Genomic DNA, 72089 nt, shown 5'->3' on the forward strand with positions numbered 1-72089 from the left:
CTTAATCACTCATTGCCTCAGCTTCACAGATTCCATTATTTGACTTAATGTTAGTTCAACAATAAGAATAATTAGAAACACAAGTTGACAAGTATCCATTCTGTGTGTTACTAAAGTTTCTCTTCTCTACTTCCCAACCCATGCAATCATGTATCTTCCTCTCCACTCTCTCAGACCCTGGTCACAGCTGTGACTTTGATGTGTCCAAGGGAGAAAGGCCATCCCTAGAGTATGTTAATAGAATGAATGTCCCAGGTCTGGAGGAGCTGGTAGACCTCATGGTGAGGTGCTGGAACCAAAATCCCGACCGAAGACCAAATTCTGGAGGTGAGAAGACTGTCCTGCAACGAGCATCACTTGGAAAGTTGAATGGTTTTATACCTCCCACCTAGATAGGCTTACTGGTGAAATGCTCAATGACGGGAGAAATATGAAATGGGACTGAACAGAATAGAATGTAAGAGGAAATAATAGAGTATTAAAGTTTGGAGAACAGGATAAAAGTAGAAATAAACATTTATTGGAGAAACTGTGTGGGCTCGTTGAAGGCAAATATAAAGAAAATATGCTCAGTATGAATAGCATTTGTGTTCAAATGTACAAAGACTAGATATAGAATCAGCAATTTGTAAAATATTGATTTAAAATAGTAAATTAGCAGAGACGATTGCTAGGATGTTGATAGGGTAAAACAGGTATGTGCCATTTTGTAGTACGTGATTGCTAGGGTAACCTCATTGAGGGACAATGACTGTACAGTGAGTCCATGAGGTAATCCACAAACTGGTTCAAAACATATAATCTACCAGAAATTATTTAATACCTTTGTACGACCAGCAGTTCAATAAAGGTATGTCAAAAGAGAGGAACAATCATACAATATAAAGTTACACCAATGAAGGACAACTCAAAGTGGTGTTTAAAAATATATTTCTAAAAGCATAAACAATGTCAAAAAGTTCAATGGATGAAATCTAATTCTCAGATAGCTGAACAAGTTTAAATGGAGTCTGTCAGTTTAAGCATGAAGTAGTAGGAGTTTTAAAAGGTGTAGGTAGGAAGAAATATGTTTTCAATATTCTTTATTTCCATAGACTTTGTAGTGGCTATTTGTCAACAACAATAACACTCCAAAAGGCCACTGAGGCACCAGGTATAGCGAATCTTATGCAGATCAGGAATGAGTCCATTGTCCAGTCATACAGTGAATTTTACTGCCATTTATTCAGCTCTCCAGATGGACAATACAAGCAAAAAGATGGTAAAACATGTCTGCTCGAATCTGACCCTGAAGCTGGTAAAAACTTGGGTTAGGGTCAATCTGAAATCTGACTCTGTGTCTGACTGATGACAGTTAAGTAAATTCACCTGTGCACCCCAATTGCCCAATACCTTCAAAATAAAAGCATTTTAGCTGGAACACAACATTTACTGAAATAATACTGTTGTAATCAAACTAATTCTACAAAACAAATCAAATAATTAAATACAATAAATAAATGTGAAAATACTGAATAGCTTCCACAGACCTTATATTGCAAAGTTAAGGTTTAAAACAAATAATGAAACAATTTCAATAAGTTGTATAGAAGCCCACGATTCCCAATGAAGTGGAACATTTTTAAGTTTGAATGATGTTTCTAGATAAAAGTAAGAATGAGTTGAAAGGTTCCATGGTTTTGAGGAGTAATGCTAATAAAGATTGAAACTGCAGAGCAGAACAGAGAGGAGAATAGAAGATAATGGTGGAATTAGGGATGCATTTATTTATTTTCAAAAATTAAGAATCAACTTTATTGTCACATCACAGGTTAACAAGTGTAAAGAAGTGGGTGAATTCTGTTTTTGCACAAGCTCAATCATTTAGTTGTTGGGCGACAATGAGAGGCAGAGCAAAGATTTTATTTATATTTTTACATAATCAAAGATATGTACATATAGCCACGCAAAACACGTAGCAAAAAAACAGCAGATACAGTGTATACAGTGTGTACACACGGTGCAAAACAAAAAAGTATCAAGTGTAGCCATGGGTTTAGGAAAGGACTGCAAGGAATTACATACACACCTTCCGTATTTGACCAAGAAGGTTTTGTTCACAGAGCAGGCCTACTGCGTCGTTTGTTTCCAAGCTGGATGCACACTAGGGTTTCAGGCTAAGAATGCACAGTAGTACTAATCTTGCAATGGCAGATTTGGACACTAGTTCAGCTTAAAATAATCCACCGCAGCCCCAGGGGCTTGGTCTGAGCAGCTGAATCAACTTTGTGTCTGTGTTGTTCCCAGAATGCATCGCTGTGACAGAAGGCCTGTATGAGAAGAACAGACATGGGATTAATGACGCCGTCTGCCAAGTGCTAAACGAGCTGGTAAAGAACACATGATTCATTCTAAACTCATTCACTCACTTTAAAAAACAGTTATGTTACCATTTTCTATGTGCTGAAACTCTTTCATGAGAAAGATGTTTCACGACACAGTATTGCAATCGTGTCTGTATGTCTGTCTGTCTGTCTGTCTGTCTGTCTGTTTTCTTCATTGCTTTCTTTCTCTTATCTCCATCCCTGAATGATTCCTGGATGATGTTGGCTTCTTGAAGGATCAACAAAGAGGTGAGCATTTATTGTCCTTGTGCAGTTCAATGCTTGAGGAGGTATTATTATTATTACTATTAGGGGGCCAAGCACGTAGTGCGTAGGACCTCTATTGTTTCTGTTAGTTTTATTATTAGGGGGTCAGGTGCACGTCGTGACAAACAACTTTGCCACTTTGACCTATGACCTCTGACCCTTACATCTTCCGCCATTTAGAATTATATGAAAACAGTTAAATTCTATCTCACCAATATAATATATAGAAAAAAATCTAATTGTGTATATACCACAGTCCTCAGATGTGTTAATCTTAACTTCCGTATCAATGTAATTTGTATACCCCCCCCCCCCCCCCATGGAACTGAATATGTTCAAACCCCCCAGCCTGACAGCATTGCTTTCCCCTCTCCTTCCCGGTACGGCATTGAATCTTTTAACGGAACGCCCTACCGGCCCGTTCTGACCCACTTTCACCCCTGAAGTACAGGTGATGGCCCATGTAGACAAAGCCAAACATTTGCATTTCTATGTGCGAGGGTCGCTTCACTGAATGGACCACGGATCTATTGTTGTCGAAGGGGGGGGGGGGGGTTAGCAATTAGCAAATAACGTTCTACACAAAATAAATTCCAGCACCCGGCACCCCCGACATACACTGTCGGAATATGAAGCCGACTAACCACATATTGTCGCTATGGAGACATAGTTTATGAGTCTGATTTGAATACTTAATGTGTTGTCTAGAAAGATGAAATAAAATAAATTGCAAACTTTTGTCATGATAACAGAATTCGTGACACGAGTTTGAAATCTGCATTATAAGCAACACAATACAGAGATAAATTACAATATCCACAATCCTTCAGCCGTCAGACTTCATCATTCTAATCAATGGGGGACAAACCACCTAACTCCACAAGTTGGAGTTTGAGGATCCAATTGAGTTAGGAGGTTTAATCAGAAGCTCTTCTTTTTAAATACTTTTCTTTGGTTCAATATTTGTTGACATAAAGGGTGTTCATTAGCAGTATTAGCAGTACACTAAAATATGTATCTGAAAACATTGTAGTTTAGGAATAAGCACCCCAGTAACATAAACATGCTTCACACTGCTCCTCTCTTTCTCCCTCAGCCAATGCTGTTGAGCTGGCCCAGGTCCTCTATGTACAGAGGATGAAGTCAGTACGCTTCCCCACCAACACCCTGGAGGAGCTGTCTGCCATCCATGCATCCAGTGAGAGAGAGGCCCTGGAACTGTTCCTGAAACAGAAACATTCACATTCGAATTCAGAGATTACAACCAAGAATATCAGAAGAAACTTGTGGTATGTGTTGGAAATCATCATCCATTGTTTTCAAATTGTGTGTTTCGTCACCTTATGCAACACCTTTAAAACACCTCTGCTTAGTCAAATTATTGTCCTGTTGAGTCCCTTGCTTAATACTTTTTCTCTTGAGTTGTTGTTTAACTGCTGCTTTCTGTCTCTTGTCTTTCACTGTGAGAGGCCCTCCCACATGTATTTGTTACACTGCTGGCCAAATCATAATAATTAATGGGCTAACTGCATTAAATATAGAATCTGTAATACCATCAAACCGCAACCTCCAGGCAAAAACACTTCTTATTTCACATTATTTACCTTTCTTTTCCTTTTTATTTTTTACAATTAATTATTTACAATTCAGTAATAGCCCCTCAATAATCAATCATCTACTGGATGAGTAAAGGACAATAACTTAGAAAGACTGAGCAATAAACTGTTGTAGCACACTACAGATTAACCCATTTGGGAATACTGTATACATTTTCATTTTGACCACTATGTTTTTAGAGTGTACTTCAGGGGGAATACAATCAGATCTGTGAGAAAAACTTCAACAAGTCCAGGAAGGCATGTGAACATATCATCAAACAAGTCTTTAAACCTCTGGAGGACAACCTGGAAGCTGGTCTCTACAGAGTCCCTGGAGGATACGAGACGTTCTGCCAGGACCTCCAGATGATGACTGATAAATACAACCATGCAGAAGGCAGAGGAGTCAAGGTCAGTTAGATTCCTGCCAACTTCAGATCGAGTCAGAGAATGTGGGATGCAAGCAGAATAAAATTAAACAATCAGTATTGATGAGGAGTGTCAAGTTTCCAATAAGGCGTGTGTGTGTGTGTGTGTGTGTGTGTGTGTGTGTGTGTGTGTGTGTGTGTGTGTGTGTGTGTGTGTGTGTGTGTGTGTGTGTGTGTGTGTGTGTGTGTGTGTGTGTGTGTGTGTGTGTGTGCATTTGATACCAGGCTGTGGAGGTGCTGAAGACATACCTGGATGAGATGGCGGGAACTGACAACGCCTTAAAACTCCTCTCCGAGGCACAGCGGAGAGCAGAAGAAGGTAAATATATATTAAAGACTCAGTCAGTCAGTAAATCAATCAAGCTTCATGATTGTGTATTGTGGGTGAATGTGAAATGTACCAATTCGTTTTTTTCTTTGCCAGTTTTAACTGAATGTACATTATATTTTATGATGTTTTGTTGACTTTTTATTACACCTTATATAATCTCACCCCTGGAAAATAACCCATAATATTTGATATTATTATATTAAAATATGTATATCCGCTTAAAAACAAATTAAAATTAAACTGAATGTATGGCAAACACAAATCTCGTCTCGTCTGATCTCATCTTCCTCCATAACAGATGGCTATCCAGACATCAAAATGATTCAAAAGTTTGTCCAGGCCACTTCCAAGTACTGGTACAAGCCTGACATCACCAAGGAGCAAGGTGAGACCTGCAGCCAGGGCCGGCCCTAGGAATTTCGTGGCCCTAGGCAAGATTTTCTTGGGTTGCCCCCCCCAAACACCCCCATTATAAAATCATTATGTCATTTTTTTATTGCATACTAAAATAATAACGCTAGTTGTTGGATAGGAGATACATGACATCATTACAATATGAAAGTTAAAAAAAAAATATATATATATATTTTTTTTTGTGGCCCCCTAGTGGTTGTGTCCCTAAGCGACCGCTTATATTGCTTATGGCAGCGGCCGGCCCTGCCTGCAGCCTTTCACCAAGTAAAGTTAAAGCTGTGCATTTTATGTCCTACCCGAGATTCGAACCCGGGCCTCCCGCGTGGGTGGCCAAACAGCTACCGCTCATATAAGATGGAATCCCCACTTGGCCAAGGGAGATATTACATTATGAGCGACCACCTCCAACCACTGCAGATGTGCTAGTTATATTGGCCCGGATTCACTAAGGAATTTACGACCATATTTTCATCGTAACGGCACTACACTGGTAGTCAGATTCATTAATGTTTTTTTGTAGGTGATTTGAGCGTGAGCGTTTCAAGTCAGATCCGAGGCTGTCTTACCAGGGAGCAAAGCTTGCGTATGTCATTAGAATGCTTTATTTTACATGCAAAATCAATTACAACAGTTTCAAACCTCAAATAATATAATATGTGCCCAACATTTGTCAACACATATATATAAAAAACAAAAAATATGTCAAACGATGTATTGCTTGTAGCCTATGCATAATATAGACATGATGCAGGTTCCACCGCTTTTTTTTTCTTTTCTAGGCTATCAGTTGCATTTAGAGCTGAATTATTAGGTCCCTCAGTGTGTTTGCCAGTGTCGGCCAAGCGGGCCATCTCAGCGAAAGTGTCACGTAATAATGAAAATAGGCTATGATGATGCCTTAATGTCACTGCGGAGGCTCAGACGCACCTCCAGTATTAATTTGTAATACTGTAGGCTACTGTATATTGATCACATGAACGCCTAATAAGTCTTACCATCTGATGAGGAAACTAGTGGATGAAAGCTGTGTCCAGATAGAATAGATCCATTCCCCATTCCGACGTAGGACAGTGATTTATTAATCCAAAATTAACACATTTTATCAATAAGAAATCAATAAGCTCTGGTCCATAATCGGATTGCAGCGTTCCACTTGTATGCTCTGTATGTTCAGTAGAAAGGGCTTATATAATATCCTTTCCATGTTTATAGTATATTATTTATATATTATTATTTAAAATCTCATTACACATGAGAGCATTACATGGAGCTGATCCCCGCTTCCAGACAGAGCAGATGTACAAGTTATCTGTCAAGGCGATGTGACGCCGACATCTGTTTAGTTTTTTTTGACGAGAGACGATGTTGAACTTCTCCGCACCAGTGTTGCCAGATTTTGTGAGAGAAATAAGCAATCAGATATAGGAGAACAAGCCCAAAAGAAGCAACTATGGCACTAAGCCATTATGAGCACTTTAATTAAACCTATATACTGTATACATTGAAATTAGATACCGTTTACATTGAAAATAGCCGATCTATCAACACAAATCTGGTACGGGGGCTCCAGCTGGCACAAAACATTTTCAAATGGGGGTTATAGGGACAAATTAGCCTACATATTAATTTGGGGGTCCATGACATGAAAGTATTTGAGAACCACCGGTTATAATAATTTAAAAAATGCCCAAATAAGCAACTACATTTTAGAAACAAGCCCAAAAAACTGCACCCTGCAACTACCAATATTTACAAGCAACTTCACAGAAAATTTGCTTATAATAAGCGGATATGGCAACACTGTTCAGTACGGTGAAGTTGAAGTTGGATATTTCATTTCCTGTTGCCTTTTATGGTGCGAAAAAGGGAGTGGAACAATGCAAATGAACTTCTCGGGAACGCGCTTGACGTTTTACGACCAGCTGGCAGCCGTCCAGATTCATCATGACATACACCTGTGATCCGCACGTTCGAGGAATATACACACCCCTTTGTGAATTGCACGTCAGTTTTAGCATACAGAAAATACACCTTCCTTTAGGAACTTTATTTACACCTTATTTACGACCAGCTTAGTGAGTCCGGGCCATTGTATCAACATACTCTACCATACAAATTGGTTAAAATACAGTTGCAGTCATTGTAATAAGTAATGGATGCTGCTTTAATGATCTCATAGGTTTCAACACACAATAACCATCGTAGCTGATATATTTTCAGAAACATACCATATAATTTTGCCTGAATCTTCCGTCTGATTTATACTCGTGTCACGCACATAGCAGATCTACAAGCTCACAACGCGTCACAAGTAGATTGAGCTTGTAGATGAGCTATTTTCATTGCGCAACACAATGTGCAACCAAATATATATCAGGCTTTATATGCCACTCTACTCTTATCTACACCTCCATCCAACCTTTCTCCCCTTCAATGTCTGACGGCTCTCCTCTGCTTTCCATTGTTCTCCCGTCCGTCTCCTTCCCTCCCGCTCCTCCTCTCCCTCCCTCTCCCCCTCCTCCCGTTCAGCCAATAATGTGTTGAAAGACAGGGAGCCCGGGGCGTTCATCATCAGGGACAGTCTTTCCTTGCCCGGGGCATACGGTCTGGCTATGAAGGTTGCCTGCCCTCCTCCCACCGCCCAACAGAACAAGAAAGGTAAATACCACCCGTTTGATGTTCCAACCATGGATAATAGATGTTGGAATTTAAGTGCAACTTGATTCATCTTTCTGGATGCTCTTGTAGCTTGGAAAGCATGCATGTCACTTGCTTTCTGAGACTAAAAATGTGTAAGATAAATAAATTCATTCAGTCAATTTTATCCAGTCAATTCAGTTTAGTAAATATACATTCTGTTGAAATATCAGAGGATCCATCAAAAGATGTGATTAGCAAATAAACTATACATATATCAGTTGATAAGCAGCTTTAATGTCCTCGCTTCCTGTTCCAGTTCCTGACATCACTGACTTATTGGTGAGGCATTTCCTGATTGAGAACAGTGCCAAAGGTTTTCGCCTGAAGGGCGACCGCAATGCACCCTACTTTGGTGAGTTCACATAACTTTACACTGGTGTTCCATAAATGTACCCAAATTATACATTTACAACATTTTCCAAAAATATCGAAAATAGCCTATAACTCTTCTTGTGTGTGTGTGTGTGTGTGTGTGTGTGTGTGTGTGTGTGTGTGTGTGTGTGTGTGTGTGTGTGTGTGTGTGTGTGTGTGTGTGTGTGTGTGTGTGTGTGTGCAGATTGTCTATCGGCATTGCTGTATCAACACTCCATGACTCCAGTGGCTCTGCCCTGTAAACTGATGATCCCCATCACTGATGAGCGCACTGGCCAATACAAACTAATACGTGAGTGCCCTCCTGGTGCCCATTTCCGAACGCACCCTATAAGTCAGGCGCACTACTGTATGTCAATAGCATGCACCACACACGCGAACTTTACCCGGAAATTCAAATAAATAGTACAGTAAATGCTGCATTCATATAGCACCTTTATCAAGTGCTTCTGCTGTATGTGTGTTAAAATTTAACACACATACTCTAATAATATGATAATATATATCACCACCTTAACGGAGCAGTTGGTGATATATATTCCGGCTATTTTCAAATGGCCGGAATGTACATCGGGCTGAGGTGGTTAATGTATAATAGTAAAGTAAAAGTATTCCTTTAAAATCTACGAGCATGCTCACAAGTCCAAATTACTTTTTTGGACTAAGACCACCACTGTAAATTCTTAAGCCCCACCCCCTCTGTCTTCCTATTGGCTGGGCTTTAAACAGCCATAACTCCGGTTCCCAGCATCAAATACCTACAAAACTTCCTAGGTACACTTACAAGGCCAACAGGGACAAGCTGTAATCGCTTAAGCTATGTAGCCTAACTTTTCAGCTGATTGCCATACAGGCTTGTATCGTAGACAGAACGTCGAGGGCCCGGTCATCGCTGCTTGCAGCTTTAATTATTATTATTATTATTATTATAATCATTATTATTATAGCACCATGACCTCCAATATTGACCTTTGAATATAAAGTGCCGGCGCTACATAGCTTCTTATTTTATATTTTAGGTTTAAAGTTAACTTCTTACAGTGGCAGAAGGGCACCCCCGATATCCACTGTCGGAATATGAAGCCGACTTACCACATATTGTCGCTATGGTGACAAAATGTATGAGTCTGATTAGAATACTTACAATCCATCTGGGTTGTCTAGAAAGATGAAGTAAAATAAATGTTGTCATGATAACAGAATTTGTGACATGAGTTTGAAATCTGCATTATAAGAAACACAATACAGAGATAGATTACAATATCCACAATCCTCAGCCCTCTGCTCAGCTGTTCAGAATGCTCATGTGTTGATAGAATGGGCTGCTTTGTCTCAAGTTTAATTATTCAGTTTCACTTCTTATTGTGCTATTATTCTATATTGCCTTTTATTCCTTGGCCCCTGTATCGCTGCTTGCAGCTATATTATTGCATTTGTCTTTCCTCACCCAGTTGGTACAGATGACCGGTATAAGTTTACCAGCAAAACCACAGGTCTCTGTGTGATCATAAACAACGAGGACTTTGGTCAAAACAATCCACCTAGAAAAGGAACAGACGCAGATGCAGGTATAAATAATGCACACATACTCTTTACTGCTTTTTGTCATAATATTCTATGTTGTATAGTTTGTTTGGTTCTCACTCATAAGCTCTCGATTACTTAAAGGGGGTGTAAGTGTCACAGAGGAGGGGCTCGACAATACAGAATCCCATAGACACCACAATCAACAGGCAGTTTAGGAAGTGGTAACAAACAGTTCGATTTCAAATAAAAGAAGTTAATCAGAAACATAAGGCAGTGCAGTCACTTAAAATAATCAAGGGTTTGCAGAAAAGCTCATTCAAACCATTATGTCAACAGCAATGTACAGGTTAAGCCACCATTGCTAGTACCCAAACAATATTTAAGCAGCCTTAAAAATCCTAAACAGGTGCTTTCATATGACAATAGATCAAATGCACACAGGGAATGTCACTACAGCGATCGAGCGGGTGAGTGTTGTTACTGGCATTTTCCAGTCCACGGCCTGTTTTTGTGCGACAGAGGAGGACAGGATGGCGGCGGGGGTGTGTGCTGGTGGTGGCTCTGCTTGCCCTCGCTTAAAACCTGATACCTACAAAACGGAGGATGGGAAGGTGAAAGCTTTTAAACTTTATTGTGGTAAAAATGAAGACACTAAGCCAGGATGAAATTGTGATGTTGTCAACAAACAATTTTTCATCTGAATGGATTGAGGAGTCAAAGCGGCTGCTGTTTGAACTATGCCCGAATACCACTGTACGGAATGTAACGCACAAATGGCGCACAGAAAGATGTTAATAACGTCAAGGCCTGCTTAAAAGTTTTTAATGAGCTCGGAGAAAATATTCCCAGATTTGTCTCACACAATCTAATACGCCCGGGCATCAAATTATTGCGACAAAAACCAAAATATATCCATGTATTCAAGGCTTCATGGGGTGTGCAATTGATAACTTCTCAGATTTTTGGTGTTTGCAAAAAGACTGCTTTCCATAAGCTTGTAAAAGTTGAGCTCGGAGAAAATATTCCCAGATTTGTCTCACACTATCTGGATGAACTGCCACCGGTTGGGTTCGGCAACATGGACGCTTCGGCGCTGCTGAGCAGAATGGAGCAGCTGAGCCAAGAAGTGTCTGGTCTGAGGAGGTCACTGGAATCACAGACAGATGTGAGTGTGAACCTGGGTGCTATTGTTGCGGCCGTGGAAGGCTGGGTGACAGCTGTAGAGAAACAGCGTGTTCCGGGCCGCGATCCTGGGACTGCAGACACCGCACGGGAGGCGCTGCGGGGGCCAGAGCCGTGGCAGGGGCTAACAGGCCCTGTTTGTCAACAGGAACTAACAATGTCTTCCGCTGGGAGGCTCCGAGGCCTGGGTTTGGATTCCGGGATCGCCAGTACCTCACGAGAGGGGGTGCAGGGGCTGGCGGGTTCCGCACAACAAGAGGAGTTGGATGTAGGTGTAACTACAAGTAAGACGCGCGAACGCTGGAAGCGAACGCAGCTCGAAAATATTGTGTATTTACGGACTTGTAATCCGTGTTATTTCACCGTGATGGAGAGAGAACATTGACATTGTGTGTGTGTGTGTGTGTGTGTGTGTGTGTGTGTGTGTGTGTGTGAATGTGTGTGTGTGTGTGTGTGTTTTGCAGGCTGTTGTGCATTTTAATCAGAGCATTGTCTAAATTCCTGCACTCTGGCGCACTCTGGCGGCTGCGCACAGGCAGTGCACGCACATGAGTCACATGGGGGCGCGAGCCAATGAGAGCGCGGCTGCACACAGAAGCTGCACACAGAGACACAGACACACACACACACACAACCCGAGCACGGTTGCATAGTAAGCTCCACTTGGTGTGTGTGTTTGCTACTCGTTTTTCCCCTAATCTGGATGCGAATACACTGCAGGATTATTTATCAGTGAAACTGAGTAATACATCTGTGACGTGTCGTAAAATCGAGTCGCCCCACGTCAGATTCGGCTCATTTCACGTTACTACTGAATGTAAAAATGTTGAGGACATGTTCGATCCCACACTGTGGGCCGCTGGGACATATGTACGCCGCTATTATGAGGCTCGTGGGCCCAAGGCTACTGGCAGCGGGGGGGGGAGGGTGAGCTGAAGTGCCTAGCTACACCTGTAGCTCTGCTTGTGAGCCAGTCTGAGACTGCATAGTCTCTGTGAGGAACATGAACTTATCTCTCTATGAACAAGAACATCTGTGTTGTATCTTACAATGCGCGAGGGCTGCGTGTTGGCCACAGTGAATCTGATAAATCACGCCGTATTGTTGTGGACAGTCTGTTAGAGGGATGTGACATTTTGTGTGTCCAGGAGACCTTCCTGGCTAAACAAGACCTGGAAGGTCTTAACTCTATCCATAAGGACTTTCACGGTGCGGGGGGATCCACCACCGACCTGTGTACTAAAGTGGTAAGAGGGAGGATACCAGGGGGAGTTGCCACTCTGTGGAATAAAAAATATGACCAGTTGGTTAATGTCATTAGATTAGGAGTTGACCGGGCCATTGGGATTGAGCTGTGTTGTAGCGACAAAAAGTTAATCATTTTGAATGTTTATACACCATACGAATGCCATCATAATGAGGATGAATATCTCAGCAGAATGGTATTTATAATTCATTCAGGATAATCATTCTACCTGAATATGAGTTGTTGGTGACATGATTGCTGATGTGTCTGATGCTAACTCCTTATTTGGTGAGTTAATGCAATTTTGTGTAGACAGTGGTTTGATTTTGTCTAGCAAAGTACTTCTGCCTGAGAAGAGCTATACTTATATTAGCGAGGCTTGGCACACCACTTCCTGGCTTGATCATTGCCTCTGTAAAGTAGCTGCACATGACTTATTGATAAAATGGAGATTGTCTATGATATGGCTACCTCCGACCACATACCATTTTGTGTGGTGTTAAATACAAGCAATTTACCAATGTTGTTGCCTGTGGATAACAGCTTACTGTAAGTGCAGGGGAAATTGACTGAGCTAAACTGACCAAGAGAGATCTTGATAAATATGTAAATAGTTCGGATGCCTTGCTAGGTAATATTAAGGTGCCAAAAGATGCTCTATTGTGTCGCGACATGAACTGCAGGAATGTTCAACACTGTAATGAGTTATCTACCTTGTATGAGTCTATTGTAGAGTCACTCTGTATTTCCAGCAGGCCTCTCCTCAAACATAGGTCAAAAGCATGTAATGCTAAGCCAGGGTGGAATGATCACGTCCAAGAGCTTCATGCAGAGGCTATAATGGCTTTTAAAAGATGGGCTGAGTCTGACAAAAGTAGACATGGCCCTCTGTTTGAGCATAAAAAACGCACTAATGCTAATTTTAAATATGCCCTTAGACAATCTACCTTTCCTGACTTCTATCTGGCTGGCACTGCCCTTAGTGTGTGCAATGAGATTACTTATTTGGGACATATTATCTCCAGTGACCTTTCAGATGATAAGGACATCTATAGGCAGCGGCATAAGCTGTTAGCCTGGCTCCACCCCCTGAATCGCTTGCCTCGCATTCAGGGTCTGGTGACGGTGTCGAAGGCGGGGGTTTCTCGGTTGAAAATCTGTACGACGAATCGGGATCGGGATAATCCAGTATGAACCAATCGCCAAAGAGTCCAACTTTGGCCACGCCCCCACCTCAGAAAACATCTGCACTGAGAGGGCTTTCAGACTGAATAATGAAATGAAACAAAATGAAAATTCAGGCTGAGTGTCAGGCTAGTAAGCTGTATGCCCATGCAAACATGCTGTGTCGCAAATTTAGCATTTGCTCAGTACCTGTGAAGATCTCTCTCTTTAGATCCTTTTGTACATCACTGTATACTGCCCACCTTTGGAGTCGCTACAGGCAAGGCAGCATCAGAGGCAGCATCCTCCACCATTGAAAGCTTTTTGCAAATTACACTTATAGACACTTGTTTTCTTTCTGCAACCATACATTCATTAATCACTTTAAAACTGTGCTCCCTATTTTGGGCATGTCATTACAAGCAATTTTCTTCTTTATTTTTTCAGAAATAGTAGAAATAGCTGATCTACAAGATCACAACGCATGTGTTCTTGCATTCAGGCTTAAGAGGTTTTGCTACCCCTTAGTTTTTATGAAATGATGCCTCTGCCTTTCAGGCAAATTGAAGCTGATAAATGGGTTCTTTCTCCTGATTGGATGTTGAAACCAAGCCAGAAATCTTTCATTCTGTTTACTAAAGAACTTGAGAGATGGGGTGACCCCTGTTACTATCGGAATATAGAGCTTTAAAATATACGGCCACAATGGAAACAAGTTCCCAAGACTATTAATGTCTGACTGTATCACGTGCTGTTTACATTTCTGACTAATAAAGTATTCAATCAGAACTTCTTAACAAAAACCTTTTTGCTTTAATAAAACAATATCACAGCAGCCTTAAATGTAAACATTTCCTCGTTCCCCCCAAATCCGGCTCAAATATGGGAACAAATGCATTCTGCTATGATGCCAACAAAATGTGGAGTGGCCTACCAACAGCCATTAAAGATCTCGACTGCCTATCCACACTTAAAACTAACCTAATAACATGGCTGACCTTGGACTTAGATTTCTGTCCCCTACCAACTTGCCCCAGATAGTCAAACAAAAGCTAGCTCCATGGAAGGAGCCCCTTGGTTGTGGCATCCTCTGCACCCCGCCCCCACCATTCTGTAAATGTACCTTTTGCTGCTACTGGAGCTTTTACCGATATGTACTGTATTGTATACATTGTAAATGGAAACAAATGTTTTTTTTCTTCCCCTGCAGATAAGTTGGCACATACCTTCACCTGGCTGGGCTTCAAGGTGTTGATGTGTAAAGACAAAACAAAGAACCAAATGCTGAATATACTGGGAAGCTTCTCTTCTTTGAAAAGCCTCCCCGAGCTGCAGAAATCCAATGTTAAGAAGTGGTCTGGCACAGACTGGTACACTGACCTTAACGATCTTCCACATCATGGAGATGCCTTCGTTTGCTGCATTCTGAGTCATGGAAAATCTGAGGGTGTTTGTGGAACTGACGGAGAGACCATTCCCACCAGGGACATCATCGATCCATTCAACAGCAGCAACTGTCCTGCTCTCCATAACAAGCCCAAACTGTTCTTCATTCAAGCCTGTCGGGGGAGTGGGGGTCAGAAACGTGACGTCAACACTGATAGAGCCTTGGAGAAAATAAACATCCAACCCATTCCAACGCATTCCCTTCCAGTATATTGTGATTACCTTATTGGCTTTTCCACCATCAACAAGTATGCCGCGGCCAGGGAAGATGATGGGACCTGGTACATAAAGACACTCTGCAATCAACTGGAATATGGATGCACCCGGTAAAGTCTCAATACATTTGTTATAACTAAATACTGTCAATTCAGATTATTTTTATTAATTGGGGTAACATGTGAGGAAGGAGTATGTGACATGCCTGAGTATGGACATTTGTTGGGGTTTTATGCACTGCAGTTAAAATGTGTAGTGATGAGTCTGCTGAGATAGAGAGGTCTGGCTAATATGGTGTGTTCTTGTGAGCACATGTTCTTGAGCTGTTTTCCTCAACCCCATTAACATTTATTCATTTCTGTGTTTTGCTTCCAGGGGGTACGACATCCACAGAATCCTCACCCGTGTCACTGATGAAGTGTGCAAATTGGAGGGAGAACTGGACGGGGAACTTTTCAAACAGACTCCAGATTCCATGAACACTCTGAGACGGCTGCTTGTCTTCCGTCCTATTTAGCCACAACTTAAGGTGTCTGAGATCAGATGTGACCAACTATTTTTGTAGCTTTGGTGTCTTATATCTGAAATCTTTCTTTTTAGTTTTCTTCTTAATTGAATACTCTTGCTAAGTGGTACTAGTGGAACCAAAACTTTTAACTCCAATTTTAGATATACAAGCTTGCATCTACACACAATGCTGGGTAGGATTCATCAAAGTAAACTTGCATTTGGGAACAGCAATACTGATTTTTGTATTCTTATATACTAGGATTCAGAGGGAAACAATATATTACTCAGGGGATTAGAGGCGGAAAGTAGTTACTTTATTTTCACTCACGTCAAGTTAACCATTCCACAGCCCACAGGCAGCATACACGACGTCGACATACAGAATGAAGGTGAATGTGAAGGCATCCTGGCCTCTTAAATAGGCTGCCATTTAGTGCAGTGAGAGAATAATGGAAGCAAATAGTGAATGTTCTCTAGAAGCTGGCTGGCTGCTCTCTCAGTCTCAGGTTAAATTCTTATTTGTATCTATTGATTGTATTTAGATAGTTGGAATTGTCCAAGTTGAATACTCTCTAGTCTTGCGGGTCAGAAACCATTCTTGTGTCAGACTATGTTTACTTTTATACTTAATTACTGAGTGTTGTCACTTTTTCTTGAGTGAGGAATTTGTGTACTTCTACCGCTCTGCATTTGTTAATGTTAACTTTACATTTCCAAACACATTTAGAGAAATGAAGTAGTTTCTAAGTGCTAGAAATGCATTGATCTGTTGAAGTTTTTTTATTTATTTTTTTTGCCACAGATGTACAGTACGTTTGATATCTACCTATACTATCCTGTTACTTTCTAGCACATACACTTGTTTAATTAGCACCCTGATTAAGATTTAGCCTTTTTGCCCAACATTCTGCTCACCCTAAATGTTAATCCAGCCTACGTGGGTGTTTATGTCCATATACCTTCACCTGGAAACTTAATTCAGCTCCTTTTGGAATTATGGGGAATAACTCTTCCTACTGAGATGTTTTATACCTTTGGAGATCTGTACCTTTTTGTCTCAATAAAAATACGAAAATGTCAAATGATGTCATTTAATACATATTACTGTATATCCATATGGTAGGCTATTATATACAGTGGCAGTGGTAGACAGTAGGTCACATTCACATGTTGCTTCAGAGAGTAGGCCTCCGGCGGAGACAATGTTTTCGCTTCGTCCCGCTGTGTCCCCCCCCCCCTAGCCAAGCTAACATTGGTCAAGCTCCACGTGACACGTGACAATATGTTGACACCAATGCTTTTGATTGGCTAGAGGGACGCATGACGAAATAAAATCCTATAAATAGGTGTGTCACTTCAAAAACCCATTTATGTTTTTTGAAGTGAGGTAAGACAGGATCAATCAGTCTTGATTGGAACAGTACCTTCCAGTACAAATCACCCGTCCGTGCGTGTGTGTGTCCCTCTGAGAACACCTAACATTGGTCAGTTTCACGTGACATCACAATATGTAATATAAATATATAAATAGCTTAGACGGGAGAGGCTGAGATCACACAATGAAACTAACTCCCATTACGCAAACTGAAGAAGCAGAAAATCATCATCTGAAACCTGATGAAGAAGCAAAGGCGCAGAAGGCCAAAGCTAAGAAACAGAGACAAAGAACACTAAACAGAGACAAAGAATCCCTAAATGACAAAAACGAAGACGAGCCACAAATGCTGACAACATGACACAGCAAAGATTGCTACAATCTCTGGAAGAAAAAGTACAAGAGTCTGTAAAGAACATCGAAAGGAAAAGAAGGCACTGGTCACAGTATTCAAGTAATGAAAGACAACATCAACAAGCACATAACACCAGTAAGACGAGACGCTACAGATCACAAGAACTAGAAGTTGATGAAGCTGCTGCCGCATTCTTAAAGAAGATGTCAGAAAGTGGACCCAATTATGTCTGTTTCTCCTGTGAACGAATGCTCTACAGAGAATCAGTGGCAGAGTTAAAACCTGCAAAGTACACAGCAACAAGAGATACTGTAAGTCTCCTGGACAAAGACCCAACTGCAATCAAGCAAAACAACACTTGGATCTGCCACACATGTCATCGCTCCATTAAACTAGGGAAACTCCCTACACAGGCTTGGGCTAACCACTTATTACTGGATGCCATACCCCGAGAACTGCAGGATTTGCACCCGTTAGAGGAAAGGTTGGTAAGTCAACGTATTGCCTTCATGAAACTTGTTGGCTTGCCAAGAGGCAGACAAAAGGCAATCCACGGTAATGCAGTCATTGTGCCATCTGACTTAGACACTATTATCAAATTACTGCCAAGACTTCCTGAGACTGCTGAAGTTGTTCCCCTGAAACTAAAACGAAAACTTGCCTACAAGGGACACTACATACATGAATATGTGCGTCCAAAAAAGGTGCTTGACGCCCAACACTGGCTAAAGCAACACAATCCTCTATACAATGACATTGACATCTGCAATGACTGGGAGGACCGCTGGATCCAAGAAAACAGTGAATTGTGGGAAGCCATGACGACAACACCACAACAACCTTACCCAAACAAGAATGAAACCACCTCTGCAACTGCATCTATACCCAATATAGAACATTTGTACAAGAAATTAACAGATTTCTGCTGGCGGAGACTTGTGCTCCGAGGAGCACATTTTCTAGTTATTATTATTATTATTATTATTATTATTATTATTATTATTATTATTATTATTATTATCATTTTAGCATTGTATTATTTTTCAGATTAAAATAAATTAACAAGACCAGGAGACCTGGTTCTGCCAGACCCAGAATGTGTCCATATATGGTCAAAAAAGGGACAAGATGGACATACTTTTATGCCCATGTATGGACGAAATGGGTCAAAGCCTCATGTAGGCCGACCCCTTGGGTCTGGCAATAATGTCTATTCAATATAATACATACATACATATGTGTATATATATATATATATATATATATATATATATATATATATATATATATATATATATATATATATATATATATATATATATATATATATATACACATATATATATATATATATATATATATATATATATATATATATATATATATATATATATATATATATATATATATATATATATATATATATATATATATATCAATAGACAGACTTTAATTATATACAATATTCTCCATTTTGTATAATATAAATTATATTTTATATTAAAACTAGCCTATATTAAATATAACATTACAAGTGGTTCCATCCAGAGACAGTGTGTTGATCTCTGAAGATTACATGAATCATCTCACCATTTCAGAAAGAACCAAGGACCCGAAGCCCCCCCCCCTATCGGCGCCCCTGCTGGTTATTATTTTTCTAAGTGTTGGAGTTTGGAAACGCTCTTAACGCAACGTCATGCTGCCTCCTACATTATGTGCAATTTCGAATCAGGTGGTACGCTGTACCGTTGAGTGATTTCCAACGAGCGCTTACAAACTCAAATACTTTACAAATCAATCACCTGCAAAGAATTTATCGACAAAGTTGGTCATAATATGTCTATGGTGGATTTTTATGAAACAAAAACTTGACAGATGCAATGAAGATAAACCAAGCTTTCCGTACATCTGCAATGTTGGTGAGTTTAATGTTGTTTAATACAAATAGACTTTTCTCTTTGGATGAATGGGCTGTCAATGGTTGGTATTGCAACTCTAGAGGCCAGATAGCATTATAGCATCTAAGTTCCTTGCGGCTACAGTCAAAGTAGCATCAGCGCCAGTTGTCAGGAGGCTATGGTCTGGCACCTAGCTACCTAATGGAGATGTTAAAGGCAAGCCCTATGTGCCAGTCCGTAGCCTGAGGTCCTATGATTCGGGTCTACTGGTTGTTCCTATGGGTGGCCAATGGTGACCGGGCCTTCACCATCAGGCCCCTAGACTCAGGAATAGCCTGCCGGAGGACCAGTTTTAAATCACTTTTAAAAACCCATTTTTATAAAAGGCAGCATGCTAGTGCATCTAATTCTAACTTATGTCTGATCATTGTATGTTATTTGTTTAATTGCCTTGTCGTCTGATCATTGTAACTTATTGTCCTTATTCCTCCAGTCCGTCACACGAGGAGGCCAAGGTGAAGATCGAGGAACTAGTGCTTACAGCAAAAGGGCTTCCTGCTATCAGCCAGGCTATGGGGATCCCGGAACAATACGCCCAGGACAGCAACGTCTACTGTGTGTGCCTCACAGAGGCACAGATCACTTCCCTCCATGACATATTCAAATGTGTCATATGCTCAGGTTTGTAATTTACAAACTATTATCATAGTTAAATCTATTGCCTAAATCCTGTTTGAAAATAACACTTTTATGTGTCAAACTTAAAACGAACTAACTAACCCCCGGTTATCCGTGAGAAGGACAGAGGCTGCATGCATGTCTCCTCCACCACTTCACTTATTTTACATTTTTCATGCAATGTTTGAAATGTGGACAACAGTTATTCAAAAAACCGATTAAATTGAACCCATTCTAGGCTTACATGTACATACATGCATGTGAGAAATGTACCATTGATTGATGAGATTCACTCCAATACAACATTATTAAGTATGCTCTTTTCTAGGCCTTTTTCACATGCTACGCAAACATTTTACATTTGACAACATATAAGATTTTCTTTTATGTTTTTCATATGGGGCCCAAAATGTGCACAATGTACAATATCGCACACCTAATGTTAGGGCTGTCACAATAATGATATTTTACTTGCATTGAACATTGGAACATATGAAAAAACATACATTTCTGTTTGGCTTTAACAAAAATTCCACAGGGCAAATATGGCAAAAAACATAACTATATAATCTAAAGAATTATCCCATTTAGACCTGTTGCAACCTATACATCTTTATTCCTTTCAATCCGGGCCAGCATCTGTGTCACATGTTAGATGTTGCTATAAATATATACGTATATAGCAACATTCTTTTAAAAAATGAAATAACTTGGAATAAAAATGCTATGTTCTGTTAGGATTTAGAAGGCGTTTTTAGAATTCGCCTCAGGTCTAAATGGGATGTACAAATAAATTACTGACATACCTTTATCATAACTTTATACTTTCAAAATAAATAAATAAATAGTGTGAATCGATCTACAAGTTGACAACGCTTCGCAAACTGCTATTTCTGCTATTTTTGGGAATGTATTTGAAAATGTATTTTACGTGTATAACATTTTTCAACGATTATGCAAAATAATTGTGATTATCTCAAATAATTGCGATCAGGTGATTATGTAATAATTATGACCAAATGTATGATTTCATCAGTAAGTTGGAGTGGGTTTGATAAAAATCAATTTTTTTATGTTTTCTCTGTGGGCCGCGTATGGAGCTCTGTTCTGTACTGTGGATTGTGCTGAAACTTGACATTAAATACATTAAATACAATTATTATAACTCTTACAGATGTGATGACGGACCCAGTGGTGCACACAGGCTGTGGCTACTTTGTTGGCTGTCGCATTTGTGTGCAGCAATGGGTGCTGATCGACCCAAGCTGCCCTAAATGCGGGAACGACAATTTCCGTGACACACATATGCAGTGGTGGAAAGTAACTAAGTACATTTACTTAAGTACTGTACTTAAGTACAATTTTGAGGTATTTGTACTTTACTTGAGTATTTACAATTTCCAATACTTCTACTCCACTACATCTCAGAAGCAAATATTGTACTTTTACTCCGCTACATTTATTTGAAAACTTTAGTTACTTGTTACTTTTCAGATATAAATTATGATATAATGAAACATACATTAACCACTTTAACCCTATTTTATACCTAAGCTATTTGAAAATAGCCGATCTACAAGCTCACAACGCGTCGCGATGAGCTTGTAGATCTGCTATTTTCAAATATTTTGTACTTTTACTTTTGGTACTTTAAGTACATTTTGATGCCAATACTTTTGTACTTTTACTCAAGTAAATTTTGAATTCTGGACTTTTACTTGTAACAGAGTATTTTTATATTGCAGTATTGGTACTTTTACTTAAGTAAAGAATGTGAGTACTTTTTCCACCACTGCGATATGGAAATAAATGGGATAGGAGCCATAATTGCTTTCTTTAGAGATATCATGGGTTGATTAATCATTTGTTTTCTTTTCTTTAAAGTCTTGACTTTTGTTTTAGTTTTTTCCTTGATCCTCAGAAATACCTTAAGGGTTGAGAATTCATCTGTTATGTTTTCTTTAAAGTCTTTAATTTTATTGTTTTATTGGAGGCGAGAAGATGATTATATACTTTTGACTTGACAAACTCTTAAAACTGTTAAAAGTACAGCACCTCTTTTCCATATAAATCACTTTAGTTCTGTGCGACAGTTTCTTTGTGACACTTGCGCGCATGCGCGCGCGCGCACACACACACGCACGCGCACACACACACACACACACACACACACACACACACACACACACGCACGTGTTTCCAGCCACCATACACCCATCCATTCTTACGCTGCGTTTGGCTGATAGGCCTACTGTACGACCGTTTCATAAATCACACGTGAACCCTGTCGTGAGATGACTCTGCGCTGGTTTCTTTTAACTTTTGTTAGATTGATAAAACAAGTGCCACTATCTCTTATTTTTGACATGTCAGCTCTCCTTATCTTATCATCAGGTGGTTTTGCTGCAGTATCACACCCCACTGAGCATTTTTGGTGCTATTAGACGTCTAAAATACGTTAAAAGCAGAAGGACGTCTTTGATGAGTCAAATAACAGCACCTCTCAGACTGGGAGGGTGTGTGGCCCTCTCCCTCCCTCTGCAGACAGACCTGGATGAATGTTAACTATCAAGCATTTAGTTGGGGACCCCCTAGTACTCCCTCAAGGACCCAATGGGATCGCTGGACCCTATGTTGAGAACCACTACATGTGTGACTCTGGTTTATACAGAGAGCTGAAGTTGTTATAACTGCTATGTAATAGCATGTTCTAACCACAGGATGGTGCTGTTACTCTATGTTACTAATGCAATTCTCTTCCAGCTATGACTGGGATGCTATTGATTGATTGATTGATTGAATATTTTATTAGGCAAAAATGTAAAACAGCACAGTTACATTTAAAATACTTTGTCTAAAAGGTCCGTTCATAAAAGTCCTTGCGGTCTTGTTTCCAATGAGGTCCTTGATATTCAATTCATAGACATTACAGTATATTACTACAGTATTAGTGGTGTCTGGAGAAGAGGGTGAACTCCAATTGCATCCAAACATTTCAAGGTTAATATCATAAAGATGATAACATAAGACGATGAAGATGTTTATTGACAATGTATTAAAAATACAACTACATTTCGCTTTAGTGCACCCACTTCAAATCAAATAGCAGCATCAACATAGCAATACAGATACAGCAACATTATGCCATAAACTCTTAGGTCTGTCGTAACTCAAGCCATCATAGTCTGTTGTCAAAAATAAAAACATCCAGATAAAGGACCAAAGACTAGGACTCCGAGCATCCTAGACCCTTCTACCTCCTGCCTCCCAAGCCATGGAATGACCTCCCCGTCAGTCAGGACAGCAGACCGATTCTCCATCTTCTACCACAGTCTGAAAACTCACATCTTTAGAATTGACCTCACCCCCCAAGCACTCCTTATTCATTGTATCACTTTGTTTACCTCACTTATTCCTTTCATCATTTATTGTTGCCTGTTTTTGATAGATGAAGTACAATATGAATATGTATGTTGTCTTTTTGTTCACATGTCAATTTAGATAGAGATACACTGTACATACTTGAACACTAATTCTAAGACTGTTATTTAGATAGCATGTTGTTTAGACACATGCTAGGTTTGATGTTTACCTGCATCCTAGTTACTTTCATTTCATTGTTTTCTATGTACATTTACATGGCACTTTCTGTATATGAGCGTCTTATACAAATGCCTGAATTGTAGGCTAAAATGTATGTTTAACTTTAACTGACTTTTTTTTTTTTAAATGTATGAAGCCTTGGAATCTCAACAGACTAGGAATGTACAGTTATTTATTCTGGTAGTTTGTGTGTAACTATTTGTGATAAGTATATCTTGACTGGATCCTTGGATCCCTTTTACATCAAAAGTGTGTTACATACTGCAAGCATGCAACTCTAAGTAAACATGCATACTTATGTAAAAATACAGAAGTATGCATGATCCATTTGTACTGCAGGAGTCTAAATCTGGTGTAAATACTTTGAAGCTGGACTTCAAGGCTTACCTGCTGTCATTCATCTTGTGTTATCTTTGTTTTCCACAGCAACACCAAGCAAGTGTCCTATTGTCTGAGGACACCTTTTTAGGGTTACAGCTTTGAATACCTCTGCAGAGAGGAAGTGGATGGTTTCAAACTGATGCAGTACTGTTGTTCCTGTAATATGTTTAGACCTAAAATATATGTTAACATATAGACATACATAATTAAAACTTATGCTTTTGCTTAGCTAGCAAAAGTGTGAGCTACAACACGCCACAATGTGACATGTTGTGAGCATCTCTAGAATAAAGAAACAATGCACTGTGCATTTCCTTAGCTGTGGATGAGTCCACTGACACCACTGATAAAGTTCAAGGTTAAAGGTTCAGGTACACTACATACGAGTAAAACCTATTTTGGTTTGGCTTCTTCAGACATAACAGCATAAGTAATAATAGTAATTAAAAATAATCACACCCTGTGTGAAGTGGGCGGTGTCTTGCTAGCTAATCACAATACTGAATGGAGTCAACCAATCATGTACAAAAGATAAATACATTTATTGAAACACTCTTTATGATGGACGAAACCATAACTTTAAAAAAACAAAATTATGTTTTTTTTTTAAAGTTATGGTTTCTTATATAGGGCTATGCACATGTGTCATGTGACACTGGCCAATCACAGTCCTGAATAGATTGTGATTGGCCAATCACAGCGCAGGATAATTGTACAAATTTCCAAACCTCACTTATAGGGGCGGTTTCACTGCCCAAGATAATTGTACAAATTTCCAAACCTCACTTATAGGGGCGGTTTCACCGCCCAAAAAAGACAGTACTCTAATCAAATGAAGCTGTCTGTCAAAAGAAGTGAAGAATATGCACCTGATATGGTTTCATGTGTCATCAGGATGAAGCACTTCACAAGCCATGACGCACAGAATGCATTCTCCCACCAAGTTCAACAGTGGACACTGCTGTATGCCATCTTAGCCAGTAGATGGCGCCCAGACACAGAAAACAGGTTACAAGACCCCCTTATGTACAGTGGTTCTCAGCCTGTGGGTCGGGACTCAGAACCCCCAGGGGGTCTCCACATGATTGTTTGGGGCGGGGACAATTTAAGGACTTTTAAGACCCTTTCAATACCTAAAAAAGCATCAAAAGTAATCCACAAACTATACTACAAAAACTGGTCAAACATTGGCCAAATTGTCAAATAATATAAGAAAGAGGCAAAACATTTGAAAATAGCAGATCTACAATGCCTCACGTTGCAAGGCGTTGTGAGCTTGTAGATCTGCTATTTTCACAATATTTATCTGGGGGGTCCCCAGTGCAAATATGATTATTTTGGGGGGCACAGCCTGAAAAGGTTGAGAACCACTGATGTACCAAACAGGTTTCTGTAATGAGGCGCCCTCTACTGGCCAAGATGGCAGATAGCAGTGTCCGCTGTTTTCGATTTTCCGGAGGGAGGGGCTTTACCAGGCTACTGTACACTAACATACAAAGATAGAGCTTTATTGATTCCCAAGTTTATGAGTAATTTTTAGCAACCAGGTCACAAAATAATTCAACAATAAAACAGATAAGACACATTGCAGGCCAGGCAGTGGAATTATTGTACTCTTGAGTTTACCTCCTCAACGGTGTGGAAAAAAGATGGTTAATATGTTAATAAAACAACATGTAGCCTAAACATGCTGCAGATCTCTGCTAAATTAAGAATGTGTGCAAATGTGGATCATGGAAACATTTTGGAATTGTGTTCATGAAAAAGGAGTTAGTTACAGCCGTTATAAATTGTATGTGAAAGTGAAATGTAAATTTCACTTTCAGAAAATATTAACAGTTTGATGTTAAGTTAAAAGGGACAGTTTTTAAGTTGCTTGATTCAGTATTTAGTTATTTGATATTGATTTTATCAGACACGGCTCCTTCCTATACAAGCCCATTGTAATTTGTAACTTCAAACTCCATTTTAACCATGTTACTCATTGAAAACACGTCCTGATGACTTACATTGTCCTTCCGTGTTTTACTTTTTTCATTTAAGTGTCTGATAAAAGTGAATATCAAATATCTAAATACCGAATCAAGCAACTTGAAAACTTGTCTGGGGTGCTCACAAAAGCCTGAGACGTCAAAATGACCCCCAAACATGTTTGAAAGTGAAATATCCCTTCAAGTGCTATGATCATTGTTGTGTCCGGAACATTATTTATATTATGATAGACCACAATCTGGTCTAAATGTATTGTGCTACACTCGAGTATCAACCATGGCAATTCACATTATACTGTCAGAAATCAGTAAAGTAATCTGTAATGCTGAAATTATATAACATTTTTCAATGTTTTTAATAAATCTTCATCAGTTAGATTTGGCAAGTGACTAATACTAGGAGTGTATAAAATGTGTCTGAACACAAGTCTCTTGTTGGGATTCCATTTAGTGATGGCGTTTACCATTAACTAAACATAATGTGGATTGGGGTTTTTAAAGAGCGTATACTACATCTCATAGTGAATTCATAACAAGTTTCACAGCTATATCTCCCTGAAAACAATTGAAATAACTCACCATTAACCAGAGGGTTTCTTTAAACCAAATAAAAACAACAGTCTGGAATGTAAATACCAATCATGGTGCTTTATTTTTAAAAAAGAAATCCTGTGTCAATTTCTTTTGTCATGATTCTTACAATGAGAAAATAACTGGTAACAAAAGGCTTTAACTCGGCCATATTGAGGGCAAGCTTCCAGTTAAAAACATGTTTTCCATGCCATACATTTTTACTTTATTTCATAGGGTTCATTATGCGGACAAAAAAAAAAGTTAAATCATCCATCCTGATAAAGAGGCGGGTCTCCCTTCTCCATATTTGCCCGTCATTGGCCCCACGGCCTGTCCGTTTTGGCAGTGGAATGTGTTGATGTGATTGGCTGATCACTCCCCTCTCCCCTACACCCTGATCCCACATCACCTCATAAAAAAAGACTGAATAAAATCACTGGCAAACCAAGAAAAAAAACAAAAACAAAACATGACTACAATGATGGTGATTGGTCAATACATCTGTGGTTAACTTCCAGTTGCAGATATGACATTCAGTCTCATCTAAACACATCAGACGACTAAATTCGATTCCCCCGTGTTAAGAGTTGAGAAGAACAAACAAACCGTTCTACGTACAGTCATGCGATGGTGAGCCTTAACCACTTGCACCATATTTTATACATCATCGTGCGGGCGAAAAAAGCCGACGGGCAAGCTCGCAAGAGCTTGTCCGTCGGCTATGGGCTCTATGCACAGCAGCCATTTTGGAGAGAAATGGGCCTCTTCTTACTTCCTTCACAGGTGTTACCAAGGATACTAATGAAGGCTCTGTTCCATTCTGGTCAAACAGAGTCAGGGTGCCGATATTGTGCATGTTGGCTCACTGGAAACACTCTGCTACACCAGTGGGTCTTCATTAGTATCAACCAAATGGACCCGTAAGGGTCCATTTGGTTGCACTCTCAGAGTTATGGGGGTCCTTGAAATTAAATGGCTTGAGAACCACTGTGCTGCATAAAATGGAACAGAGCCTTCATTAGTATCATTGGTAAAACCTGTGAAGGAAGTAAGGAAGAGGCCCAATTTCTTTCCACTATGGCTGATGTGCATAGAGCCTATTTCCGCATTTTTTTTTTGAAAATCTTTGCCTATAATGACATGCCCAGAATAGGGCCGCCAGGTTGGAAGTGGTTAATGAAAGAACCTAAATGTTAAACATCTCCCTTATTCCAGATAAACCAACAGGTTTTATCTACCAGTCTGGCCTCTCATGTCAACATTAAATACTGAGGAGAAAAAGAAAAGGGAGGGGCAGGGGGTTGGCACAGTCAGCTGACAGGAAGAGAAGAGTGCGGTTTTGGTGGCGTCTCTGAGAGGGAGGCTAGGGTGAGGATTTAGGACAACTTGTGTGTTTTTGTGGGAAAAGAGAAAGATGATTCAGCTTGGCAAGGGACGTGAACAAAAAACACATTAGTTCTCGTCACCAAAACATGTCTCCTGTGTTAAAAAAAAAGAGGTGTGACATTCAGGCTCCTCCAGAGATGTGTGCATACAGAAGAGCACTAGTAGCCCTGTTAACAGACCAGACGTGGGACATTTAAGGCCAGACAAGACAGGAGGAAGGTAAAGCATGGAATCCTCTTAGAAAAACAACAACAATTGCACGCTCAAAGCAGGAATGTATAGAAAGCAATGGAGAAAAGGTTTGAACTTGGCTAAATCAGGGAATATGGAGATGGACAAGTCCTCTTGTAGAACAGAGGAGAGGAGATAGTGGCCTAGTGCGTAAAAGGAGCTAACATTTTGGCTAGGTATGGCATGGCCAAGAGAGCTCCCTTCACCCAAACAAACAAGGACAGAGGACATACATGGGTGGAGGAGGATAAGGGAGGGTTCTAATGAGGAAAGAAGGAATGCCATGGTGACAGATTGCTACCTCCACCAAAACAAAAACAAAACGACTCAAATGACATCTCATCCCGACCCCCATAAGATCTCAGAGAGAGAGAGAGACTCGGGTGGAGGCGGAGGGTAGGGGGAGAATAAGGGTACATGGATAGAGAGAGGACAGGAGGTGCCGGGGTAGGAGGTGGTGGCAGGAGCAAGCAGCTCAGCAGGAGTTGAGCTCCTCCAGGGTCTGGTTGAGTGTGGCGTTGAGCTTCACGTTGGCTTCCTTGGCCGACTCCAGGGAATCTGCGGAGGAGGACAAGAAACGCCATTTAGTGATTGATGCTACATTCATGCTCCCGTCGTGTGAGGGTGTTGCATGCCGAAAAAAAGGCTCATCTAGAAGCTCACAGCTGTTTTCGGCGAGCGACACAGTCATACGACAAAGCATAAAACCGGGCTTAAAGTTCCTCGCACGCCGTGTGTGTCTTTTCATGCGATTAATTCACCCAGAAAGAGAAAATCCACATTGTAATGTCGTCATGAGTACATCCACACAGAACACACAGGGGTTGACACTAACGGTTGCCCAACTGCCCGTGGCAAGTAATTAAACGTTCGGGCAAGTGCAATTTGCTTTCAGGTTACTTTGAAGTTTTCTGAAAAACTTCAAATATTTATTAAAAAATTACAACAAATGCATGTTGCTATATACTGTACATAGCAACAAGAACCCCAAAAGGGATTCCCGTCCTGAAAGGTATAGTTACAAATCGGGGTTCCCGCCCAAAATGGGTTAAATATTATTGGTTATTCATGAAAGAACAAATAATGCTCACCACCACTCTGCAGTTATTAATTGAATTTCACATTAATTTGATTTACTTTTCGGGCAAGTGGGCATGACCTTGGGGCAAGTAAAACTTGACCTGTACTTGCCCGACAGACAAGTGCCTCTGAGACCTTAGTGTCAACCCCTGCACAGAGATAAAACTTAAGTTTTGGGTTTTTGATTTCTTTGGTTTTTGATGTATTTTTTCAACAGGTCAATCTTTCAGCATGAATAAAAGCCTATATGAATGAGTCATCAACTGATATAAATATTTGACAGTCACATTTATCATAGTTTATTTGTCACGCTGCCCGTGTCACAGACCACTTTTAATCACCATATGTTTGGCAGAGAAAAACACACAAATAAACAACCTCTTCATGCGACACATTAGTCTTAATAAGTCACTGCCTCGTTAATACTTTGTTGGTTGCTGGATGAAACCGAGCGTGCTCCAAGTGTACGCATGTATCCAGTGCAGCCTGAGTGTGCAGGTATGTGAGCTGTGGGAATACGGCGAGGTTGGACTAGAAGAGGACGAGTCTATTTTTAACTGCCGAGCGTCACCTTGGCAGCAGCATCTCCTTGGCCTTGTTTCTTACCTCCAGCAGCGTTCAGGACACTGACTGGAAACAGCCTGACACACGCCTTTGCTCGAACCGTTTGCGTTGTTTACCAGCAAAGTATAGGGACTGTGCTTCTGTCAATTGGAGCATTTCCCAGAACTTGGTATGAATGACAAGCACATTCCGGCAGCGTTATGGGCCGACCCGATAGCCAAATGGCTAGATCCACTGTTACCACAGGGGGCACAAGATGCCCTGATCACCAAGTTCCCAGTTCGATTCCCTGTTACCATTTGCTGCATGTCATTCCCCTTACTCCCACTCCACAATTCCTGTCTCTCTACTGTCTATCAAATGAAGACTTAAAAACTACTACTTATAAATAACCAACACATTATTAAACAACAAACACATTTGCCTCAGGCAACCACCCAAAACTAGCTTCATATTTTTAGGTGTCCTGAATTCACTGGTGTTCCCTTAATTCCTGTCCCAACATTTTTGAGTCAACCCTCCCATTCTATTTTTGTTAGCGGTCCTTCTACCCCTTTAAAGCACTCTGCAGGCCCACCTCATTGCTGTCTACTCTACCGACAGGCCGTATGATATGTGAATCTAATACAACAATATGACTGACGGGCAGATCTGTCAAAATATTTAGGGTTTAAGGAATTAACTCATTGAGTGCCAATGACGTCTTTTGACGTCCGTTTTCAGTGTGCCATTAGTGCCAATGACGTCTTTTGACGTCACCTAATTTTTTCGTCACCTAATTTTTTCAAAATAACATTATTTTATTTATTTTTTTGGTATTTTTAGTATTTTTTTATCTCAAAGGAACTAGGAGAAAACGATTTTCAAAAAGTTAATACTCCATCCACTTCAATATTAAAATGTAGAAGAAGAAAAAAAATAAATCACACTTTTCCATTTTTCCTGCCTGTGGCACATGGATCAACAAGCTTGAAATAAGCCTGGCAGTGAATGAGTTAACCTGAAACACTGATTGATTGCTGTACTGTACATCAAAATAGCAGATCTATAAGCTCACAACACCACACTGTGACATGTTGTAAGCTTGTAGATCAGTTTTTTTTCCCTGCTCATTTTTGGCTATATATTCTCCCATGACGACATGACCAGAATAGGGACACTGGGGTTCATGTGGTTAATGTACAGCACCTGTATGGTGATGTAGCAAGGCGTAATTGAACAACATCTCCTCCTTTCTAAAATCAGAAAATGGACCGATTCCACTACACTGCCGTCCAATAAAAGCTGGGTTAGAAGGCAGAAGTGGCTCACTCACAGTGACATCTCTGACCGCAGTCCATGCAGTGAGAGGTTCAGCTGGGGACATTTAGGGACAGTCTGTCACAAACACAACTCTGGACACAAAAACTCTCCCTTATTCCAGATAAACCAACAGGTTTTATCTACCAGTCTGGCCTCTCATGTCAGTAGCACTGACCCCAGCCATTCCAACCAATGGTTGGAATTTGTTCAGCATTTAAAATCACTTAAATAATAATTATTAATTATAAGGCATATTTCTATGGTAGGTGGACTTCAAAATCTGTGTTGGCACTCTTATTTTGAAGTCAACCTATTATCTACAGGAAGTCTTTATTGAAGCCGTTTCGACACGGCGGGGGGAAAAACACAATGCTGGATTGAAAAAAAGATTTTGTATAAACCTTAGCATCGTTTAGAAATACTAGCATTCGGGCAGTATTTCTGCAGTGTGCGCGCACACAGAACTGGGACAGAGAGACAAACACAAGACAGGATGAGACGGAGGGGACAGATGTGTTTAAATGAATCACAACTAGAGAGCAGGATACAGAGACAACAGACTGACAGAGCAAGAGAGAGACCATCTCTCCGCAACCAGTCCTGAACCAGTACTCCCAATGCTGTCCAGTTAAGTTAATCTCAAATACACCAGCGGAACACACCACTTTATGAGCATGACTGCAGTGACGTCATTGGCAAACAGCTCCACATACAGTGTGTGTTAAATCAGTGTGCACGCGCAAGAGAGAGATAGTGTTTGCATCTTGTGCCAACAGTAGGGCTGCTCAATTAAAAGCAAACGTGCAACAAGAGGCTGTAGTCTTTCCGCTGCAGAGAACCACAAATCAATGTTCACATCAGAAAGCTAAGGCCCTTCAACTGGACTCTCTAACTGCCGCCGTGGCCAAGTGCTTGCTCATGGGTGAAATGTCTGGAAAGGTCAATTTATGCTTTGCATGACAAGTATTGAACACCACATGGCACTACTTGTGTCACAACATTCTGAGTTTGGAGCATTATACAGACAGCGACCCGCAGCCAGCATCGACACAAAAAGTAAACGATGAAGTGAATGTACTTGTGCGCCGTTGTGGAAACTGAGCTTATATTACATTTGAGGAAGGCTTCTGCCAAGCATCACACGTGAGTTACCCTCTGCCAAGATCCTATGAAACACATTTTTTGTTGTTTCAATGTCAGTTTGGTCAGGTGTCGTTCCACACTTGTGGTGCAGAGCTTAAGAGTACGGTCTTAACCTGTTCTACTGTACATGTAAAATGTCATGAGACAACTTATTTGATACTAAATAAATAACACAAGGGACAGAACAGAAACCGGAATAAAAGCGTCGACGTGCTGCCACAGTGTGAATCATTTTTCTTTTTGTTGAATGCCGTTTATATATCAGTTCATAAAGAGAGTTCAAAAACAAACTAAAATAGTTTAACGGCTCATTAGGGGAATCACCAGTTGACTGAAACTAAAAAAGGAGCAGAACTTAACGCAGCCCTCCGGAGAGTGACTCACACTACATGTCTTCCTGTTTCTGATCACCATTCACCACACACACACACACACACACACACCTACAAGTCAGCACACAGGGGAGTGTGGCGTCTTGCTCAAGGACACTTTAGACAGGACACAATGGGAATTGATACCGAGACCTTTTAGAGGACGAATAGACGGAGACGTTTGTGCGTGTGGATTCAAACCCGGGCAGCCCACATGTGGGAACCAAAAATCCACAGCTAACCCAAAGGGGAATCCCCCCCCCACCCCTCCCCCTGCTTGACCAGGGGAGGTGTTAAGCTTATGAGCTTCAGGCAGATATACTGGCTGTGTGCGACTCCTCAAGATGTTTTTTTTTTTTTTTGAGGGGGGGGGGGCTGTTTCCACGGCAACAGACCAACAGCAATTCCACAACAGACTGACTCATCAGAAGGGGAAGCGACGCAGCAAGCTCTGAGAGCTCTTTTCACGCAGTAAAACCCCGCAATGTGAGGATGTTGTGCTGGTCCTCAAGTCAGCTTCGTACATAGCCCCACATTTATGTGCAGGCACGGTGTGCATTTAGAGCAGGGGTGGGCAACTTCGAAGATGGAGAGGGCCACTATACATTTACACACTCACTCCAGAGGGCCACATTGCATACACTGTCGGACAGACACCCCTTATCTCCGTATTTATAGTAAATAAATGCCGTACTTCGCCATTCTATGTCACACAAAAGTAGCAAAAATAGCCGATCTACAAGCTCAAAACGTGTCTGCTATTTTTTTATTGGAATCCTGAAAAGTATCATTTTTTCATTCTAACTTTTATTTCAAATGCATTCAGTTATACTTATGTTAACTTTATGAACTTAAATACAAATACATTGGACATAAAAAAAGACAATAGAATTTTAATACTAGTCATTAAGCTACTAATACAGACTGAAGTAATTAAAGCGGGTCATGATTGCATGTTTGGAATTGTAACAGCTGAAATCAATAATATATCAGTATTCCTATATTAACCTGTGGGCCGCATTAACACATTAACCGCCAAGAACGTAGTCCTACGGTCCGTTAAATCCAACTGTTAAGCGCCGAGACCGTAGCCCTACTGTCTCTACGGTCTTTTCGCGCTATTCACTTCCGGGTTCACTTTCGGATTTTTTTTGATCCACTTCCGTTTCCGGTTTGATGACCGGAAATAGAATTATTTGGGATCCGGTTTTGACGATCACGCCCGCTCCCATTCTACAGACGAAACTGAAACTCAATTCTCTTCCTGTAGTTTTTTCTCCTCGCATTTCACTGTTTAACGTAATCCGCTCTAACTACAACATGGATGCCCCGTTTGACACGCGATCTTCACTGGGAGATACAGGGAGATCTCGCGGATGTAAACAGACCGTGTAGAGCTCAATCTTAAGGATTTTAACAAGATCTATGGCGACATGAAAAAAACAAAAAAACAACAAAAACACCTTGGCACTGGTGAGTACATTATGAGATTAACCTCTGGCGGTCGATGTGTTAAGAGAAGGTGGGGGCCTCATGTGGCCCCCAGGCCGCCCAGTTGCCCATGTATGATTCAGAGCCATGCAGTGCAATTTCACCTTCCATACACTAGATAGCAACGTGAACATCACCGCTTATTGAGCTACAGGTAAAACTCCAACTCCAACGCACCGGTTAGCTTTGTTACATTTGTAATTGTTTATATGGATTATGAATGTTAAATAAGACGGGGGTAGGAGTAAATACGTTTTGCTTCTTCCTACTCCTTTTTGAACATGTTGGGGGGGATGATCAATGATCGCTTTTTAAACGTTTTTTTGTTTACTTCATTTGTATTTTATTTCCATATTGTGGCTTTCATTGTTCTTGGTTCTCGTTTTATTTTATCTGCAAGTTCAAAATAAAGTTTATCAAATCAAAGTTACATCAGCTACATATAAATCTACTGCTACATCCATCTACTGCAGCGGTTTTTCAACCCTTTTCATGCCAAGGACCCCTAAATTGATATACATTAGGCCGCGGACCCCCATCTGAAAATGTTTTGCGCCAGTGACCCCCAGAAGCAAATTTTGAGTTAAAAACTTTCACTTTAGAAAAATATATATATATTCCAAGATATGCACACTTTTTCAAGATTTTTCAAAAAATAGCAGATCTACAAGCTCATAGCGAGGCACTCGGTGCCGCGCTGTGAGCTTGCCTTGTAGATCTGCTATTTTTTAATAGCCAAAGCTAAGTGGTTAAAATGATTGCGACGCTATGTCAACTAATTTCGCTGGGGACCCCCTGGTTACCCCCCCCCCCCCCCCCCCCCCAAGGACCACTGGTTGAGAACCACCGAAACAACTGGAATGCACCCCCACAGAGATGACAGGACAGACAGGTGTGGATTGTCATGGGAACCAGCCAAACGTCCCCCACAGCTCTAATAGAACGGATAATGAAGCACGCCACCCTGAAGTCCCGCCTCACTGCTCTCTACTCCAATCGTCTCTAGGGGCCTTTGTGTCACCTGACTCAGAGTGACGCCTTCCTGCTGGGTGTGCGCGGCATCTCTGAGGCCAACGCGCGCACACACACACACACACACACACACACACACAGCCTCAGCTCCCGCTGATGTACGAACGATTAGGCATTAGAATTAAGGTCAGGTAGAGTCTAGGCATGTAGTGGTGAGGGTTAACCCATTAACCCATTGAGACCTGGAACTGTGTCATTTTTAGATTTGAGCTAAAAAGCATTATTTTACACTTTGGGCTATTCAAAAATAGCAGATATACAAGCTCGTAGCGCGGCACCGAGTGCCGCGCTACGAGCTTGTAGATCTGCTATTTTTGAAAAATCGTGAAAATGTGTGCAAATCTTTGAATATATATTTTTAAAGCGAACCGTTTTTAACTCAAATCTTTGCTTCTGGGGGTCCCTGGAACAAAATATTTTGATGGGGGTCCGTGGCCAAATACATATCATTTTGGGGGTCCTTGACATGAAAAAGATTGAGCACCACTGATATAGAAACATTCGTTTTTCAGAATACTGTTGAGATTTAGGAGACATGTAGAATCGGCTTCAGGTCTCAATGGGTTAAAGGAGAATTTTGGACTAAGTTTTTCTTACCTTTTCTATGATGTTATGATATCTTAGGATGAATGGGTACAGCAGAAAAATGTCATAACTCCATCCCGGGTCCGCCACAGCTTAAAACGTGCGCGGATAGGCCTTGCGCTAGATCGCATATTTTAATAGCTTTTTTTTTTTTTCATTTTTTTGGCGAGATCCGACGTTCATAGTGACAGAACACGATGCAACCTTCCCCCGGAAGGAGTTAAGAAAATTTCTACTGTACCATTCATCCTAAGATATCATAACATCATAGAAAAGGTAAGAAAAACCAAAATTCTCCTTTAAGACCTGAGGCGATTCTTAAAAAAAAATCTAAATCCTAACAGTTAAAAAAAAAAAAAAAAGGTTTTCAAGATTTTTCAAAAATAGCAGATCTACAAGCTCATAGCGCGGCACTCGGTGCCGCGCTATGAGCTTGTATATCTGCTATTTTTTTATAGCCAAAGAAATCTAAAGTGACACAGATGCGTTCCAGGTCTCAATGGACATTACTATTAGGGGTTGAATCGTGTCAATAAGGATCAATGGAAAGGTCTTCACAGGAATTGTAATGCAAATATGTTAGCGTGTATTTTGGGTTAACTTATTATATAGTCTTCTCATACTCGTCCTTTGCAAAATAACAGCAGTAAAATCTGTCCACTGCAAGTTCATCTGTCGACAAATTAACAGTCTATAAGAGGGTGCAGAGCATATGAATTGAACTTGTGAACACGACCTGACGTCTAGATTAGATGTCAGGGCAAATAATACAATCTACATATAATCTACAATCTAAGGCCCATTTCATAAATGGCGATAATGGCTGATCTACAAGGTCAGAAAACGTTGCAACGCAATGCGTTGTGAGCTTGTCGATCTGCCATTTCTGCTACTTTTGTTAAACACATTTAAAAGATTTTTTTTACAAACGTTTTCCTATTATGGCCAGACTAGGGCCGCCAGGATTAAAGTGGTTCAAGTTTCTGTTGGGGCGTCAAGGCAAAAAAAACAAAACAAGGTTATACAATTATATAGGCAAACACTCCACATCACACCAAACTCCAGGCCAAGTCAGACTGCATTCCAGTGCAAACCACACTCCATTCCACAGCACACAAGTCTCCGTACGTGTACAAAAGGATGACAAACTGCACTCCACTAACAGGCCCGAGTCAAAAGAAACAGCACCTTGAGGAGCCGTCATAGAAGGCCGGTCACAGAAAGCAGGGTCCATTTCCTGTCTAACAGCCACGTGCTGCTGAGACGGACAGACACGCGGTCTGACCACGCACAATGGCAGCGGACTGGAGGAAACAAAACTAATTATTACAGGAACAATACTGGATCAAAGAGAGAGAGAGAGAGAGAGAGACAGTGAGAGACGCATACCTTCCAGAGTGTCGATGGTCTTCTCCAGTTTGGCCACAGTCCTCTCGGCAAACTCAGCTCTGGTCTCAGCCTGACACAAAAGAAACAAACCGTTATAAAGTGGAGGAAAGTAACTAAGTACATTTACTCAAGTACTGTACTTACATACAATGTTGAGGTATTTTTTACTTTACTGGAGTATTTCCAATTTCAGTACTTTTACTTCTACTCCACTACATCTGAGAGGCAAATATTGTACTTTTACTCCACTACAATTATTTGAAAACTTCTTTGTAATTATCAATTATAAAACATACATTAACCACTTCAGCCCTATTTTATACCTAGGCTATTTGAAAATAGCCGATCTACAAGCACACAACGCGTCGCGGCGTGTTGTGAGCTTGTAGATCTGCTATTTTCAAACATTTTAATACTTTTACTTTTGGTAAATTAATTACATTTTGATACCAATATTTTTTACTCAAGTAAATTCTGAATTCCGGACTTTTACTTGTGACGGAGTATTTCAAAATTGCAGTATTGATACTTTTACTTAAGTAAAATATCCGAGTAGGTTTTCCACCACTACCGTTATCACACATGAACCTGCATCAACATCCATCTATAAATACCAGGCATCTCTGTATGTCTGTACAGTATGAATGCCCTTCACATTATCTCAAGAGCTGTTCAGCCATTCAAATTCACACTTGGTGGGTGTTATGCCGAGGACCCAATTAAGTGAAGTGTGTATTTGGGTCATTTCAGGCTTTCCATTAGGTAGCGATAAGTGTATTTTCTACATGGATATTTAGGTCACCCAAGGCCTTTCAGTCAGTCATTCACGGAGCTCATCTTTATTTTTACAAGCGGGTGCAGCTCTCATAGCTCTGATGTAGACACATCACTGGGTGTAGAAATGATTGGGTGTGTTTTTAAACACTATATAACCATTGTGCTGAGGGGTGGAGGATGTTAGCATGTGAAGTTCTTCACTCAGTATCTCTAAATGCTAACAATGCAGTAGACTAGGCTGTTGACATTTTGTTCGCTGTAGATTCCAGTCACCCATCTGTTATCATTTGGTTTAAATGTTTGTGTAACCCAGGGCCGTGTCCCGATATTAATTTCTTAAAGGATTGACTTTTTATCAAGCTTATTGACCCTTAGTTCACTTTCCCTTCATCAAGTAAAGCTTTTTCATGCTAACCCTTTTGTCAAACCCCAGACTATCAATAGAGATATTTGGTCAAAATTATATTTTGTCCACGTCACCCAGTAGGGCTTTCACGCCTAGAGAGTTTTACTGGTCAACTAATTTGACCCAGTGGTAGTCGACTAGTCAATGTTTACCTATTTAAAAAAAAACATTGTTTTAATGCCATTACTATTATCCTCCCACCTTTATTTTTATGCTGTTTTAAGGGAAGCGCTTCTGGCACAGCAGGGTCTCCAAGGATCCTCAAAAGGGGGTTATTGCCCAATATTAGGCTATTATTGGGCATACTTTTGACCCCCTTTTGATACAAATAAAGGCAGGAGGATAATCATAATAGTAATGGCATTAAAACAATGCTATTTGACAACTATTTGACTAGTACCAACAAGGTCAACTAGTGGTTATACTAGTCGACTAGTTGGTGAAAGCCCTATCACCCAGCCCTACCTGAGAGTCAAACACAAAAGTGTGCTGGCTGTTTTTAATTTGATATATGTACCATCTAAATGTAGACTGAGCATAGCCTAATTTCGTACAGCAATATGTATTTGTAGCAGATCTACATTCTGTCTCTAACATGTCTTTCATCGAATGGTACAGAACATGAGGCTCTGTTGTCTCTGGTGTGTCATTATGTACTGTATGACTTCCGTCTTCTGTCAATGCATGGCTGCTCTAATGACACAGACGACACACGTTTCGGCACAGTGACGGGTTCTAAGAGATCAAATCCGTGGCGGTCGTCTCACCTCCTTGAGTTTGTCGGTCAGATTCTTTATCTCCTCCTCATACTTGTCTTCTTTTGTGGAGTACTGTGGGGAGGAGGGGGAGGGAGAGAAAACAAAGCAACCAATCAGAGAACCAGACGTCTGAGAAAGCAGGAAGTACCTCTATAGATGCAGATAAAACACAATGACTTTTAATCTGTACAATCATTTGGGCATGGTAGAGATGTCCTGATCATCTTTAGTCTCTGATACAGTCCTGAGCCCAGTTTAGTTGGCGTTTTCAACAGCTGCATTCAACAGCAACGCACTATAAAGATCAAGTAATTTTATTTTACATGCGTTCGTCCTTCTGTCCGCAGCTACACTCGCTGGTCAACAACAACAATGTTATTTATTTTTAAATATCATAAATCACAGGGCAATTGTTTCTCCAGGCTATGGGATAAAACGTCCCACCAGGCTTGCCTTGCCTGCGCATGAGCCATCTCAACAGATGTAGTGATGTAGATTAACACCAAAATATACATGTATAAACGTGACGACATATCCCAAAAAACTCACATTACGAGAGTCTTTGCGTCTGTGCACATTCAACCTAGTCGGAGGTGTCTTAGTGAGCCACTTTTACAGTTTAGACTCGAGTCGCTCTGAAAAGCCTGCAACAAAACTAATATAGCCTACCACAGCAGAGTCTTGAAATCACAGACATGTAGCGCTGCCGAACTAGCATGCTGGATTTGAAAATAACATGTTCAGGGTGATGTGATCTCGACATCCCGGGTGGAAGTCAGTAGAGATGATGTACAACAGGTAATCTCTCAAAGAGCACTGCTCTTTCATGGCTGTAAGTAGAAATTTGACTGACTAAATCACTATTATTATTAGGGCATGACTCCCCAGTCCCCTCTACTGAGCACACCTTTTTCTAGTTTCTATATTAAGAGCCATCAACATAATTATACATTTAACACAATGTATAAATTCATTTGTATACCAATATAAAATACATCTGCACAGTAATATATAAAAACTAGCCTATCATAGCTTGACAGTCCCTCCCAGGCTATGGGACCTGGACTTCCAACACTAATAAAACTGGGGGAACAATAGTGCTGGGTAATATGGGATCTATGGACCAAAATATCATTGCTCAACATCACATTCTTCTCTCCGACTGTCAGGACCTGCCCTGGCAAAGGCAGGATCACATAAATGTGAAGCAATAGAGACAGAAGATACTTTTGGCAAATAATCATCCTTGACAATTCTCCTGCAGCCCGTAACCTGGGCGTGACGTTCGATTCCTATCCCTCCTTTAACCTACAGGTAACAAGAGTGTCCAGTCTTGCTACTTTCAGTTAAGGAATGTCGCCAAAATTAAATATTTTTTGTCAGTTGCAGATTTTGAACAAGTCATTCGTGGTTTTATTTCTTCCCGCCTAGACTACTGCAACTCCCTATACTCCAGCCTTAGCAAAAAAAGTTTAGAAAATATATAACTATATAACTAAATTCATTATCATTGAGTCGTTCAAAACTACACATTAAATAAGAATGCTTTTGCTATCAAAATATTGAATTTTGTCAATTTGCTAAACCTAAGTATTATATTGGAGAACTTAATATACCCCCCAGTGAATATAATGTGTGTGAACATTTAAGCACGGATGCCTCCAGTGAAAACTGAACTGAACTAACCATGACAGTTAGCGCTGTGATCTATGCATTGAGTAACACCTTTTTATAGTTCAAATTGATTTATTTTCAATCAATGTTGAACAGTTTACTACAGCATAACAAATTCCTCTTCCACGTGACGAAAAGTATTAGTGGCACATAAGTGGATAGCATATTTGTTTATGGGCATTTATGGGTACCACATGTGACACAATGACATCTAAACCATTCATTAAGACCATAAGGCCCTGGGACAGCCAGTAGTAATTACCGCTGTATGCACTATGATCCCTACAGAAGTGTCCAGTCAGCCCAGCCTAGGCTAAGCTAGGCTAGCTGCTGTGTGTTGGGGAGGGGGGGGGGGGGGGGCTTGGGAGGAAAGCAGCCTGTCTCTCTGAATGACATCAGTGGCAGGATGCATTGGTCCAGTTCTGTCTGCTGTAGGAAGGGAATGCGCTGATAAAGAGCCTCTTTCTCTGAGCTACAAAGCTCTGGTGTGTTGGGGAGCTCAGTGTTGTCGAGCCTTTCAGGGACACGGCTTTATGTGCCGTTTCCATTACTGCAGCTGCTCGGGCAGCCAGGCAGGGTGTGGCTGAATGTCTTCAAGGAGCTGGGGAAATAACACACCAGCTTACAAAGAGTCCGCTTAAGCTTAAATCGAGGCTGGGATGCATCTCAGATACATATTACGGGTGAAATGCTCCTTTAAAATTCCGTGTGGCTCTTTCCCTGTATTTGGGCCACTCGAGCCTGAGCGTTCATTCAGGCAGTTGAGCAATGACAAACAGCCAGGACATAAAGTGAAATGACAGCAACCCTAACAGGTTCTGGGGTATGTGTGTGTAAAGCACGAGAAACAAAGACTTGTAGATCGGCTATTTTCGGCATGTGACACCATCGTATGATGGAGCATAGATTAGGCGATACTGACTGTGCACTTCTGTCGAGGGTTAGCACGGTCGGCTAAAGAAAGCTAGCTGAGAATGCTACAGAGCACCCACCTTCATTAAAATAAGTAGAAAACATTTGAGTGGTTCTCAACTCTGATCCTGAACCCATAGCTACCTGGTGTCTTACGTCTAAATTAGTTTCTAATGAACTGAGAATGACAAACAGGCCCCCCAGGAAATGAAAAATACTGTATTGAGTGAGCAATATGGATAGTATCACGTTAGCTGGTAAGCTTCTCTGAGACCAAACCAGAGGTTAATCTCATAATGTACTCACCAGTGCCAACGTTTTATTGTTGTTTTTTGTTTTTTTCACGTCGCCATAGACCTCGTTAAAATCCTTAGGATTGAGCTGTGCACTGTTTGTAAACATCGCGGAGATCTCCCTGCGTGTACCAGTCCAAACCACGTGTCAAACGGAGCCGCCATGTTGTAGTTAGAACGGTTTATGTTAAACAGTGATCAGCGAAGGAGAAAAACTACAATCGAAGAAAATGGCGTTTCAGTGTGCGCTTTAGAATGGAGGCCTACGGGATCTGCAAAACGTGATCCGGAATAATTCCATTTCCGGTGGTGTTACGATGAAATGTGCCGTACTAGAAAATTGAAAAACGTTTTTTTTTTTTCGAAAAAAAGGAAAAAGCACCACAGCCCGTAGGCTACGGGATCGGCGCTGTACAGTTGGATTTATCGGCCCGTAGGCTACGGGCCCGGCGGTGAGAGTGTTAACATGGAAGATGCCTAGATTTTTTTTTGTTGTGATCAAGACATGATCTCTGATTGTACTCTTCTTCGGTGGTGCTTGGATCATTCACAGCGCCCCCCCCCACCCCCCCCACCCCCCAAAACATCTAAAAGTTGTCATACGTCGACCTTGGCAGCGTGGGCGTTTGGACGACGTCTCGTCAGAAGTCGTTCTTGGCAGTGAACGAGTTAAGCCCATACATACGTACTTCAAATGGTGACAATATAGTCGATCTACAAGTTCACACGACACGTTGCACTGCGGCAGGTTGTGAGCTTGTATAAAGAGCAGCACAACCTCTCTAGGGCCTGCTAGTAAGTAACAGGCACAGAGGAATGTAGGACGTCCTGTGAGACATAATGGTGTTTGTTCTCTTCCCTCCAGGCCTCTCCATGTTGCTGCCAGAAATGGCCTCACTGTGGTTGTACAAGAACTGCTGGCAAAGGGAGCCAGTGTATTAGCTGTTGATGAGAACGGTGAGGTTAACCACATAACCACACCTTTCTGTTCAATTGTTTGGAAATTAGCCGATCTACAAGCCCACAACATGTTGCAGTGCGACGTGTTGTGAGCTTGTAGAGCACAACTAGCGGCAACTAAGTGTAACTCCGGCTTTTTAACAACGTTATTATAGTTAAAGGACGACTTTGCCCATTTTCAACCTATGTTCATATAATTGGTCCTCACTAATGCTCATTATGATATGGTACCGTTTTTTTCTACTCTGTGTCTCAGAGGAGGGCTGTGGACCGTTCAGAAACCCACCTACCAGTGACATCACTGATGGGGAATCTAAGCTAATAGAATAGAATAATAGCCCAACAATGACGTCATTGGTAGGCGGGTTTCTGAACTGTCCACAGCCCTCCTCTGAGACACAGACCGAGTAGGTAGATAGATTGAAAATGGGTGAAGTCGTCCTTTAACTAAAACTAGTAAAAATAACAAGAAGTAGAATTAAACTTAAAGGAGACATCCGGACATTTTAAGTGTTATCTTTGATGTGTCGCTAATCACTCACCAACATTGAAAGGGTCGTTGAGTTATTCCCAGAGAGTCCCCTTCGTCCCGTCTAACGACCCCCTCCGTTGGCATAATGGGAGCCCGTGGAAAGCTGAAATTCGCCTATTTTAACAAATGCAAAGTCTTTTTTTTCTCCTAGTACTCATTGTGGAGTCTCATGATACCCTAACAGGCACTGAAAGTCCCCGACGAGCTAACGCTAATGCAGAACGAGCTAACGCTGGTTGCTTGTTTCTCTCCCTGGCAACACCGAGTTGCCAGGTTCTGCGACACATCAAAGATAACACTTAAAATGTCCGGATGTCTCCTTTAAAGGGATAATTCACCAAAAAAATATATGTTTTTGTCGCATTCCTAAGCCAATTGACCTTTGACCTCCTTTGTGTCGAGGACCGATAGGCGACACAAAGGAGACTCTTTGTGTCTCCTACCGGAACCGCTGCCGGTCATCAAATTATTGTCTTAGGAATGAGACAAAAACAAAAAAATGAATTCAAGTCTCCATGGGGTGACTAATCGATAGAAAAAAAGTCATTTTGGGGGTGAACTGTCCCTTTAAATTATAATATTTTGTATGGTATTTCTGACCTTTTGAGTCTCACCTGACTAAAACCTCCATATTAAAAAAAAGGGAAACTATTACAAAAATCAAAACTAATACTAACCTTGCATTACGGCCACCACTGTCCCCTCTCAGGCTACACACCGGCATTGGCGTGCGCGCCCAACAAGGACGTGGCCGACTGCCTGGCCCTCATCCTGGCCACCATGATGCCCGTGTCCCCCTGTCCCCCCTCCTCCTTCAGTGCCATCAACCACTACACCACCAACACCACCACCAGCACCACCACCACCAGCAGCAGCGGCAGCAGCCCCTCCAAGGGCCTGCCCGCCCTGCGCAGCCACCACACCTCCAACTGCAGCTTCAACAACATCAGCCACCAGCACCACACCTACTACAAGGACGAGGAGCTCAACGACTCCGACTCAGAGACCTACTGAGGAGGGACCCCCGGGGGGCCCTCCACACACACACACACACACACACACATGCGCGCGCACGTGTTTGTATTACTACACTTGTGGGGACATGCACATTTGTAACCCTAACCTCAAAGCCTGAACAGGCTCTGTGCACTAAGCAGCCATATTGGAAAGAATTGAGCCTCTTCTTTCTTCCTTCACAGGTTGTTACCAATGATACTAATGGAGGCTCTGTTCCATTCTGGTCAAACAGAGTCAGGGTGCTGACGTTGTGCATGTTGGTTCTCTGGAAACACTCTGCTACACCAGTGGGTCTCAAAGTGTGGACCAGGGACCCCTCATGGTTCCTTGAGGAGGTTCCAAATGGCACCTTAAAAGGTGTGTAACTCTTGAGAGTGGACAAATGGAATCAAATGGACCCGTAAGGGTCCATTTGGTTCCATTTGTACACTCTCAGAGTTATGGGCGTCCTTGAAAATGAAAGGGTTTGAGAACCACTGTGCATGAAATGGAACAAAGCCTTCATTGGTAACACCTGTGAAGGCTATAAGGAAGAGGCCCAATTTCTTTCCAATATGGCTGCTGTGCATAGAGCCTATTAACAGTTACAACTGTCCTTGGACCACTTTTTTTGTCCGTCTACGCCAAATCTCATTGCCAAAAACAGCAGATCTACAAGCTCAAAACGCGTCTCAACGCAACACGTTTTGAGCTTGTAGATCTGCATTTTTTTGGGGGCGAACGTTCCCCCCCAGAATAGGCATGTTGGAGTTCAAGTGGTTGAGGGCCGTTCACAACAAGCACTCTTAACTATAAAGATGTAGTTTAAAAAAACGTTCTAACTCTGTGAATGGCCACACCACAACTACAACAAAAACAGTGGTGAACGGAAGTTATTTTCATTATAGTTATAGTGCTTGAAGTGAACCTCCCTTATTACACAAAGTATAAATGGGGCATAACTCTACCTAACCCCTAAATGTCTAGTCCTAACCCTAACCCAATCTGAATCTTTTCCTAATTGTAAACCTAACTGTAAAAATGTAGTTTTTTTTCCTTGTGAGGACCGGGAACATTTAGCACATTCTACTACATTAGTGGAGACATTTGGCCCTCAGAAGTATAGCAATACAAGTACACACGCACACACACACACACACACACACACACACACACACACACACACACACACACACACACACACACACACACACGCACAGTGTCTTAAAAATCACAGCCGCCAGCTTGGGAAGGGGGCAGGATAGGAGACGAGCCCACAAAAGGAGCCTTAAAGAATCCCCCCCCCCCCACAAACAAATTGAGACGTAGGAGAGTCGAGGAGAACCTCATCATCACCATGTTGTCCTTCTTCCAGCAGCTACTGGACCCCCCCTGGGCCCCACGCCGCCGCCGCTGCTGCTGCATCACCCCCTACCCAACCCAGAGGTCCTCTGGCTACGGTAGAAACCCTACCGGTGCATCATCCCTACCGAGCAGTGTTGATTTTCGTCGACTACAGCTATGACGAAAAATGTTCCTCGACTACCTTTCTTCACTGACGAAAACTAAATCAAAACTAAGCTATGATGACTAAAACTAAAACTAAATATATTGACAATTTCGTCAACAAATAAAAACTAGACAAAAATGTTGTGGAGGGATCTAGTGGAGAAGAGATCCAGTAGAACTAAAAGACGATTCATTTTATGTTTGGTTGCGCTCGGGTGTTGCGCTCTGAAAATAGCCGATCTACAAGCTCGCAACGCGTTGCGCTGCGACGCGTTGTGAGCTTGTAGATTAGCTATTTTCAGCATGCAACCAAGTGTAAAATCAGCCATTACGACGCCATCAAGGCACCGCCAAAATACATTATAGTCGACTAAATCAACTGTAGATTTAGTCGACTATAATCTTGTGATATTCAGTCGACTAAAACTAGACAAAAACTAAAACATTTCAAATGACTCAAATAAATGGAATTTTATCCAAAAGACTGTGACTAAAACTAAATAAGAATTTGCTGTCAAAATCAACACTGCTACCGAGCCCAGCGGTCCTCTGGCTGCGGTAGAAACTGTACCGGGCAGTCGGGGATCCCGTTCCTTTCTTTTACGGCAATAAAACACGATCGGCGAGGGAGTAGCACTTCACTCAGAGCAAAGCAGACAGGGACCAAAACGAAGGAGGCCGAGACATTTTCAGCCTGTTTTAAAACTGTAGAAGTGGATTGAATTTAGCTCTTTCTTTTACCTTTTTTTTTTTTAACGGAGGTGTAATTGATTGTTAATTGATTTGCGGAGTGGAGCAATTGTGTCATAATGGGTGCGTTCGGAAATACGCTCTGAGGATCTGCTCTGATTTCAGAGGGCTCTGGTGTTGACGTCATAGAGCGCTCCGATATCGGTCAATTTACAAACGGTCAGAGTAGATACTCATTAACTAACGTTGCCAGTTTCATCTTTTAAAACTCATCCCATTTTTATGATTGTGATTATTACCTGTTTTGGTACACGGCCGCGTGTTGAGTACTGTCTAGAGCAGTGGTTCTCCAAGTGTGGTTCAAGGACCCTGAGGGTTTTTTTGAGGAGGTTCCAAATGGACCCTTACAGGTCAGTAACTCTGAGAGTGTGCAAATGGAACCAAATGGACCCGGAACTCAGAGTTATGGGGTCCTTGACGTTAAAACGGTTTGAGAAGTATCAGAAATCTAGAGCACCAAACAAGCTGCAAACATTGCATTTTGCAATTACTTCCTCCTCCAATGTTCAGGCACTTGGGACAAACCCGGCTTTTCCCACTCTGACTGCTCCCAGAGAGCAACACTTTGAGTTTTCTAAACGGCAGTGGTGGAAAAAGTACTCAAATTTTTTACTCAAGTAAAAGTATCAATACTGCAATGTAGTATATATATAATACAATACTCTGTTACAAGTAAAAGTCTGGTAATCAAAATGTACTTGAGTAAAAGTGCAAAAGTGTCGGTATCAAAGAACAAAAGTAGAAAGTTCTCATTTTCCAGAATGACCCATTTCACAAGTTTAGAAATGTATGAAAGTCCTTTGAAAATAGCAGATCTACAAGCTCACAATGAGCTTGTAGATCGGCTATTTTCAAATGGCCCAAATGTATTTAGCGCTGAAGGGGTTAATATGTTTTGTAATAATAATCAAATCTACAAAGTAACTAGTAACTAAAGTTTTCAAATAATTGTAGTGGAGTAAAAGTACAATATTTGCCTCGATGAGATGTTGTGGTGTAGAAGTAAAAGTACTGAAAATGTGAAATACTCCAGTAAAGTAAAAGTTCCTCAAAATTGCACTTAAGGACAGTACTTGAGTAAATGTACTTACTTTACACCACTGCGAAGCGGCAACACTCCGGCCGCTCAGAATTTCCGAACAAACCGAGAGCACCCGGGGTGCGCACTGGTGCTCTCAGAGCCTATATATCCGAACGCACCTCAAGTCTCAAGTGGAGTCCGGCTGATAATCGCACACTACACACACAACGGTCAGAAACGCACTTACGCATGATTTATGCTTCGTTTTACGGCGGTGTCGCGTGCCAGAAATGGCCGATTTACAAGCGCTGCGGCGGCAATGTGTCGTGCGCCTGCAGATCAGCTATTTCCGCCGTGCCACACCACCGTAAGACGAAGCATAAATTAGGCATTATCCTCCCAACTCTGTAATCCATATGGGAGGCAGGGAGGGGAAATCATTTATTTTTTATGATCCGGAAATTTTAATATGCTCATAATGTCTTAAACGCCTCATCCTTTTAGTGGGGGAAAAAAAATCAAATCACAGTAATTGCTGACCTGAATGATTTAAGAAAAAAAAAACTATTTGTTATCTGCAGATTTTATTTTTAAGCCGATCAACTTGGAACTATCCTTTTGAGGTTTAGGCTTTCATAAATAAATTGTACTTGTTTTCGGTTCTATTTCTGTCATCGTTTGGTGCCTTCATTTGTTACTGAGGAGAGACGAGGGCATACAGGAGGGCACTTAACATAACGGTAAAAAAAACAAATGGTTTTATGGTAAGCACTGAAATGGAAGTGAGGCTTCATGCTTCATGAGGAGAAACACTGTAAGACCAATAGGGCAGCATTTGATTTCCTTATGTTTGAAACATGTTCTCGTTCCTTTATTTTGCTCATATTAATCAATATATGATGACAGGTTTTGCTTGCTTTAGCTTTTACATGAATGGACATGAAAACCACTTGATCCTATATGTCTGAACATTGCCTCTTCAGAACTCCCCTGGTTTGTCTCTTTTGACACGTTTTAACTGGAAAATATATGTAACGTTACAATACGTTTGCTAGAATGGAGGGGGAGACTTTTTGTTTTTCTCCTTTTCTTTTAAGAGGGATGAAACTAGCATGTACATAAGAAATTGACTGTGAATTCATTGCTCCCTGAATTCTTTCAGTACATGAGATTGCTGTATATTTTATGAGTAATAAATAAATGAGTTATGTTATTTAATAATGATGTGAGTCTTCTTTATGGAATATGTTATGTAACCTACCTGTATGTACTCTAATGACCGATGGGTTTTAGTTATAACTAACTAAATGATAAGCACAATAACCGACACATACCGTAGAAGGCACCACCTTCGATATGTACTGCTATTTTTCAGTATTGTATAGCATTTTAGAATGTTAATTACAGGATGTTAATTACAGTAAATAGGACTGTAGTCCTATTTACAGACAGGTGACATTATCAGACTTAATTTTATCCTTAAACTTCTTGTTTATGCCCCAAAATGACTGGATAATGTGGATATAAAGGTTTTGTAGCTATTGTAATTGTCGAATGCACGTTCTAATCATGTATACTTCACTGCAACATTTTCCAAAATGTTTTATTTCTAACATTTTGGAAAAAATAGCCAATTTAACACTGAGGTGCCCACCTATCCTGTTACCGACAGGGCTATTTATATACAAAGCTATGTGCGTATTATATAGACTATTTTGGTTTATTCCTTTTTCCCATAACTATTATTTTGCCTTTACTATCTTATACTATGTGTATTATTTATCCACTCTGAGGAAGTACAATATAAGTACAATAACTTCTCTGTCTATAATGTTAAAGCAGCATAGGAAGTCACACTCTGTAGGGTTTTGTTTGATAGTCTGGCGACACCGTGTGGTGACTGGTGGTCAAGTGCTAGTAGCCAGTGGTGGAAAAAGTACACAAAAAAAAGTAAAAGTATCAATACTGCAATGTAGATTTTTTTTAGTAAAAGTACAAAAGTATTAGTATAAAAATGTACTTAACATACCAAAAGTAGACAGTACTCATTATGCAGATAGTTTTCAAATGTATAAAAATAGCAGATCGTACTTAAGTACAGTACTTCAGTAAATTTACTTAGTTACTTTCCACCACAAGTAGCATAATATACTTTAGAGCTCATCTTCTTTCTCTCTATCACTGGGTTAAATTCACAATAAAACTCATGTGGTTTGGATCAATAGATAACTCAGAAAGATGACATTTAAACCATATTGGTTTGTATTATGTGTGTCATTAGCTTTAGATGAGCTCTTAACAGTGTTGTCTGTGGTTCTCAAACTTTTTCATGTCAAGGACCCCCAACTTCACACTTATTAGCCCGCAGACCCCCATTTGAAAAGATATGCCAGGGGTCCCCCATAAGAGAAGATTTTGTACTGCTCTAGCAGTGATTCCCAACCATTTTAATTGAAGGACCCCCAGTTTGACATGCATTAGGCTACGGACCCCCATTTAATGGCATTTCTATCTCTGGGACCCCAATTTATATTGTGAAATCAATGTTAATGTAACGCTGAGAGTGTACCCATGAGTTGTACACTCTCAGAGTAACAGACCTTTTTTTTTTGGTTCCCTAACTATCTATCATTTAGCTGCCTGGGGACTACCCTGGGACTCCCTTCAGGACCCCTGGGGGTCCCGGACCCTAGCCTGGTAACCCCCCCCCCCCCCCCCATGTTCTATGAGACTACTTTCAGTGTTGCCATGTCCGCTTATTATAAGCGAATCTGCGTTTGTTGGGGGGCGCTTGTTTGGCCTTGCTTCACATTTTTTCAAGGATTTTAACCAGTGGGCCTCAAATATTTTCATGGTGTCATGGACCCCCAAATTAACATGTAATTGTCCCTATAACCCCCCAACTGAAAATGTTTCCTGCCAGGGAACCCCGTACTAGATTTGTGTTGTTATAATGTTAAAAGAAAAATGTTCCAAATATTCCACATTTTATTTCAAGATTTTTTTGAAAGTAGCAGATCTACAAGCTCACAATGCTTCGCATCGCAACGCGCTGTGAGCTTGTAGGTCGGCTATTTTCAATGGTTTAAAGTGCTCATAATGGCCTAGTGCCCTAGCAGTTTCTTCTTTTGGTCTTGTTTTCATAGTCCTGGTTGCTTATTTCTCTCGCAGAATCTGGCAATTCTGACTACTTTGCATATCGGCGGGGAATTTAAACCACGACTCTCTCAAGCTGCATGTAGACTAGAGATTAGAATAGAGATCAGTGATCTCTATTCTAGATCAGTGGCAACAACACGTTTATATTTGAAACTGTGTTAATGTATCAAGTATATACCAATGTTTCGTGAATATAGAATCGTCGAGAGTGTGACTTGAAAGTAGATTCTTCTGATCTGGTGCCGAGTTTACCTTTCAAAGGAGAAAGTAATTCAACAATCTGGTCAAAGAGATCCAGGGTCCCCACGGTCATGAAATTCCTGGAAATATTTTGAAATAAAAATTAAAAAAATCCAGTACTGGAAAAGGTTTGGAATTGATCAAAGGTCCTGGAATTTATCAAGGGTCCTGGAAAAATATTTGGCTATGCATTGTTTTTGGCTATTGATTTTTTTTAATACAAAACATTTTCATAAACATTACACAAAATATGTAACATAAGTAGTTTTTCGCCGAACGGGCTGTGTAACACCCCATCCGCACTGCCAGCGATGCGACGTGATGCGACGTGACACGAAGCGAGCGGGCGATGAAATCTCATTAAAATACATGTTTTTGAATGAGACAGTCCTGACCTACTGCGAGCGACAACGAACCGTGCAACAACGTCGTCCACCCCTCCTATTTTCGCTCGCAGGGTCACTATGCCCTAATTTTGCACGAAATGTTGAATGAAATTGTACTATTTTATATTCTATGCTTTATATTTGCTACACTGCCTATCTTTGGGCATTGTACATAGGAGTAAGACACATTATTGCGCTGAATGATTGTTTTATAGGCCTGGAAATATGGCTAAATATTCTGGAAAAGTTTTGGAAAAGTTTTGGAAATTCATTGCTAAAAATGTGTGGGGACCCTGGAGATCTCTTTGATCTGGTAAACAACTGGATCCGCCATTTTACTTTAACCAGTAGTCCAGTACATCAATCTTTACGACGAGGATCACTGATCACAGTAAGTTCATTCATTCATTCATTCATTCATTCATTCATTCATTATCAGTTTGAAGTCAAGTTGATGCCAATATACAGTTGCGTCTATTTCAGGATCAAGTTCTGCAATGAAAAAAAAGTTTCATTCAAAAACATCCGATCAGAACAGGGGTTTTTCAAAAATTAAAATGCCTTTTATTTTACATGGATGGCAATCAGTGTGTCTTTAAAGTGACCAACGCCTTGGGGTCACGTTGTTGCACTAAATACGTTTGAGTTGGAGGATGGTTAAATGTTAGCCTTGGATCAAGACTATCGTGGATGTAATTGATCGAGTTTGACTTTTAGTTAGATTTTGATTTGATTTATTTGATAAATTCATGATACAATTCACAGAGGTGCATAGTACAGTAGAGTTATCAGGATGGCACAAAAAGTGTGGTCCCAAAATAAATAATAGCAACATAGTATCTAACTGATAACACACGTGTTATTCTATTATAACTAAAACAAATCATTGTAATAATAGCGTTCAACAACACAGACAGTCATAAAACCAGTGCACAAGAGACAGATACATAAATAGAACATTACATTTAAAGCGCCCATTAACAGCCATTGATACCAACAAGGTCCAATGCAAACCAATCAGGGCGCCCCTGACTCTATTCTAATTGTTCAACAGCTTTTTAAAACAGTTCAATGACTGGGCAAATTTAATTTCATGTGGGATTTTGTCCCGCTCCTCCCCCCCTGTGTATTGGAATGAGCTTCTACCTACCATGTTTTTTAGGTTTGGTGGTTTAAGATCGGCTACACTAGCCCTTGTGTTCACGCTGTGGTAGTCACTAACATTCTGGAAATAACCAGTATTTGGGGCATTGGTCTTTTAAAATGTTATAGACCATAACAAGTCTCAGTTGTTGTATACCTTCCACGGGGAGCCACTTTCGTTCTTTAAAACGGTTATGGCCAATGTGGCTTCTTGGGGAGAGGTAAAGGACTACCCTCATTAGTTTATTTTGGGCCGTCTGTAGTTTATCTTTTTGTTGTTTTAGATGCCACTATGCCAAGTGTAGTCAAAATGGCATTGAACTAATGCTGAGGCCAGTGTCCTCATGGTTTTATCTAGGCATTTGGCTATCCTAGCTAGGAACTTTGTCCTTGCATGGATCTTACCAATAACTGAGAGAGACATCGACTCATACTCTGATCTATGCAGCCTAGATAAGTAACTGAAGTTTTCTCCTAGAGTTGACTCGCTAGTTCAATGTCAATGTGCAAGTCTACTGGTCAAAATAATAGAGTGTGTGTGTGTGTGTGTGTGTGTGTGTGTGTGTGTGTGTGTGTGTGTGTGTGTGTGTGTGTGTGTGTGTGTGTGTGTGTGTGTGTGTGTGTGTGTGTGTGTGTGTGTGTAGTGTGTGTAATGTGTCTAATGTTAACAAGTACAACATCACCATGTAATAGTTAATAAAACACAATTTTATTTTCATAAAGGACAAAAATCTAAATGCACACACTAGTACCTACCCCTCCATTGGGCTGGGATCTCATTGATAATACTAACATGCTTATTAACAATACAGTTCTCAATTCATCAGTAATGCATATAATAGACAGTACTACAGTATGATGTGGTCAGAGGATTCTACTGTCAAGGTGTTCAAGGAATTCCTTTAGGTTAGTTTTGAGTCTGGACAGGGATTCTTTTGAGCTGAATTTTGGGGGAACAAGGTCAGTTGATCTCCTTCTGGTGTTATGTAATGCCAGAAAGAGATCAATTCTCTTTGCTGGTTGCAGAAACGGTCTTGAGTCAGTGGATACAGACATGGTCTGTGTGCGTATGTACAGTATGTATGTATTCAAATGACTGGGTACAGTAGGTGGGCTCTAGACTGGGCATGAGCACCCCTCCCTCCGGAAAACTCATTTTCATTTAAATGAAAATGAGTTAAAATGAAAATGAGTTTTCCGGAGGGAGGGGTTTACCCAGGCTAGTAAATAGGAGGATCCCCTCTTTTTACTCTCGTACAGTAGGTACTACAGTATAGTCCAGTGGTTCTCAAACATATTGATATGTATTTGGCCACGGACTCTAGGGCCGTCACGATTACAAATTTAAGTTGACGATGAATTGTCACTCAAATAATTGCGATTAATCATTTAATTGTGTGTGTGGGGCATTGAACATTGGAACATATGAATAACAATTTAATTTCTGTTTGCCTTTTAGGCTTCGTAATCACACATTGCACAGGGCAGATATGAACATATCTGCCCTGTGCACATACAAAGAAATTATTGACATATTTAATAATTCTATACATGTAAAAATAGCAGAAATAGCTACAGCAGATATAGCAGATCTACAAGCTTACAACGCGTCACGCGTTGTAAGCTTGTAGATCTGCTATTTCCGCTTTTTTTTACATTCAACATGGAAACGATTATGACGATTATGCAAAAATAATTGCGATTATCTCAAATAATTGCGACCATTTTGTAATAATTGTGACAGGCCTAGCAAAATATTCTAGATTTTTAAAAAATATCTCAAAACAAGCACATCTACAAGCGGGTTGTGAGCTTGTAGATCGGCTATTTTTGAATAGCCAAAGTATAAAATACGGTTTAAGTCGTTTAACTGTTCCTCATTTTGCCGGGGACCCCCTGGAACCCCTTCAAGGACCCATGGGGGTCACCGGACCCCACTTTGAGAACCACTGGTATAGTGCATGTTTGAGCCTATTCCCCAAGGGAATGGAGCAATGCAGTAAATGTAATGTTTTCAACCAACAGTCATGGTGGTTGACTGATGAACCTTACTTTCAGAATACGTTTCTCATTTTTCTGCCTAGTGCCTCATTATTTTTACTCTCCGTTCCTCTCTTCAGGTTCAGCATGGAAGATAAAGAAGCACTTCTAGCACTCAAGCGTAATAAAACCCTCCTACTGGACATTCTGGGTTCAGACCCCAACTTAATCTTCAACAAAGTTCTTGAGAAGGGTCTCATAACCATGCGAGAGTACAGAATTCTGACGGACATCAACAACAAGGAGAATGTGGAGGGTCGCCTTAGCAGTCTTCAGGACACGATTTACAATAAAGGAGGAAAATACTGTAACGCCTTCATCAAGCTACTACAAACTGACTCTGACATCACCGATACTTTCCCTAGACTGGAGGATATACAGTGGAACGACAAGTGTTCTTCAAGGAAACGTGCCCTAAATGATCTCAGTCTAGGTAGGCTGCATTGATAAAATCACTTAATGCAGTAAGTTGTACATCTCTGTTCTCTGGAGTGTGCAGTCCCTTCCTTAGCCTATGGAAGGTCCATCCCTTTTTTACAGTTCATATGCCTGCTGACTAGACTTGACTAAATATTATATATATATATATATATATATATATATATATATATATATATATATATATATATATATATATATATACATATATATATATATATATATATATATATATATATATATATATATATATATATATATATATATATATATATATATATATATATATATATATATATATATATATATATATATATATATATATATATATATATATGTATATATATATATATATATATATATATATATATATATATATATATATATATATATATATATATATATATATATATATATATATATATATATATATATATATATATATATATATATATATATATATATATATATATATATATATATATATATACATATATATATATATATATATATATATATATATATATATAATGGGCAACTGGCGGCCCGGGGGCCACATGCGGAATACTGATATATTATTGATTTCAGCTGTTACAATTCCAAAGATGCAATCATGATCCACTTTCATTAATTCAGTCTATTAGTTTTTACTTTTTTTATGTCCAATGTATTTGTATTTAAGTTCATAAAGTTAACTTAAGTATAACTAAATGCATTTGAAATTAAATAAAAAACAACCCAAAAAATGATTCAGGACTCCAATGGACCCTTCGCTAAGCCCCACCCACTCCACTCTGTGACTGGTGGTGCGAAGTTAGTCACACCCAGGCCTGGCAGTGCCTGGCAAGCTTTGCTTCTCACCCATTGACTTGCATGTTAAATGATGGCTTTTCCCATTAAAAATAATCGATCATTTCAGGAGCAAGAGCTTCAAAATCTCTTCTAAATCTAGTCAACAAGGCCTGCAGTAGGCTATGCACTGGACAAATGTGCATGACATTATTTCAATAAACTAAAAACATGGGAAATGTTAGAGGGAGTAATAGCCATGGATACACGACGGTCGACTGTCACGACGTCATGGATGAACTTCAACCTGGTGTTTGCACTTTCTCCATTTATGGCCCGTACATCTACATAAACGTTCATATTTCAAATATAAAGTGCTTATCCCATGGCCACGGATGTTACATTTATGTACGGGCTCTCAGAAGTACCCGTATCATCCGTATTGTTCAATAAAAAGCATTTTAATCTGATCGGTGGCCATTTTCTCCATGCGCTTTCAACTCAGCGACCCTATCGGTTTGTAGGTGTATTGCACTCTGAGAAAATGGCCACTGTTCGGATTAAAATGCTTTTTTATTGAACAATACAGAATATACGGGTACTTTTGAGAGTCCCGTTCATAATTTTAACATCCATGGCCATGGGGTAAGCACTTTATATTTGAAATCTGAACGTTTATATAGATGTACGGACCGTAAATGGAGAAAGTGCAAACACCAGGTTAAAGTTGATCCATGACTGTAACAGGAGTTTTCATGTACCGCAGGGTAAGACTGCAGTAGCAGTTAATAAATAGACGAACAAATGAATTAATATACTTTAACGTGCGGAATCCGAAACAGGCAGCGCTGTGATTCTGAATTTTGTTACGATTACGGTGATTAGTAGCCTATTATTGACACCACCTGGGCGAGTGAGTCGTGTCGTGTAACTTTCCTGACGTTAAGCTGTGTATGTGTTCAACAACACAGCCATTCAGCCTTGCAGTTTAAGTGCAGATTTCTTGGGAAAAGCAGCCTCCAACGGGTTTGGGTACGTGGTTCATAGTCACCATCGCGTTATCGTGGTATTCCTATTCTTGCTATTATGTTGCAAATGATTGTGTGTGTGCGGGCGAAATATCATTGACAGCTATGGCAGGTGACGAAAGCTTGCTAGACCTATGCCAGGCTAACAACGGTTGCTAAGCTGGCATTGGACAATCGCTTTTGGGGTGGGGTTTAGCGAAGGGTCCATTCCTAAATAGCAAAAATAGCAGATCTACAAGCTCAAAACACGTTGATAAGAGGTTTCTGCCCGACAGCAACAATATGCAATGTGGCCCCCTAGAGTGAGCGTGGAAATATAGTGTCCCTCTCCATCATCAAAGTTGCATCACCCCTGCTAGACCCTCGGCAATGCTAGTGCACAGTGTAAGACAGATAACGGTACAAGAGAACACACAGAAGCATACAGAACTGGACTGCTTGCTATCCAGCTAATTAGTCCTGATGCAAATTCTTGGTCACAAAGTTTACACGTCTAGACCTTTTATACAAAATGACATCAAAACCCTTTTTCATTTGTTTTATCAAATGTAATTTTGTCTATTTTGTATTTTTCATCCAGATGGTCCTGTCAACAGCAAAAGTAAGAAGGAGGACCTGACAGATACTACTGACATAGTAAGTAGTAGATACTCTGCTAGTAGTTAGTAGTATATTTCTGCTGTTGGGCAGAAACCAGCTATGTCCAAAATATTAACTTTTCAGGAAGAAAAAAAAAGTTTTAGAACAACACAACACTGCCTCATTAAAGTCGGTATGGTGACTTCATATATTGTCAGATACTTGATTGTGTCCTTATATTATCATCACATTACCCAATTACAGCTCAGGTGGAGTTAGGAGGTTTTTCACCATTAATGCTAGATGTATTTATGGTGGAAAAAACAATCTCCAAAGTTGGAGTTAGGTGGTTTGAACGACAGTTTTAACAATGGAGTTAAAACGTTTAGTTAGAAGTACTTTTCAATAAAAGTAAATAAAGTAATTATACTCTACTAGTAGTAAATAGTAGATACTCTACTAGTAGTAAGTAGTAGATACTGATAGTCTATTAGTAGTAAAGATTGAAGCATCCACACAAATATTTCGAGAAGTGAAAATGCTATTTTAAAACTCTCCTCGCATACAGAAAGTAGATATTACTTATTTAGCTTCTATCCCTGCTCTGTGCTCATAGTAATACTGTATTACACTGCAAATATCATCGTAGAGTACCATTGTGTTCTAAAACCTGTATCTTCTGTTTTTTAGGATGACCAGTACCAGTTGACCAGCACACCTGTAGGCCTCTGTTTGATCATAAACAACAAGAACTTTGAGAAACTCTTGCGTAGAAATGGAACAGAGAACGATGCAGGTATAAATGTCTTGGCACTCACCCTCTTAAATCGTAAATTGTCACATAAGTAGAGTGCAGAGAGAACAGTGTAGGGCGGGTGCCTCTAAACAACATGATATTTAAATCACATTAACATTTGTGGTCATGAAAAAAGATATAAGTGACAAAAATATAAGAACAAGTAACCAAGATGCATATATCAGCATAGTAAACTAGCATCTATTGAAAAAAGGTGACATGAATGGATACAAGGAGAGAGGAGTGCTAGGGAGTGAGGTGGAGTCTGAAGAGGTGAGTTTTCAGAATATGATGGAAAATAGGGAGTGAGTGAGTCTGCAGTTCTGACTGCAATGGGGAGTTTGTTCCACAGTTTGGGAGCCAGGAGGGAGAGTCTGGGACGTGTGGAGCGTTGTCCAGGGTGTTTTTTGGGAAGGCTCGACAGCTTTCCTGTGTTAGCTGATCTGAGTGAGTGGGAGGGGTTGTGTTTTGCACTGGGTGTGGGCAGTGAACGGAAAATGGGGGAGACGTGGACATTGGACACTTAGGGAGGTTGAACACCAGGCGTGTTTTGTAATGTTTATCTACAAACCATTCTAGCACTTGTGATAAGTGGATCTCGATTTCTAAGATGTAGACATGAAATGTAAAGGTAATCGTAGTGTTTCTTTGGTGATGAAGCTCAAAGATTCAAGGCCTGCTTGTTTTCCTCCCCTGCAGGTGAGCTGGCGCGTACCTTCACCCGGCTGGGCTTCAGGGTGTTGATGTGTGAAGACCAAAAGAAGGACCAAATGGAGAAGACACTGAAAAGCTTCTCTTCTTTGAAGAGCCTCACCGAGGTGAAGGAATCCAATGTTAAGGAGTGGTCTGACCCTGGCCAGGAGTTCACTGACCTTAACGACCTTCCACATCACGGAGGTGCCTTCGTTTGCTGCATTCTGACTCACGGAAAATCCGAGGGTGTTTGTGGAACTGACGGCGAGACCATTCCCACCAGGGACATCATCAGTCCATTCAGCAGCAGCAACTGTCCTGCTCTCCATACCAAGCCCAAACTGTTCTTCATTCAAGCCTGTCGGGGGGGTGGGGTTCGGCAAGCTGTGCCTGTCAACACCGATGGAGATGGGGAGGATTTAGACGACCAAACCTCATATTATCTTCCAGAATACGCTGATTTCCTCATTGCCTTTTCCACCATCGACCAGTATGCCTCGGCCAGGGAGAAGGATGGGACCTGGTACATGCAGATACTCAGCAGACAACTGGAATATGGATGCGACCGGTAAAGCCTCAATACATTTGTTATAACAAAATACTGTTGCGATATCTACTGAACATCAAGTCAGATGATGTTGTCGTTTATGGGTTAACATATGAGGTAAAGATTCTGTGACATAATTATGCCTAGAGTATGGACATAATATGCTGGGGTTTTACGCACTGCCGTTAAAATGTTTATTGATGAGTCTTATTAATGAGATTGGGGAGTTCTTGTTAATGATCTGTTCTTGTCTTGTGAGCACGTTCTTGAGCCGTTTTCCTCAACCCCATTGACATTTACTCTGTGTTTTGTGTTTTGCTTCCAGGGGGTACGACATCCTCAGAATCCTCACCCGTGTCACTGATGAAGTGTGCAAAAAAGAAGGAAAGCTGGGAGGGGGAAGGCAGTTCAAACAGTCTCCAGACTCCATGAACACTCTGAGACGGCTGCTTACCTTCCGTCATATTGAGACACAACCTACTCCATAGGTCTTATGAGTTGAGCTGAGTTATATTTTTTTCTTTTTCTATTTTAATACTTTTGTAATCTTTTTTTTTTCTTTTTTTACATTTCAATAGAAAAATCTTTTTTCTACTTATACATTTTCAATACAGACTCATTGCAATTCATTGGGGGAAAAGAGTTTTTTTTTCCTGCATCAATCAGCTTCCTTCCAGGCAGGTGACCAAATTCTGGTAATTAATGTAAACCCTAACAGATATAACTACAGAACAGAAGGGCAGTTGTATATGATATAGTAATTGCACATTTCTACCTTTCACCCATGATTGGATACCTACATCCAAACATTGGGTGGAGAAATCTTTTGGGTCTCGAGCTGAAAGGTTTGGAAACCCCTGTCTTAAGCGACAAAGTGAACCTGGCTGTGCAATGATGTTCTGTAGAAGCTGGCTAGAACAAAGTTGCACAGAGGAGATTTGGGTAAAAGAGTGTTGTCTCAGGTAAATCATATTTTGTATCTAGATTGAATTTTCATCACTGAATAGACTTCAAACCAGTGTTGATTTTGACAACAAATTCTTATTTAGTTTTAGTCACAGTCTTTTGAATAAAATCCCATTTGTTTTTGTCATATTTTAGTCATCTGAAATGTTTTAGTTTTTGTCTAGTTTTAGTCAACTAAATATCATAAGGTTATAGTCTACTAAATCTACAGTTGATTTAGTCAACTAAAATGTATTTTGGCTGTGCCTTGATGGCGTTGTAATGGCTGATTTTACACTTGGTTGCATGCTGAAAATAGCCGATCTACAAGCTCGTTGTGAGCTTGTGAAGCTTAGCTCTTTAGAGCTTGTAGATCGGCTATTTTCAGATCGCAACACCCGAGCGCAACCAGACATAAAATGAATTGTCTTTTAGTTCTACTGGATCTCTTCTCCACTAGTCCCTCCCAAAGTTTTTATTTGTAAGTCTAGTTTTTATTTGTTGACGAAATTGTCAATATATTTAGTCTTAGTCATCATAGCTTAGTTTTTATTTTGTTTTCGTCAGTGAAAAAAGGTAGTCGATAAACATTTTTCGTCATAGTTTTAGTCGACGAAATCAACACGGCTTCAAACACATGATTTGAGGTGCAGACACCAACCATTTTTAGAGGGTTACATTTACTTTTACCATACTTAATTATGAGGAAATAAATTGCTGATACAGCTCAGGATGCAGTCGATCAGGTCTGTTTTAATGTTATGGCGCATATATTAGGCAGGTATGTTGTATGATCCAGAAGTTTATATGCTCATATTCATGTCCTGCCTCATCCTTTTAGTGGGGGGAAATCTAATCACAGTATTTGCTGATCTGAATGATTTAATAATAATAAAAAATGTTGGCATGTGCAGATTTCATTTTTAAGCCGATCAACTTGAAACTATCCTTTAATTGGAGCCTTTTATAAATAAATTGTACTTGTTTTCGGTTCTATTTCTGTCATCATTTGGTGCCTTTATTTGTTACTGAGGAGAAACGAGGGCATACAGGAGGGCACTTAACATAACGGTAAATAATGGTAAGCACCGATATGGAAGTGAGGCATCATGCTTCATGAGGAGAAACACTAAGACCATATTAGGGCAGTATTTAATATCCTTATGTTTAAAACATGTTCTCTTTCCTTTATTTTGCTCATATTAATCAATATATGATGACAGGTTTTGCTTGCTTTAACTTTTACATGAATGGACATGAAAACCACTTGATCCTAAATGTCTGAACATTGCCTCTTCAGAACTCCCCTGGTTTGTCTCTTTTTAGGTGTTTTAACTGGAAAATATATGTAACGTTACACTACGTTTGCTAGAATGGAGGGGGAGACTTTAGTTTTTCTCCTTTTCTTTTAAGAGGGATGAAACTAGCATGTATATAAGAAATTGACTGAATTAATTGCTCCCCTGAATTCTTTCAGTACATGAGATTGCTGTATATTTGATGAGTAATAAATAAGCGAGTTATGTTATTTCATATTGATGGTTGTGTGACAGACAAACAAGTAAATGAACATCCAAATTACCACACGGGTGGTAATCTAAATGAAAAATACCTTTGGAGCTTGATCCTGTGCTTGGTCCTGTGTTCCAGACACAGGCTGGGGAGTCCCAGGCTGGGGAGTCCCCCTCAACCACTACCAGCTTAGGGTGATGTAGATCACTGTTTCCCAAACAGTGGGTCGGGACCCAATAGTGGGTCGTAGACACATTTTTATGGGTCACAAGTAAATAAATATCCCTTTATTTTGTTGTTTCCTACATTTTTTTTCCCCCAATTATTTCAAAACATAAAAAAAGCAACATTTTCCATGAAGAAACAAATTCAATGATTCTTCAAAAGGATTTAAATAAAACAAATAAAAATCAAAGAAATTCCATAAAGTACAAAACAAAAGTTTAAGAAGTAGTGAAAATAGCCAATCTACAAGCTAACAACACGTTGCATCGCGAGCTTGTAGATCTGCCATTTTCACTAGTTTATCTTTTAGGTTTTGAACTAAAAAGTTTGGGAACCCCTGATATACATAGATTGAACCTTATGTTCATTTTTCATACAGGAATCTTATGGGTTGTCCACACCACAGCAGCAGCATTTGTCAAAATAGTATCAACATCAGTTTACATTAGCTTGTAGATCTGCTATTTTCAAAACATTGAAAAATAGGCTATTAGAATATTTTTTAAAAATATTTTAACAACACAAACCTTACAAAATATCTTCAGATGGGGGTTATTGGCCATGGAAAAAGGTGCGTGTGTGTGCGTGCATATATATATATATATATACTGTATATATATATATATATATATATATATATATATATATACTGTATATATATATATATATATATATATATACTGTATATATATATATATATATATATATATATATATATATATATATATATCCACGCACACACACGCACACACGCAAACAGTGTATTTTGAGACAAATAAGTATCAAATAATTATTAAATTACTCAAGTTAATTAAGGACATTGTTATTTTTGCATACTGCTATCTGTCTAGCTCAGGTTTACCAACAGCCAGATGTAATCAACTGAAAAGCCTTTGATCAGGCTGCATTGTCAAAGGACTGTGAATCAGACCTTTGTGCTCTATGAAAGAGAGGGTATTGTTGTCATGTCACCAGTGGTGGAAAAAGTACTCAAGTATTTTACTTAAGTAAAAGTACCAATACTGCAATGTAGAAATACACTGTTACAAGTAAACGTTCAGAAGACAAAATTTACTTCAGTAAAAGTACAAAAGTATTGGTATCAAAATGTACTTAAAGTATTAAAAGTAAAAGTACTCGTTTCGCAGAAAGTCCCATTTCAACAGTTTTCAAATGAATAATATTCATAGAAATCCTTTGAAAATAGCAGCTCAAAATGCGTCGCAACGCATTGTGAGCTTGTAGATCGTCTATTTTCAAATGGCCGAAATGTATATAGGGCTAATGTATGCTTTGTAATAATAATCCAAATCTAAAAAGTAAGTAACTAAAGTTTTGAAATAATTGTAGTGGAGTAAAAGTGCAATATTTGCCTTTGAGATGTAGTAGAGTAGAAGTAAAAGTATTGAAAATTGGAAATACTCAAGTAAAGTAAAAAATGACTCAAAATTTGAGTCTATATCTATCTATCTAGATCTATCTATCAATCCATCATTTGTCCGTCCGTCCGTCCGTATATATACACACGGACGGACGGACAAATGATGGATTGATAGATAGATGGACAGACAGACAGACAGACAGACAGACGGACAGATACAGTAGATAGCAATTAAAAAAAAAAAAATAGCCAATGTGCCAGCACTGTCACCCTGTGTATCGTTTAATCTTCTGTTCTGGGGGTCCCTGCCACAAACTCTTTTCAGATTTTAAGGGAACAAGTACCATAAAGCAGTGGTTCTCAAACACAGACCCCGTATTTAAAAATATTTTGTGCCAGGGACCCCCATAAGATTTTTGGTGAGAACTACAAACCATGCGTGTGCGTGTGCGTGTGCGTGTGCGTGTGCGTGTGTGTGTGTGCGTGTGTGTGGCAGGACTGCATTGATATAGTTCACTGAACTTGATTGGTATTACCTATTGGAAGCGTGCACAAAAGGTTTGGCACTGGTTGGTCTAATGATTGGTCTAATTAGGAATTACACACTAACGTGGGCAAAAAACTGACCTCTGGCCAGGGCCCTATTCCACGAAAGGTGAATTAGAGCTAAAGTCTGGCTTTAACACCTATCGTGGCTTAATTTAGCCAGGATTAGGGATGAATCGGTTCCATGAAAGCTGAATTATCTTGAAGATTAGTTTAGCCAGTTCACCCTGGCTAAGTTTAGCCATGACTCGATTCCACGAAAGAGAATTGAAGCAAGCCTACCTTAGTTACCATGGCAATTTAGCTGTGAAGTTAGCCTGGTCAGGAGCAGGCTAACAGCCACGCTTACTTAATCCAGTGCCTTGTTCTTCAAGTTTTTCCACTGTTAATTCAACACATGTGTTTGTATATGGACTCATTTTAATGACCCTGCATTCAAATAAAATGAAATAAATACAATAAGATATAATCAAATTAATTATATTACTGAAATAGTGTGTGACCATGAATCATAATTGTTTCACAATGACTCATGTGATATGTCATTGTCACTCTGTTAACACTATAGTTCATATCATATTGTTGTTAGATGTTTGATAATATATTACAGATTTATTAGTTACGGGTTTAAAATAGCCTCTTCACTGAATGTAAGTCAATGAGGAGCATATTTTAAATTATCAATTTCTAGTCAATGGAGAAATCATTTTTTATTTCTTGTCCGCCTTTGGAGTTACATCATGATGGCAAGGTAACTACACAACCCAAACCTCTACCAAAGTGGTCTTGCAAATGTGGGGTTATTGCGCGTCAACTCCGCCCCCTCTCCGTGCGTCCCGTCGCCAGTCCCGTCGCGGCCCCCGTCGCCCACACACACACACACACACACACACACACACACTCTGTGTGTGCTTGCAATACTTTGCCACGCCTTTTCCCTGGATCTATATTTATTGCGGCCGTGTTTCCTTTCTTGCTTATTATAAATTTTACTTCCTTGTATGATTTCATGAGCTGCTGCAGTGCTGCTGTTCAGCCACAGAGAAGAACGCCGCTCTGGTTTTGGACTCCGTGATTGGTCAAGTTCAAGGATTCTGCTATCGACTTTCATGGTCTTTTATAGAAATATGTGAAGCCTGGCTTCATTATCCTGGCTCGACACAGCCTGGCTTGACAAGGTCTAGCTTGACAAAGTCGCTCCTTTTCAGCCTGGCTTGGCGTTCCAGGAACCGAATAAACCAGGCTATACGGACCCGACTTTGTCAAGCCTGGATTTGACTTAAGGCCAGGCTTATTTAATTCACCTTTCGAGGAACAGGCCCCTGGCTATACGGACCCGACTTTGTCAAGCCTGGATTTAACTTAAGGCCAGGCTTATTTAATTCACCTTTCGTGGAATAGGGCCCTGGTCGGAATAAATATACATCACATACAGTCTACAATACATATACAGTATAGTATGTGGCCACTGTGGACTGTAGCAGAGCTGCTCTTAAGTGATGTGTGTGCTTTAAGCATGCAATTAAAATCAATGTTTGGCTGAGATCTAAATAACATTATGAAGTCATTTGGTGAATATTATAAAGGAACATTTTAAAGATGTAAAATAAGGTGATATTTGTAGGTTAAAAAAAAAGTTTGTTAAAAGGTTTAAACTATATTCTGTTCAAAAGTAAAACATCTATATTCTGATAATCATTGATATAGAGTGTCTGTTCAGAATTGTTATCCTCAACTAAACATTATTTTCTGTTTAGCTGGAGATACCCCGTACTGAACAAACAATGATTACTATGGGAATATAGCTTTTAAAAAGAAAAGAAAAAATATCACTTTACTGTGTCTTATTATGTTGGTGTACAATTTTATAGTCCTAGGCAAAAAGGGCCAGCTCAGTTTGTAACTTGAAAGCATTATTTATTTCAAAATATGAATGGTAATTCATGTTTAGAAGTAGAAACAAATAATATTCTAGTCCTGCCAACTGAATATGACTGCAACAACCAGAATCACATTTCAACGTCACATGTGCATGAGAGAGAGAAAGAGAGAGACCAAATTATAAGACAAAATGTGAAAGCTGAATTAATAATAAATAGCTTAAATAAAAACGTATTGTATTGTGTGTGCATTTGAGGTGACGGAACGCCTTCTAGCGGTACCGGAGCGCAGGAGGTCAGCTCCGACATGAATTAAGCACTGACCGACCCAAAACAAAGACAAGCTTTGACTATGTACCGAAAAGGGGGTAGACATACAAACGATCGAGGTAGACACAGAGCTACACTTCCTAACCACTTGCCCGCTGTACCAAGATGTGACAGACAAATACTTTCCACAGATTACAATAGACCGCCGAAGTCTGACGTCATTTACACATCCTTTGTTTGTCTACCTGGTTCGCAGTTTTCCACCCCCGTTCTGAATCCCATAGACGTATTTAATATCGCGTCAAATAAGAACTGTGTTCCAAAAATAAACAAATGACCACGGCGGGTTGACTCTTATGGATATGAAGCATCAACTGACGGTGAGAAAACGCTAATGTTACTTCCGCCAAATTAGTTACATTTTCGCCAGAAACAGACTGTATCAAATATAAGTGACTGACTATCATAAACTATACAGAACCTCCTCCCTGACAATAACGCCGACACGCGGTGTTTATTTTTGGACCACAATTCTTATATGAGACGATTCTAAGATGACCCAATGTTATTCTCCATAGAGAAATTACTTCCGCAAACCTGGGGATGAACGAGTGACGTCAGGACTTCGGTGCTCTATTACCAAAGGAGAGTTTGAAAACATGATTGATGACAACAAAAAAAACTCCCATATCAGCTGGGTGAAGCACAACAATGTGCAAGCACTAATGGAATGTATTTCTGCCCTGTCTGCACCAAGTGATCTCGGTATATAGAAATACTGTAAATACAAACAGAGCAACTACTGTTTTACATTATGAAAACTTTGCTGCGATTGGTCCCAAAGGTTTTATACAAAGAGCAGTGAATGCAAAACATTGAAATATTGATTTGTTTCAAAAAAATTACATTTGTTTCAAAAGTTTTTCCAAAGCTAACTTTTTCTACGTGGATGTAAAACTTTTTTTCTGACAGCACATGCACAATTTGTATGATTTTGTAAGATAATTTTCTATAAGATGCAATGTAACACAGCTCTGTTTACACATTTCTTTATTCCCTTTTAGAGAGAGAGAGAACCCTTTGATCAAGCTGATTGTCAGGGAACTGACAATGACAGTATCAGCTGAAAAGGTTTTTGATCAGGCTGTATATCAAAGAAACTGTGAAGGATTGAATCAGAGAGAAAGAGAGGGCAGCACATACTGTATAAATGGCACATCATGAACCTCAGTTCAGACATTGAGGCTTGAGGACTTGACCGAACGGGTGGGCTGTTATAATTACTACAAAACTTACTTTTGAGAAGCTGTTAGTTTCTTCTACCCAGCTGTTGTTGGATATCCTACTCAAGATAAGTCAAGTAAGTAAGAAGAATTGTCTTGGGTTTTTCCTTTTGAGTGAATTGTTTATATATATATATATATATATATATATATATATATATATATATATATATATATATATATATATATATATATATATATATATATATATATATACATTATATAATACACCTTGTGTTACAATGTAGTGAATGATGAATGGCAATGGTATGCTAGTTAAACCGCTCTGTCAACTTTTCCTTAACTCGTTATCCTACTGATAAAGGCTGCTCAGTTAACTTGTATTTATTTCAGTAGTTATTTAATGTAAGTAAATGTAAAAATTCACTGTAGGCTTTGCTTCAGATTGTTTTCTATGAAATACGAACTAAACATTGTTGCTACAATAGACAGGTCTCTTGTTTCATGCCTTTGGCAATATTGTACTTTTTTACTCCACTCCACTTATTCGAAAACTTTAATTAAAAGTAACTTTTTAGATTGAGATTTATTATTACAGATCTTCAAGCTCACAATGCCTTGTGATGTGACACATTGTGAGCTTGTAGATCTGCAACTTTTGAGAAAGTTTGACCAATAGTGAAAACTACAAAATTCTTTTACTTTTCGTACTTTAAGTACATTTTGATGCCAATACTTTTTTACTTTTACCCAGTATTTAATATTTCTACATTGTGGTATTGCTACTTTTTTTTGTGGTATTGCTACATCGTGGTATTGCTACTTTTTTAGTAGCAATACCATTATGGTAACCAAACGCCTTTTTTTAAAGAGCCAAATGCTATGAAAAGATACAAACTTAAAATTCCTGCTAGGCTGGTATATTGTTTATGTTTACTTCTGTAAAAGTAGCAATACCACAATGTTGAAATAAAAGTAGCAATACCACAATGTAGAAATACTCTGTTAGGTCTGTATTCAAAATTATACTCCCGTAAAAGTAACAAAGTATTGGCATCAAAATATACTTATACCAAACGTTTAAAAAAGTGCACACGCACGCACGCACGCACGCACGCACGCACGCACGCACGCACACGCACACACACACACACACACACACACACACACACACACACACACACACACACACACACACACACACACACACACATCAATCATTTTACAATGACAATGACACAACTCATGATCCAAGGATCCAATCACTGGATTTGATTGGCTTTGCTGCCATGCTGAGACTTGCAAGTGCTACACACTGAAAATGCATACTGAACACATACACACACTCACAGACTGTGGGAGGAGCTTCATTAGTTTGTTTGTATCTCTCTAACAATGTATCTCTGCCCAGCAGGTAATAGAAACACATTTTAGTATCAAGCCTGATACTGTGTGACTGACTGCAACTACAAGACATTCAACGTTGCAATTACATTTACACTTCTACAGACATCAGGACTTGTAGCAGGTAAGGACTGTAGACACGATCACATTGAATTGAATGGAATTGAATTAGCAGGAAACCAAACAAGCATTGTATTGTGTTCAATGTTGCCAGATAGGAAATGTTAAATAATCTGACTGAAGCGTTACAATTATCCTATTTTAAAGAAAACGATCACGTAGTTAAAAAAAAAAGAAGAAGAATGAAGAAGAAATAAGAAAGAATATGTAATATATATAATATGTAATATATGTAATTTCACAAATATTGCTTGTTTGAGACATCAGCATTTCTGGACCTCACTCTAATACAAGGCCTTCAAGTATAGATCTAGGGTCAGATTATGTTTTTTTTCCCAATCCGTATTGTGTAAAGGGAAATCAGCAGACAGGGAATTACAATAATTATAATTATATTAAATATTAGCAATACTGCAATATAACAATGTGATGCTAAAAGCCTGTCCTGTATTAAATGTTTTACTTGAGTAAAAGTACAAAAGTATTGGAATCAAAATATACTTACAGTAGAAAAGTCACAGTTTTGACATGAGGTTTCCATCCAACATTGAGAATATACATGTTTTAATTTCCATTATGCAATGTATTGTTTTACCAAGCGTGTTTTGTGTGGGGCAATTAATGAATTCATAATTCATTAAATACATAATTAATTAATTAATTAACATACTGTATTCTAATGACACTTATAGACACACCTTAATGATTCAATCAGTTTACAATGACATAATCATACAGTGACCCAGTCATCAATCACTTTACAATGACACACACACACACACACACACACACACACACACACACACACACACACACACACACACACACACACACATATATATATATATATATATATATATATATATATATATATATATATATATATATATATATATATATATATATATATATATATATATATACATATATACCCATTCTTGAGAATTCTGACAAATCTAGTCCTACCAAAGCATTTTAAATTATTATTTATTAACACACTAATTATTATAAATTTAAATACCAAAACCAAAACATTATACAATGTTTTGGTCTGGTATCCACATTTTGTCAACTCTGTCAGATGTCAACTCCGTCAGATATGCCATCTTTTGGAGTTTGACATCTAAAAAAAACCTAACTCTGGGATGTCGGCCCAATAAATGGTTCAATACTTTGATCTTTTAAAATATATTTTCCCAGGAAAATTGAAGAATATATATTAAAAAAAATGTGTGTGTGTTACATGAATGAGCTGCCATTACAATCCTCTCTCCTTCTCTTCAGTGAAAAATGAAGCGGTCCAGCTCCATTGCAGTCAATCTAGAAGAGATTGAGGGGAACATTTTGGATCCGAGCTGGGAGCCGATTGGTAGAGGTGGATTTGGTCAAGTCTACAAGGCCAGGCATCATCAGTGGGGACGAGACGTGGCCATTAAAATATTATTTGGTGATAACCGGTGGAAGTGGACCAATTTTAAAGTGGAAAAGCGGTGAGAGTTGCCGGTCAAATTTGTACTCATGTTAAAGTACTGGAGTACTATCTTTAAAAAAAATACTTTCAAACATGGGGTCATTTTAACCTCCCAGGCTTTTGTGAACACCCCAGACAGTTTTTAAGTAGCTTGATTCAGTATTTAGATATTTGTTAGAATTCATTTTATTAGAAACACGCTCTTCCTATTGGACATTCAAACTCCATATTGACCTTGATAGATTAATTGAAAACACCCGTACTTGTCCTGGTGACTGACATTGTCCTTCTAATGTGTGAGTGGCCCGTGTTTTTTCAATTACTTTTTCATTTATTTTAATGTAATCTTATTTTTTTATTTTCTAAAGAAATTATAAAAAATGTATTGAAAAAAGGAATTGAAAAAGCACGGCCCCCTCACACATTAGAATGACAATATCAGTCACCAGTAGCAAGGACGGGTGTTTTCAATGGATCTAACCTGGTTAGAATGGAGTTTGGAGTTACAATGGGTTATGTATAAGAAGGGGGCGTATCTGATGAAATCAATATAAAATATCAACTGTCTTGGGTGCACACAAAAGCCTGAGTAGATGTTAAACTTTATATTTTAACATTTTGCAAAACAATTCAAAGATTAAAACAAATAAACATAAGCATGAGTGAAAGTAGCAGATCTACAAGCTCACAACACAAGTCTAGAGGGTTTAAGTAGTTAACAACCTGTCATTGATTGATTCCCAAAAGATGCCAACAAGGTGTGTTCCTTATCATATAAGGGACACGTCTTTTAGTTTCCAAATAAGGGACCATTCTGTATTTCAAGCGACGGTTGGCAACCCTAAAGTGACATATGTCATGTGTCATCTTCAGATCGACGGAAGAGGAGGATGCGGTTCGTGAGGCTGAGCTGATGCGACTTGCAGAGAGCCCCTATGTCAATAAGGTCCTGGGGGTCTTCAAGGGCTCTAGCCCTTCATGTATGAAGGGTTCAACCTTCATACATGGTCTGGTCATGGAATTGATGGAGAGAGGATCCCTCGCCGATTTGCAGGTCAGCTTTCTTCCCTCTTTACAGATGCATTGGGTTATATAATAATACAATAAGGGTAATAATAATAATAATAATAATAATAATAATAATAAGTACTATTATTATTAATACAATTATCATTATTATTATTATTAATATTAATATTATTATTATTATTATTATTAGTAGTAGTAGTAGTAGTAGTAGTAGTAGTAGTAGTAGTAGTAGTAGTAGTAGTAGTAGTAGTAGTAGTAGTAGTATTAGTATTATTTCAAATTGGGTTTTAGGGTGTTTTAAATTATATAGTTAGGTACCAGACAGTGAAGGGCTTTAAAGTTAATTGTCAAATCTGAAAATCCATCTCTACCTCTTAAGGTACCGTAAAGTTCAGTTTCTGTATATAAAGCGCTCAATAAAACATCCCTCCTCTGTGGCACAGA

The 72089-nt window shown here is 39.7% G+C and overlaps 2 protein-coding genes and 1 long non-coding RNA gene across 3 annotated transcripts; 2 read left to right on the forward strand and 1 right to left on the reverse strand.

Moving 5' to 3' along the window:
• Nucleotides 1–26712: 26712 nt before the first annotated feature.
• LOC308083191 lies at nt 26713–39983 on the reverse strand. The gene is made up of 3 exons (XR_013932981.1): nt 39143–39983; nt 37193–37262; nt 26713–28793 (listed from the first exon to the last, which is right to left on the reverse strand). It is a non-coding gene; the product is annotated as an uncharacterized lncRNA (long non-coding RNA).
• Nucleotides 39984–41954: 1971 nt separating this feature from the next.
• LOC308083390 (serine/threonine-protein phosphatase 6 regulatory ankyrin repeat subunit A-like) lies at nt 41955–44648 on the forward strand (the record flags this gene model as incomplete). The annotated part of the gene is made up of 3 exons (XM_080425707.1): nt 41955–41968; nt 42878–42969; nt 44214–44648. 3 exons carry the CDS (start codon nt 41955–41957, stop codon nt 44516–44518), a joined length of 411 nt encoding a protein of 136 aa, XP_080281833.1. The 3' UTR covers nt 44519–44648.
• Nucleotides 44649–57465: 12817 nt separating this feature from the next.
• Nucleotides 57466–60115, forward strand: LOC308083391 (caspase-8-like; the record flags this gene model as incomplete). Its single annotated transcript, XM_080425708.1, has 5 exons — nt 57466–57478; nt 57584–57639; nt 58273–58378; nt 59078–59639; nt 59944–60115. 5 exons carry the CDS (start codon nt 57466–57468, stop codon nt 60104–60106), a joined length of 900 nt encoding a protein of 299 aa, XP_080281834.1. The 3' UTR covers nt 60107–60115.
• Nucleotides 60116–72089: the final 11974 nt, after the last annotated feature.

This window comes from Gymnoscopelus braueri (genome assembly GCF_963280865.1).
Source record: "Gymnoscopelus braueri genome assembly, chromosome: 4".
Classification (NCBI taxonomy): domain Eukaryota; kingdom Metazoa; phylum Chordata; class Actinopteri; order Myctophiformes; family Myctophidae; genus Gymnoscopelus; species Gymnoscopelus braueri.